Consider the following 72089-nt stretch of genomic DNA (forward strand, 5'->3'; position numbering starts at 1 on the left):
CAGCCTATCCTTTCTAATATCTCACCAAGAACAAATAAAAGCAGCTAAGTAGGAAAAGCGACAGCTTTGGTCTATAGGGCTATGAGGTATTTAACACTAATTTTTCACCTTCACGGCTTAGATTTTATGCAGCTGCGCAGTAGAATCCGTACTGGATTTCTTTTCCCAAGCAGTGTCTCCTAACACTGACCACATTTTACAGTGTATTTTACTTTTAGATTTCTTTCACGTTAAAGATTTGAAAGAATACATTCTTGCTGAGGGATGAAAAGATGTGAAAGATCTTTCAGATATGCTCAGTGGGCCTTGAAGGTTATGGTTAATGTTCACAGAAATGAAAAAGTTTGTTTATCTGCAAGCACAATGAACAAAGAATTGATATTCAAGTATTGCTGAGTGTATTCTTATTTTGATATTGACTAGTTTTGGTGCTCTTTCACCTTTATATTAAATAGATATTATATTTTGCAAGGAGCTTAATAATGCCTTCTCCAAGGCTTTTTCTCTTATTCCTGCTTGACATTTTCTCTTAATTTATTTTGAGCAGAAAGAGATACAGAGGACAGAACTGATCACAGTGCTACAGTTTATCGAATACATCAGTTAACGTGCCGGGTGGTTTAACTGGGCAGTATTAGCATTGCTTTATATACTTTATAATTAAGTAATACTTATATTGTAAAAAGAAGAAAAAAAAAAAAAGTTCTTGCTCCTTCTGTATTTCCTAGAGGAGCCCAGCTCTGAATGCGTGCGTCAAATGGGATTATAGCCACCCTACTTCATCAGAGCCTTCTTGCAGAGAGCTCTGTATACTGAGCAGTTCCAGATGCTTAAAATGTAAGGCAAAGAAGGAATTGGTGGTTTAACTCCTCCCTGAACAAGTGGGTTTTTTTTTTGAATCACTGTTTTGGATTTATTCAGCTCAGTTTAAGAGTGACTATGAAGAGTTTACATTTGGGCTGAATGTTTGCTCTTTTAAAACGCTGGTGGAGCAGCTTAAGTTGCATCTCCTCCACCCTCCTTCTGTACCGACCTTTTCCTTTCTCTTGTCTTTTGGTAATCCCCTCTAGCTCAGTGGTTATTTTGTTGTCTCTGGGTGTACGAAAGCTCAAGTTCAAATCTCATGGCCCCTCTCTCCCAAACTCCTTCCTTGCCTATCTCTTAGCTTCCTCGTAGCTATCATAGATACTCAGCTCTAAGGTTTTTCAATACTGAAGAGATTCTGTAGAGCACCGGGAGTATTACATACAGGAGAAGAATGCATCAGACAACACAGAAATGTAAGAAATTATAGCTAGAAGCAACACAGAGTCTACAAAACACTGCAAGCAAATAGAGGAGACTGAGGAAGATTTTTTTTTCCTCTATGAAGGCAAGTAAAGGGTCTAAAAATAGGTTAAGAGCAAAAAGCGTTATTTTTCTTATTACTGTAGGGTAAGAGCCCCTAGGTTTCTTTTATCTCCTGTAGCTGTCTGTGGTTATTGGAAAACACTCTCATAATCTATGGATTTTTTTTGATTATTTTTCCAGGAAATGAAGGCTATACTGAAGGTTTAATACTCGCTAGGCAGTTGGTCTTGTTGAGAAAGGATATCTATAAAAAGGATAGGATTCCAGGAAGACAGAGAATAAAACAACTGCAAAAAGAAAAGCAGAATTAAATGGAAAGGTAGAAATGGTAATGGAAGAAAAGAAAGATTTCCTGCAAGTAGGTGAATACCGTAGAGAAAACAAGGTAAAAATTATAGTATTAGATAATTATGGTATTATCATAAAAATATCTCATGACAAAAGGTAAAACAAAATTAGCAGTTCAATGACTGAAATTGGAATGCCAAGAAAACTGCTGATCCATAGACTCAGTTGGCCAAACTGTGTGTTTACGCTACAGAAAAAAAAAATAATTTTGATTCTGAGATAACTCAGGGAGCTTGATTGCTAATGTATCATCTATTGTGCTGTCAGCATTATATGTTTTATCATTTGTTGGGAGAAGGTCTGTAAAAGTATTAGGGTATCATGCAACACTAGCTTGAGCCAGATGCTGGAAGAATCAATTTTTTCCTCCATGCCCTACATGTTAATTTCTTGCATATTTTTATTTCCTTGCTGTTAGAGTAAGAAAACATCTTTCTATAAGCTCTGGTTTAAGGTTTGTCAGAAAAATATTTCGTAATCATTATGATCTCTTGTGTTCTCAGTATCAGCGAATGGTGCACTATAGAATGTTTCTATTGAAAATTTGTTTCTCAAGTGACGTATTACTCTCTATCCTCCAGAGAAGACTGCAGCCTTGTTTAGGAGTGTTTGTGCAGAAAAAAACATGCAAGTTCATGTCTGACAAAGCATCACAGAACTGCTTTTTCGCCTGAGTCAACGGAATGAAAAATCTGATACAAAATCAACCGATTATAACAAAAGAACGTTATTGCAATTCTAGAAACTTCAACAAAATATTTGTACATGTTTGGTAGGGAGCGATCTTCCCTGCAACAAAGAAACACAACATGACAGAAGATCGTGACAATTGTAGGAGCCATCATTGTAATTTAGGAGCCTCTGCCTTTTAAGAATATGCTGTGTGATCCTACAGAAAAAGTCAAGAACATTTCCTGCTGCTGTATCAATTCAGCCATTTCCTGACAGGAATTTTAACCTCTGCTTTGCAGATGCTACCAGACTGAAAGGAGTGGACTTTTTTAGGTTCTTTGGCATTACTGTAACAAAGATAGTAAGGCTGAAATGTGAGTTATGATAGTGTCCTGGTTTAAGCAACATCTCCAGTGCCTCCAAGAGTGGTCTTTTAATGACTATGTTCTCAGTGGATGTGGATGTAGATTCAGCAACCAAACTTAAGGTTTGACCCTTAATCCAGAGACGTCCATAACTAAGGGTATACTGAAAGGAGGTTGTGCAGTTTCTCATGAACCTCCTCTGGCAGAAAGAAATTTTGGATAAGCATAGCTTTATGGCAAAAAAAAAAAAAAAAAAGGAAAAGATGGTGACCAATGGCCTTCTAGGAAGGACATGTCACAAGCAGGAGTGGCTGCAGTGATGGGAAAGTAGCAGTATGGGTTACAGTCAATGCTTCCAGAAGACATCCTTTAGGCTGAAGCTATTGTGGGATGAAGAACAGGTGGGAAGACAAGACCACCAGGATTTTGTTGTGGTGGACTTCAGTCATCCTGGAACAGCAATCCCTCAGTGTAGGGTGAACTAGACCTCCTCCCAGTAAACAGGTAGGCAGAAACACAGAAAGCATCTCTTCATCTCCTAAATCCTAAAACATCCTGGAAAATATCTTTCTCTTCTAGTACTTTAAATCTAGGTTTCTACAGATTTTTCTTTAAGAGCATAACAAGATATAATCAAGGACATCTGATTACCAGCACATGTTGAATTAAAATGCTAAATGATAATAAAGATATTTCTTACATTAGTGCAGCTTAAGATTTGTGCAACAAGTACCTCATTACTCACATTTCCAGAAGAGAGGAACGTAGTTTAAAAATCGGAGCCTGCCAGACCTGACTTCTTTCCTGGTGAAAAGGATACGATTTTTCAAAGAACCATTAGGGTTGAAATGGGTATGTTATCTGTAATAAGAAAGATCTTCTAATTTGGTGACTACAATGAAGCTGTGTTACTGTCATAAATAATAACCGGTCCTCAAAATAACACATTTTCCAGCTTATATAAATAATACACAGCTGACAAGGAACACTAGAAATTAGATTTCTCTGCTAAAGCTATCAGGACAGCCATAGCATGGCAAAGTACGTGTAGGGAAGATCTTTCCCCTTTATGAATTCAAAATTCTCATAGGCAGCTCTTCCCCAAGTTACTGCCTGCAAATAGAGGCTTAAGACTGTTTAGCTGACATCACAACACAGTGAGGGTTACAAATTACACAGCTGCTTAGTTAAATTTCTAGCTTCCTTTTTTTAGCAAGCAAAGTTGTTGATAATTAGCCAGCTTCCAGAAAAAATTCCTAGTAGCTATTTAAATTCAGAAACCATCACAACCCCATTATAAGCAGTTGTTCGCCCTGGCCTGGTTCTAGCCGCAGACTAGATCTGCAGCGACACAGACTCATGGAATATCTCGCCTCTTGCCGCCAGCTGTCCCTAGGTGGTTCCCTAGGGTGGATGGGGTGGATTGCTGAAGCCAAGCCACTTCTGTAGTGATTTCTCACGCTGCACCCACCAAGGGCCGTGAAAGGGCGCTTGTGAGGTCTTGAAGCAGTGCCTGGAGCCACGTACCTGCTAGATGTGGTGGCCATGGAGAATACCTTACCTATTGCCCAAAGGGAGGTAAGGCTGTGTAAGTGATTCACAGGGGTTTATAAATTGTTTAAAATCAGAGCCTAATCAGCTAGCAAAGTTTTTCTGTTAGAGGAGGGATTGCTGGATTGTTGACATGTTTTGGGTTTTTTAAACCTAATTTCCATGAAGGATGTAGAAAGTAGGTGTTGAAATAGTCCCCATGCTGCAGACAATAGTTAAGATTCCAGAAGAAAGTCCAGTTCACCAGAAGAAAAGCTCTGTTTTCCTGCAACAGAGCTATACCTTTAGGTGATAATGTGCAATCAATTGGAAAGGTTTCAAAGAAATTTCAAAGAAATATTAAAACTTAAATTATTGATCTGTTGGTAGGATCCAGGAAACTCTTTGTGACAGGGTAGGGTGGTTTTTTTGTTTGTTTTGTTTTGGTTGATTGTTGTTTTTTGGGGGGGGGGTGGTGGTTTTGTTTCCTTTCTTGTTTTCCAAAAGAGTCATAGTAATGGGGTGCAAAGAAGTGTATGAGTGTCAACGGGGGTAACATATGACTGAATAAGGAGCTGTGGATCAGAATGAGAAATTTCTTATCTCAATCATAGTGCTGTGTGGGCAACTTCTGTCCTTGTTTGTTTGTGCCTCTCTTTCAGTTATGTAGACTACAGTATTATTATTTTTTCTTTTCTCCAGTACAACTTTAAATGTATATGCCAAAGGAAGATGCATTTGAATATGTGCCTAAAAATCAACTTATCTTAGAGCTTGAAAGCCAGTGTTGGTCTTTCTGTACAGCCTTGAAAGGCCTCCATTAGTTACCTGTGCAAAAGGTAATTAATTTCCAGAAGTGCTGTAGTCTATGAACTTGATGTGTTACTCTATAGCAGTGTTATAGGTGCTGCTAGCCTGAAAGTGTCAGGTAAGTTTTTTTTTTTTTTAAATTATATTTCCCGTGTAAAATAAAAGCTAGAGCCTTTTGCAGGCTGACACAGTCAATCAGATTAAAAAAAAAAAAGGATTGGAATCTAAATCTTCCAAAAGCTAGCCTTATTTTCAAAGCTAATTCTTGTTTATTAGCCTGTTCTGTTTCATATTTCTATTATCTCAAAGACCTTTCTATAAAAGTACAGAAGTATTAGAATCATGGTGGCTTAATAAGTGACACTGAAAAAAAGAGGGTATTTGTCTCAAGTAAAATATTTTATAGTGGTCTTTGTTATTTCTTTGTGTTTCCTGCAAACATTCCAGTAATCACCTTTCATTAGTAGAAATTATTACTCAAAGACTAGATGACTATGTGTTTTCTTTAGAAACAAGTTGAGTAATTGCTACCAGCCATTTACTCAGCCACAATAGCGCTGGAGATTACAGAGGTTTTTTTTATCCCCGTGCAGGTTAAGAACAGGTTTTTCTAATGCATTTTTCCACCAGCCAGCGTTCTTACCAGCTGCTTACATAAAATTTCAATACTAATCAAAAGGCTTCCTACCATGTAATTTATGTCAGATCAATAGTATTACGTACATGTAATTTTCATCTTCCATAAATGGTAGCTATATTATTTTCACCATAAATGAGGAGGTTTCCTGTGAAAGCCAATATTTTTTATGAATTGTTGGCACTATTCTTTTATGTTGCATTAAGTACAGTCACGCCGGTGTTGATACTGCATTTGTGCTGTTAACGTCTCCTCAGACCCTCACTATGCTGCTTCTGCATGACCATGTCCAAATTCTGTGATGCTAGAGCAGGGCAGTGGCTCGGCTCAGACCCAAATCTAGTGAGGAGTCTTAAACAACAGCATTTCTCTGCCCAGTTTTCCAGCTTGGTCCAATCCAGAAAGTATTCTCCAAGGATGCATGACCAATAGTCAGCAACGAGAACCTTTAAGAACCTGATTTATTTCCACCCCACCCCCAATTTTTGTTGTCGGACCTTGTTGTAAAAGGTCCTTAATGACCATGGGCTGTGGAACAACGCGTGGCAGTGTGGTTATGATGTGGGGGCAGGCTCTGCATCTTCCTTCACAGGAAAGACTGAGTAGCATCTATCAGCATCTACCGCTGGGAGAAGTTTCGGGGCCCAGGTTCTGGTGTGCGGCTATTGCCTTCTTCTGGCCTGAAACTCAGGCACCGCCAAACTACTGCGGTAGTTACAGTTCCTTGAATTTTTGCTAAGATCTGGGGAGGACTTTGTTGTGCAGCTCCAAGGCCATAAAAAGTATCAAGATGCTTAGACTGTCAGCTTCATCAAACTGCTGGTGCCTCTTCATTTAAGCTGCTATCTGTAGGGAGGGTAGCCTATGACTGCCTATTTAGACTGAGGCAGGGTATTGGGGTGGGGGGAGGAGGATTAAGTGCTTGTATTTCCTCCAAACTGATCTGCCTTGGTGCATGGGTGCTATTTTTGGATCTTGGTGTCAGAGCTGAATCCATGCTGCTAGTCAAAGCTCACCGTGCTTGAGGAAACGAGCCACTGGATGGAGAGGAGTGGGAAAAGGAGGAAACAAAATTTCATAGTATGACGCCATAAACTGCATCCCTTAGGGTTACCGAGTTTTCCTTCAAATTATCTTGGGGAAAATCAGTTAAAGTGGTACCAGAGTTGTGTCCTGCCTTATTAATTTGTTTGAAGAAAGAGATAAAAATAGTAAAAAAAAAAAAAAGTCAGTTTTATGAAACAACAAGGAGTTTTATTAAGATATTTTATTATGTGTCTCTGTAAGGAATAGACCAACAACCATATAAAAGCTTACAAAGATGGTTAACCTTCAACACTATAAATGTGTTAACGTGACAGAAGAAGTTCACAATTTTGCATCTTTATTGACTTTTACAGAGTGAAGGGAAAAAGTTCTCAACTATGACATGCCAATGACGATCTTTGACAGGAGACATTTACAATTGCTTTAAATCCTTTACCTTATTATTATTTTTTTTAAGCAAGTCAATAACCCTGACTTGCAGAGTTAGGAGTGAAAAATACATTAGCACCATCATATTAGTCTTTTACACTTCCCTAATTTTAGTGGTCTTGACCAGCAATGACAGGAAAGTAGAAAAGCACCTTTGATAACAGAATACAATCCAACAATAAAATTATGGTGACTGCTGACATGAAGGTATTATTAAACTCTTAAAACACACCGTACTTTTTCACAGCTAATCAGTACAGAGATAGACAATTTTGTACCAAATGATTCCACTGAATTGGTCAAGGGGTCCAATGTGGTTTGAGTGTTTTGTTTGATGATTGCTTTTTGGTTTGACTCATCAGACACATCCCAGTTTCGGTCCATGTTGAGGTAGTTGAAACAGGGAGGTCTTTCTAGCTTTATGGACTGCATCTTAGAAAAAAGGGTAAACTTTGGTACTGGGAGCAATCAGTGCTTTGTAAATTGGCTAACATTCAAATAATAGAACACAGTGTTGTTTTATTAAGTGTTGAAGTTGTATCATAGCACCACGGAGACATGTTTTGAAGATGAAATTTGGTAAAAAAAATAGAGCAAAAAAGCATTTTTACTGTACATTTTGTAATAGCGAAAAAATAACCCTTGATATCAAATTGATTTTCCCCCCAGAAATTTTGTTAATAAATTACTGGGATACTGATGGTCACCTGTACTAGCTGACAAGGCTAAAACAAGGGAGCACAGTTGGAGTGTGAATCTGTTTGCTGGAGTTTCAGAAAGAGCGGGATCTTTGATTTATAAGAAGCAGACCGGGCCAATGTCCACGCCAAATTCCTGATCAGGACCACCAATATCTAAGGGTGCAATATCAACCACAGGCAACCTCATTGTCTTGCGCGTTCTGTATTCAAAGACTGTTTTACCCCATTCACCAGTGTGTTTCTGTGAAGTTAAAAAAGAAAGAAAAAAGAACAACCATGTTAGAGAAATGAGTGTTAGGCTATGTAAAAGTTGTCCTACAGTTTACTGGATTTCATACTTTCTCTTTCCGTGTTACTGTGTCCCTCTCAACACCGTGAAAACTGGTTGCAGTCTCTGTAGAAATGAACACGTAGATAGGTATCCTTCATTTTTGGACATTTTATGCGAGGTCGTGTGGGGTTGTAGGCCTCGCTGCTCAGAAGGGATAGGATCCCTGATGGACAGGTGCCGGTGCCCTGACTCAAGACCGAAATGTGCTCTGCATGCTGGGAGATGGTACAAATGGCTACGCTGTTTGGAAAGGGGTTTTGGCCTCAGGAAGAAGTGATAGCAGTGATGAGGTAGCTCTTCATGTTCATGATAAAGAAATGGCCACAAAGCGGCTGCAACGTAGATGTGTTCATGCATCCTTAAACAGGTTTGCCATATAGGTCAGTGGTTGTTGTGCTTTGGCACCTTAAACTGCAGGAGGCAGAAATAGTGGATGATGTTTTTTATTTGTAACTGAAAAGGCTGCAGGTACTCATAGACCAGCATGCTCATCGATGTTACTGCTCCTTTGCAGTACTTTCTGCTGCAGTGAGCAAGGCAGAGTGAAGCAATGTTGCATCTGTGAGCAGACTGTGTTTGCCCCTTCCCATAATCACAGCCCATGGCATGAATCAGGTATGACTAAGATGTTTCCTACTACTGTTAGTTTTAGAGTTGACATGGGACGGATCAAAACTTGGTCCCTGTGACTTCACTAAAGCAAGGAGATACCTGTAAAGCACAGATTCAAATGGGAGTGCACCTCACTTTCTACAGTTGCTACAGGAGTGACACTTCTGGTGTACACAGAATCTAAAGTTCCCCAATTAAGTGTAAATGTGCCCTTTCCTTACCAAAGTCATGCAAAGTGCTCTCTTCCTTCATTATGGGTGTAGTCCTCTAGAGGGAATTATTTATTAAAATACTGTACTAAATTCTTGTTTACTTACAGTGCAGCCATCTTCCAGAACAGCATATGTGAATTTGCTGTTTCCTTCAGCCTTGATCTCACCGTCTGTAGAGCTCATCAGTTTCAGAGCTTTTTTAACATTTCCACTGGCTTGATCCATGTAGGCAATGCTGTTCTTGCAGTGGTAGGTGATGTTCTGGGAGGCACGGCTCGAGAGGATGCGGAGGAAGGCCAGCTGAACTTCCGAGACATCCTCTGGAAGCTCAGGATCTCCATAGCTGAACTGCAGAGCATAACACATAAGCAACAGGTTTTGTTTAATCATGTCTAGGGACAGTCCATATCGTTATTATTTCACACGCTAAATGTTTAGATTAGTTTAATTTCAGGATTATTATTAGTACACGAGTACAATATGCGTGCTACCTTTTGGGTTGTTAACTGTGGTAATTTCTTACCTGGAAGCCTCCATTCATAGATTCTCCAAACCAAATGTGTTTCCTTCCACTGCTTTCACTGGTCCACCAGTTTTTCCTTGGCACAGTGCTGGGGTTAGCATTGAGGCACGTCTCACCAGTTTCCATATTACAGTATACTTTGATAGCATCCATCTTGCAGCCTTGGTTAGGGTCAATCCAGTACTCTCCTAGAGGTAAAATAAAATTAAAAACATTAAGGGCTTAATATAGTTGGAGAAGAATCTGACTGCATGATGGTGAAGCTTATTTCTGTGGCAGATTCCTGAGCCACATTAGGAAGCATATTAATTTTGACAGAAGAGATGCCACAGAAAATAAGATGATATAAAAATATACTGAGCTCATGTGAATATTGTAATATGACTGACATTTGAAATAAATATAGAACTTATACTTGTCATGTGGTTGTTTGCCTTTTTTTTTTCCATAAAATTGTTTAAACAAATGTTCACTTATAAGCCTGTAAGGACCAGAGTTGAAGTCAGTGTATATACTGTGTAAATACATAGTAATTCAGAGTTTGAAATTATGATTATATTTATCATCTTTATCATGACATTTGTTTGGAAAAAAAAAAAGCAGATCTCTGCATTTAAATACTCAAACACAATAGCATTCATGGGGAAAAAAAAAAAAAAAAAAAATCGAGATCTGCTACCATTGGTGAAAATAAGAACCTAACATACCACTCTTGAGCTCAGGATGGCAGAATTTCAGATCTCTGCAGTTACGAGCTGGATTCTTCCGTGACCCATCAGGACTAATGATGTTTTCAATCTGGTTGTTAATTGATTTCATTGAAGATATGATGTCACCCAGATTGATATCATTTTCTTTTGGCTCATCTCGATATTCATACCCATAGCCAGCTGGACCTTTTTCACCAGCACCCATGATAGCTCCACCACCACCACAACATGGACCAGGAGGACCAGAAGGACCAGGAAGACCAGGCTGGCCTGGTGGACCCTAAAAAAAAAAAAAAAAAAAAAGATAGTGAACCTAGTGCTGAGTAGATATCACAGGTTAAAATTAAAAGTCTGTGTGGGTTAATCTTAATAATCTTAATATTAAAAAATGAGATTTCTCACATAAACATTTATTTTACTTATTCATTAAATAACAGCACTTGCTGTATACAAACATCTGTTAGACTTTCCAGGATTTTATTTTCCTAAAATGGGAATTTTCTTTTCCTAATTTTGTCAAGCTGTGGCTGTGCTTCTTCTGTCTGGGCTTTGAGAAGGAACCCTTTCCACCAAAATCCAGAGAATAACCATTTCTTGGCTTTAGGAGAAGCGACTATGGCAGTGACCTTTGCAGTGCTGGCCTCTCTAGAGGAGCCTAGGAAACCTGCTTCATAGCTTCCAAGACACAAAGGAGGTCTGTGCTCTGAAGTGAAGAGGAGATACTGCCTTCTCATTGCATGCAGAGAAGTCAATGATTATCTGAGACTAACACAACCGCCAGTGCATCAATAGTTACACCGAACTACAAATGATCAGTACTTTTTTTGATTTTGCCTTGATAGCTAGATACCTCCTACCACAAACTTTGTCTGTGAAGTACAGAATTTTCTGAGGGAGATATTTAAATAGGAGAGCAATCTATGTTTCATGAATAATCCCTGAAGGTTTGTTTGTTTGAGTGTGCACAATTTACTTACTGCAGGGCCACTTTCACCTCTGGTACCACGAGGGCCAGGAGGACCGATGGGACCTGGGTAGCCACTTGTACCATCTTTTCCAGGTGGCCCAGCTGGTCCTGGGGGACCCTAGAACAATGTTGAAGACAAATAATATTGTCAAAATAATTTACCGGATAGTTCCAAATTTAGAAATACTTTGTGAGAGTTTTCAAAAATGTGTGTGTCTGAATCTTCTTTCCAGTTATGCCAAGTAAGGAGTTTTTCCTACCCTTGCACCCGAAGCTCCTGGACTTCCAATTGCGCCCTGTGGACCCAGGGGACCCTATGAAGAAAAGATAAGTCTGTCATACACTACCCAGTAATAATTTGCCATCTATCTGGATGTACCTTAGAGACACTGAAACAACTTCAAAATTAGATGAAACACATCCTATAAAAAGCCTATGTCAGATATGAGAAGGAATGGTTGCCATTCTTCAACCAGAAAAAATTACCAAATGTTCTCCACATGAAAAAATACTAGTGATGCAATATCATCCAAAATGCAAGAATGCCAACTGACATCGATGAGCTTTGGATGAAATCTTGCATTCACAAGAATACATAGCTATAGGCTCAACATGCTGCATGTTACCATAAAATCACATTAACAGTAAATTTATTTAAATAGTTTGACAAACACTCATGTTTTCAGATGCAGTAAAAAATTACTTTATGTATGCACCGCAAAGAACTAAGCCATATGTTTAAAAAAAATTGTTAATCATCTGGCTGCCATAGTGTAAATGAGAATTTATCAGACTTTTATTTTATTTTACTCATGTTATAAGTGAGACAACAGGTTACATTGTGTTATTAAATGGGTTAGTATTGGTGGAATTTATAGTTAACAATTCCAACCTTTTGCCATCAATGGTAGATTAACTAGGTGAGTTTTGGTTCCTTGATTCTCACTTGTATCATCAAGAGTGCTGTTGATAGTTCTTTTCAGTATAAATCCCGCTTAAAATTTTTACTTGTCATAAATGCCGAGGGCATGCCTGTCTATCACCCTTCAGTTCTTTTAGCCATTAAGAACTGTTCAAAATGGTAATGCATGTTTACAATTCAGCAATTTACAAAGTTTACAGTTTTGTGTCCATTTTGCCCTAATATTAATTACTGCAAAAGATGCATGACAGAAGAGAGTTATTTGACTCTGACTTGCTTTATCATGGATTTAGATGTCTGTTGTGCATAGGTTTGTAATAGACAAATATTTCAGTCCCTATTTCTACCTTTTTCAATTTAATCAGGGAAAGGAATGAATAAATAATCAATGAATGGGAAAAATATTTGTTCAGACAAAGGCAGACAAGTAGCTGAAAGGGATTTTAGCAAACCCAGCTTTAGCTCCTAGCACCTTCTTCCAGTTCTTCATTAACATGTATTTCACGCTGATTCAGGGAATCTGGACTTTTGAACACATTTGACAACCAAATTACACAGGTTCTTTACACTTTCTTTCTTTCCTCAGTAAATCAGTTAAGGCTAACCAGTTACCTAGGTCCCAAACCACAGGAACTCAGAACAGCTGTAATTCCCAACCAACGCAAAACACTCACAGGAGGACCAGGGAGACCGGGGGTACCAGGAAATCCTCTATGACCCTTTATGCCATTGCTGCCTCTTTCACCAGTTTCACCTTTATCACCACGAGGACCTTGAGGACCCTTTAAGAGTAGATTTGCAATAAAAGGAATACATAAAGAAATTAGAAAAATGCCCAAATAACAGGAAATAGTGAATGTATGATATCACAAATACTTTAAACATGACTTACAGCAGGACCTCGAGCACCAGCAGGACCAGCAGAGCCAGGAGGGCCAGGTGGACCCTATGACACAATAAGAATATGATGTCATCCATCACTTGGAGATGACTAGACGGCCTTTTTATTTCCAGATAAGCAGTATGTTCAAAGCCAGTAGCTGTTTGGAAATGAGGGGAAGCTCCACACACACTATATAATCAGCAAGAATTCTGGTCAGTTCTTTTTTCTACCAATATTAGTCTTACTCAGCTGCTTGTAGGCACTGATACATACCACATGCACTGGACCCCTTGTTCATTTTGTGAAGTGTTCAGCTGTGCTGGTGTCAGCACTTCTCAGAAATAGCTTGCAGTCTTCCAAATTTACTCCATTAGTTTAAATAAATAACATCGCCTGTGCTGCATGAGCACTGGATGGGATGAAATTAAGATAGGGCCTGGTGGGATGATGTACTTTTTGGCATCCTGAGGAGCACGTGGATTTTGAGCTTAATTTATACACAGTTTTCAGGAACATAAACTGTGATGTCGTTCCTCTTGATAGTCTTACAAAAGAGGTCCTCAATGCCGAGAAACTATGACAGTAACAAATGTATGACTCTTCCAAACTTCCACTTTACTATACCATGAAATGGACTTTGCATAGGTAAGGTATGTCAAAAAGCACTAAGCTATTTACATTGGTCTTACCTGAAATCCTCTTTCACCAGCTTTTCCAGGTGCACCACTGGTCCCTGCAGGTCCAGGGTGACCAGGAGGTCCCGGAGGGCCAGGAGAACCATTTTCACCACGGTCACCCTGCAGATAGTCACAGTTGACAGGTTAAGAAATTTAATGTTTTACAGAACTACAATGTAGAGAGTATATTCAGTGGAGCATAGGAGATTCAAGGAACAAGTTACATAGCACAGAACTCGCTGCGCATATTGTCATCTCTACATAACACTTATTTGGCGATCCTTACTTTGCCTCCTGGGGATCCATCACGGCCAGGCAAGCCATCTGAGCCAGGGTTACCCTGGAAAAAAAGAGTAGTACAGTTTGTTCATAAGCTAGATCATGAACAGACAACTTGTTTTCCAGTACGCTTAAACGACGCTCATCAAAGAAAGACAACGTTTTCAAGAAGGAACAGTTGCTGGAGGTGGGGGGGCCCATAAAAGATCTATCAGATCTGCATTATTTTGCAGGCTTACAGGCAACAGTCTTGTTTAGTTCCAGGTAAGACAGCCACATGGTCCACACATAGTAAAAGGTAAGCCTTGCATGAGGATGTAACCATCTGCCCAGGTCCCTGTGCATCAGGCACTTGGGGGAGGCTTTGTGAAACTTAAAGCATCTTTAGTCCCCGTGTCTCCTGTTTGTAACTCACAAGCTAGCAGGAAGAACTAACACATCCACTCACATCTCTGCCAGGCTCTCCAGGTAAGCCTCTTTGTCCAATAGGACCTTGTGGACCAGGAGCACCGCGTTCGCCTGGGACACCATTGGTGCCTGGTTTACCATCTTCACCCTGAACAAAAAAGGGAAAGGATTTTGTTGCAGATATTTCTTTTTGTTGCAGATAAGGTACTTATGAAATACCATCTTATTATACATCTTTAATTAAATAGGTGATTATGGCGGAGACCTAATAAAGTAAAGGGCCAGTGTGACTTTGGTGATTGTAAGTATACAACTGGTTTCTTTTCATCGCTAGTAATATTCATGCAAGGCCATTGAACCCAAGCAACATTCCTTACTATTTTGTCAACTAAGAAATAATAAATGGGTATGTCTTGTCTTACATGCCCCAAAACAATAGCCATAGCAGTTAACAAAAAAATGCCAGTCTATCACATTGTTAGCAATAAAATACAAACCAAGCCTCACGCCACCTTTTCTGGAGGGAGGTAGAAGCATTTTCTTATTTGGGTCATAATATTTAAGCAAGAAACATACTGAGAATTAAGAAAACATAAACAACTTGAGGTAGGTGAATCTGTGACTCAATTCTTGTCTCAAGGAGAGTTTATAGCCCATTGCCCTCTTTAAGTGGGTGAAGCTGGTTATATACTTCTTAGTAACAGAGATTAAAGTCAGCCTCACATCCCACAGCTTCTTGTTACCAGAGATTTTAAAACCCGATCTTATGATGTAAACAAAAATAACTGCAAATTCTGTAGTCTCTGGACTAAAAATACAACACATTCATTACTTTTTGTAACACAAAGCTGCTTTTAGCAGGTGGATTACGGTCGCTGTGTTAGTTTTGAGGCTGTTGCTGCAGTGAACGCACTCTCACCTTGGCACCCGCCATACCCGGTGGGCCGCTCGGGCCACGCAGACCTGGCAAACCTGTGTTGCCCCGGCCACCGACGATGCCTTGAGGACCTGGTTCTCCTGGTGCCCCCTGTTCAGGAAAAGGTCAGAGCAGTCAATACTGAGGATCTTCAAAATTCAATAGGTGGCTTCTTATTCTTGATGAACATCATCCCTGTCAATTAGTACAACGGTCCCGGGCTGGAAGTGTACTTACCCTTTCTCCTCGTGCGCCAGGTGGCCCTTTTTCACCTGGTGCGCCGGGCTCACCTCTTGTACCAGAAGGTCCTGGACTGCCAGGAGAACCAGAACTACCAGGGGGTCCAGGAGGCCCATCCTTGCCTGCAGGCCCGGCGTTACCAGGGGGACCCGGACTACCCTAAAAGGAATTTTAAAGAACGGAGTGTGAGCTGTGCTACCTGAAACAGTGCCCCACGCTTACTGGTGTTGATCTTTCCCCATGAAAACCAATCAGACTTGATTCATTGCCTGTAGGTGGATTTGGGGTCTAACCTCTATGTACCCAAATCTGATCTGGTCTTACAAAGTGACTCCTTTCGCCTACCACTTTCAAACCCGATTTTTTTCTCCCTATTGTCTGGGCATACGGTTTGCATAATACAATACCTGCACAGTTTGGACGCCCAGTGTTTGTAATGCATCCAACACAGGATACACCTTCCTTACCCAGGGCTCTGCCACAGAAATTTGAAATAGTTGCAGACCCCACTCATTTCTTGACTCACTCATGCCAGACACCTTTAAGGTGGTGTATTGTACACATGCAGAAGGAAATGTCTTTCATTAAAACTCTTAGCTTAGCCAATTACATTGATGTTAATAGTACCTTAAATAAAGTCCTACTTTTTCTTTTTATTCACCAATATTATAATTGAATGTCTCTAACTATAAGACAGAACATAAACGTCTGTTTATTCAAATATAAATTTTCTTACTTTATATCTCAGTTGCCATACAACAAAGGATAACTTACAATTTTGATTTTAAAAATGGTTAAATCCATTGTATTCTTTGAATTTTCTTAAAGAATCAAAAATCAGAATCTAATTTTTACTATGTGACTCCAAAGTAGATGCATGTAGAACATGCAAGGATATTATGAAACAACTTTCCGTCACACACAGATGTTGAATTAGCTAATCCCATTATTCTATACATCAGCATACATTTTTATAATAGGACACTGCAGACTGGTACACTAAACTTCAGATGTAGTCCATATCATACAAGAGAAAACTGGCCACAAGAAGCTTTCCAAACTCCTCTGTCCCAAAATAATTAAATCTTATGCCATTCCATTCTACTGGCAACTAAAAAAAAAAATTCTCAACAGTGACCTACAAAATGTTTTGGAAATGCATACCGATTCAAGATCCTGAATTGAATATTTCTTGCATCATAAAAGATCAAGAGAGGACAGGATGTCTGCCACCAACAGAAATACTCAAGGACCTGATCCAGGAGAAGGACTCCACTAACTCTGACAGGCTTTGGAAAGCAAACCATAATAGAAGCATGAGTACCAAGACAGTAAGTGAATGAATTGCTATTCCCTTTGAAATAAGAGGAGAGGAAACTCTCTTTTGCAGAAGTTTTTCCCTAAGTCCAAACATCATATTCAGGATGCTTTTGCTTATGTTATATTCATGTCAGGGTACATACAGCTTGATATGTTTTAATATATTAATGTATGTCCAAATATATCCACAAGGAAAGAACAAAAGAAAAGGGGGGTAACCCAACTTACATTGTTACCGGGAGGACCAGGTAGACCACGAGCACCAGGGAAACCAGCAGCACCCTATAAGAGATCAATACTTTTACTTGTCATTTTCTGAAGATTGGAAAAACATGAACAAATTGATTTTTATACAAGAACTGCCTTTGAATTATATTTGGCTGTTTTGCTTAAAACCTGAATTAGATGTCCTGGAACTGAAGAAGTAGTTCACGAATTTTATTTATTTATTTATTTGCTTTTTAAGAGAAGGTCCCATATGTTCCTCAAAGGTGAGCTAATGGGCTCTGAGCAACTTGGCAAAGATGGCATGTAAATATAATAACTGTTGAGATATAAACCATTTTATAGCTTTGGGTCATTGTGCCAAAAGCTATTTTGGCACCTTACTTGTATTAAAATCAGCTTAATCCAGACCACTAAACACTTCAACTTTAATTACTCCTTTAATTACCCTTTCTGGAACACTTTAATTATTCTTGAACTGTAGCTATTAAAGTCACTGAAGGTCTTGTTTTTCATTTACTTCATGTTTGTTGTAATAGATGATAGAGTCATTCATCAGTGACTAAGTCAAAGAGATACTCACAGGGCCTCCAGGAGATCCACGTTCTCCTTTTGTTCCTTGGGGACCAGGTGGACCCTACATGGAAGAAAATAGATGAAGCAAATTATTTGATAAATAGATTTGAATTATAGGAAGTGTCATTAAGTTTCAGGCAGTTCAAATGCTTGCTCTTGGGCCCAGCCACCTTGAGAGTGAGTGAGAACTGAAGAAACCTCTGTAGCAGCAAGAAACAGCAAAAACTTACTGGTGCACCAGGACCACCTTGTGGACCTGCAGCTCCAGGGGGTCCAGCCTCTCCTCTTAGACCAGGTGGGCCTCTTTCTCCTTTACCACCAGGTTCCCCATTTTGGCCCTGTAGAAAAATTATATTTTTATATTATGACCCCAAAAATGCAGATGATATCACTGTGATAAGAAACCCTATCCAGATATTCTTCTGAAGGGAATTTAAATATTAAATTAAATGTGAGTGCAGTTGAACTCTATTGGTCTACCATTACAGGAAGGGAAAGATAAAGAAATGTTGCTTTATGTGTGACTTGAGTACGGAAAGCATAGCAAATGAATCAAGTGTATGTAGCAGGTATTTATATTGAAGGGGTTACATCAAGCCTTTCTGAGATGTGGATGAACTTAGAGAAACTGATAATCACATTCAATTGCTTTTAAGCGTTTATACTTACAGGAGCTCCAGGGAAGCCAGCAGGTCCAGGAAGACCTTGTTCTCCTCGTTCACCCTGTAGAAAACAACGTGTCAAGAATGGAAGATATTGGAAATACGGGCTTCACCTTACAAGTTAGAGAACACTCCTATGAATACCACTGAAGTTTCTTTGTCTTATCAGCCTTTGGAGGAAAAATCCTAAACCCAAACCAAAAGTTGCTCCTGAGCTCTAAAAACAACTGTTCAGGAATTATCTGATAATTGTCTAAAGAGTGATAAACTGATCTCAGTTGCACCTGTATAAACCCTGAGTACAATCCATGGTGTTCCCCAGATCCAACTGGGATCCAAACGTGCTGTTTTATCAATCTAAAAATATAAATATGAGTATTTTTAAAAGTTTGCTTAACTTTAAGACAAGATGGAAACAACCATTTTCACACTCTTGCCCCAACCTGTCACTGCAGCCCTCCAACCCCTTCACATTGTTAAAAGTACTGATTTTCTGAAGTTCTTAGCACCTGAAAATCCCAAGAGTCAACAAGAGACGAATGGGCTTGGTTTATTCTGAACTCAAGCCACATGTGTTCCTGATTGGGTAGGTACAACACTGATGTCTATACTAGGCTAGAGGAGACATGGTAATGTTATACTGGAAGAAAAATCACTTACAGGACCACCACGGGAACCCATTGGACCTGGGGCACCTGCTGGACCAGTCTCTCCCTGTAAGGAACAGGAATGATTATTAGGCGTTTCTTTTCTTCCCATGAGACAGCCACTAGTGTGACTGCTTACAGTATCAAACATTATTATGGAGGATGCTTTACCTTATCTCCAGGTGGGCCGGCAGGACCAGGAGGACCGATGGGACCTACATTACCCTAAAAAATTAGAAAACAATATATTTTGTATCAAAATAGGACAATGTTAATTTCTCTATTTTGATCAATAACATTTATTCTTCAGTGTAAACAAGTTGCTGAAGATATTTAAATTGAAGTAAGTCTACAATGCCAGCTACTACGTTTTGGAGTGACACTCAGAGATCAAATTTTTTTGTGATGCGAGATCTCCCCTATGGATTTATCCTCTTCCCCCCCCCTCCCCCCCCCCCCCCACTACCTAAACCTAATCCAAAGTCACCTGAATTTAACAGGTCTCCTTCAATGGTAGGCAATATAAATTATCCATTGCCCTAACTTTTCATGTAGTTAATTGGTCCATATTTCTTCAGTATATATTCAACATCTCTTGACTAGCTTCCTGACTTTTTCTCTTTCTTGGGAATTTAATGCGTACATGTTGGTTTGAAATATGTTTCATGTTTCTGCCAACACATACAAACTACATTTTTTGATGCTCATTATTTTGATGTATATATGCTTGCGTGTACTCATTAGATATATGTATATATTTCAAGTTTCTATTTTAAGTTCTCCTGGTTTCAGCTGGGGTAGAGTTAATTTTCTTTCTACCAGCTGCTGTGTTTTGGATTTAGTATGAGAATAATGATGATAGCACGTATTGTTTTAGTTGTTGGTAAGTAATGCTTATACTAAGCCAACGACTTTTTCAGTTTCCTATAGAAGCTGAGAGGGAGCATAGACAGGACAAGCTGGCCAAAGGAATATTCCATACCATAGACATCATGCTCAGTATATAAATGGGAGTTGGCTGGGGGACAGGAATCCGAAACCACTGTTTGGGATGGGATGGGCAACCAATCATTGGGTGTTGAGAGCGACTTGTGTTATATTACTTTATTTTGTATTTTCTTTCACCATCATTACTATTATTATTATTTTCCTCTTCCGTTACTGTCCTATTAAATTGTCTTTAACTCAATCTGTGGGTTCTTTTCCTTTCCCCTCCTTTTCTCCCTCTTCTCCTTACCATACTGGGGTAAGGGGAGCAAGCAAGCAGCTGGATGGTCCTAGTTGCTCTCTGGGGTTAAATCACAACATATGTGTATATGCTATATAGATGTATCAATATATCATATATAGTAAACTGTAGAAGTATTCTGTAGGAGAATACTTACTATCCTGATGTCTTTTTGTCCTTCACTATAACCAGCATTTTCCTCGTCAGTCAGCTAAATTTAGGAAGCTAGTAAAATTTCCTCTACTTTTGTATTGATGCTTTCCCTCCAAAATGTTGTCCCAATTAATAGTAATCATCCGCTTGCAAAAAAAAAAAAAATTTTTTTGCTGTAAGCAAAAAAGCGGCTGTAATCACAAAAACTAGTATTAAGTCTAATTTAGTTTACAAAACCAGATTTGCACAGCTGGAATGAAATACAGTGGGATTACTACTTTACCACTCCTAGACAGTACTTATGCACTGTAAATGTGCTCATATGCAAAGTGTAGACTATGTGAAGCTAATTGATAAACTGTTAGATGTTTAAAGACTACTCACTCTCTCTCCTCTTGCACCAGGAATGCCATCAGCACCTTTGCCGCCAGGTTCTCCCTAGCAAGCATAAGACATAAAAAGCATAAGCAAAAAGCAAGCATAAGACGAGCATCGGGGCGGGGGGCGAGAGAAGAATTAAAACACTACTGAGGAGAGGATCTCATACTAAGTGTATGTTAACAACTGGATTTCCTTATTGTCATCATACAAATCTAAAAATGGGGATGACATTCTGCCCAGTATTAAGTATCAGATACTGACGACTTTGATGATGGAAAAAAAACCCAAAATTGATTTAAAATGGAGTCTATGCCAAACTGTTTGCCCATGGTATGAACTATTCTCATTGTTTATTAACTTAATTGGAACTGTTTTGATGTATCCCTCCCCCATGAGATCTAACACAGCAAAATATCTGGCGTATATTAAACCAGGTGAAAAAGCCTGTATTTTTTAATGTATGGGGTCCATATCACACCGCTAAATCAACAATACTGATACACAGTCAGTACCTCTGAAATCAGGCCAAAAGTGAAGATGTGAACAAAGCCGGTGCCTTGTGGGAAACTAACACTGGGTTACCATAAAATTGGCAGAGCATGTATGCGTGTATGGGTGTGTTACCTTATCCCCTTTTGGTCCAGGACTTCCAGAAGCTCCTCTTTCCCCTGGCATTCCCTGTAAACCAGGCAGCCCTGTGCCTCCAGGGGGACCAGGGGGTCCAGGAGGACCCTATAGAGTAACAAAAAATAATTAGAAAAGATTGAAAAAAAAAAAAAAAGAACCTGAATGATGCACATAATAGCAGGAAGCAAGCAAGGCTGTGGGTACCTTGGCACCTTCTGAGCCAGCAGGACCTGGCCCACCTCTTGTTCCAGGAGGTCCTGGAGGACCCTGTGCACCACGTTCACCTGGGATACCATTTTCACCCTGTAGCAAAGAAATGTGTTATTCTTTGTTATCAGGCTTATAGTTCATTAATTCCTTAATGTAATTATGGAACCACAACTATATGATTTACCTTAGGGCCTGGGAATCCGGGTCCTCCAATATCACCTTTTGGCCCCTGTTTATGAGAAAATAAATGCAAGTTATCCATGCACTTTACTTAGTAAATTGTGGTTGGCACCCTGTTTCTTTCACTTATTATCCTTTACAGCGGGCTTCTCTGCTCTGCAGAGTGCTGATAGCTATCTTTATTTGGAAAGAAGAGCTTTTCATATATTTTTTCTTGTTGTTTTTTTTTCCTTTTTTTTTTTTTAAAAGGAACTACTACTTACTGGTTCTCCAGGCTTTCCATTTTCTCCTGCCGGTCCTGGTCCACCAGGCAACCCCTGTATGAAGGAACAGTATTATCATCTCTGTTACATAGATAAATTACGCATTTTCCTACCTAGCAATTATTTTTTTGACATGAAGATGTGTACCAAACTCATTCCGATCCTTTACAAAGTAGGAGGTGATAATTTGATAGCTAGAGGTTTTACGTGACATAATCTACAGAGCTAGCCATCTGGTTTGCAATTACGAAATACTAAGCAATAACTTTTGTCAAGTGGCTGATCTGTCTTTCTACAAAATATGATGACGTGCACCCTAATGGAAATGTTCAGATGCCTCCTTTTTTTTTTTTTTGTTTTTGTTTTTGTTTTTGGGGGGAGGGTGACGATGATGAAGTATGTGTGTGTTAAAAAGAATCACAAACCAATAAACAATAAACACACAGCACCTGGAGACCGGGTGGACCTGATGGTCCTGGTTCTCCTCTCTCCCCAGAAGCACCCTAGAATCAAACAAAAGAGAAAAAAAAAAGATTTTGTCTGAGAATATTTCAACATATAAACATCTTCACACGACACTTAATCTATGTCTCCTTATCATGATCTGATGATGACATTGCACAATCCCCAAAACTAACGTATCTTGGTGTTCTGGTATTTGCTTCTTTCATTCCAACCATTAGATGTAATTCAGCAGACACATTTATGCTAGTCTGAAATGCTGGCTCTGATAAACATTAGAAGGAGCAGTAATATGCTTCAATTTGAAAAGCTGGTAGGTCCCCAAGAGCTCTAAATTGACTTATCATTTCAACTCATACCAGGTATACCCAACTAAGGTTTCTCCTAACAAAGTCTTAATTTATTAAAATAATGTCAAAGAAGAGCTCTTTTATTTGTCTTCATAAAAGGAGATATCTTTATATCATTAAAAATAGTTTCCTTCCCCCAAATTCACAGTTTCTATCTGTAGATGCCAGACTGCCTTGACAATAACTGATAGTTGCCTCTTGTGGGACTACCACACTTACAGTAGGTCCAGGAGGACCCGGAAGGCCAACATCACCGTTCTTCCCAGCAGGACCCTATACAAAGACAAAATTAGGCTATGGTTATGGGCTGATATAACTTTTATAAGGGTCACAAAATTATTGTTATTAACTATTATTATGTCATTAATAAGTTATTATATAACTAAACAAAACATTAATGAAACTTACAGGTGTTCCAGGTGGTCCACCAGGGCCTCTTTCTCCATTCTTACCTGGTGCACCCTTTCAAAAGAGAAAGATCGCATTTAGAGTACCTGTTCTGGTCAGCATACAAAAACTTAAAGCTGCAGCACCAGATAGCCCCACTATGGAGCAACTTAACAGTTGACTGATCGAGCATAAGCACCGGAGAAGTGGAGAAATCCCACTCACCTCATTGCCCTTAGGACCAGGGAAACCCATTACACCTGGTTGCCCACGTGGGCCTGGGGGGCCAGGTGGACCAGAGCGGCCAGATTCACCCTGATTACCCTGGGATAAGCAAAAAAGAAATGAAGACATGGCATCTGTTAGGTGATATAAATGAATATCCATGAATATCCAAATAATGAGTGAAGGTGAGATCAGGCTAGAGACATTGTTGTTCAAAACTTACTATGTGTTTTGCATTTCAACCAAGCTTCTGTGTACTCTATTTTAAACAGTATTAAATGACAAGATTTACAGAATGTTATTACAATGAGACAGCAAATAAAGTGCTCTGGTAATTAAATCAATCAAAAAAAGAGACAATTAATCTGACTGTGATAACAACCTATCATGTAGATACTGTGGCATGAGGGTAAGGTCAGTAGGAGGACTAGTATAAAATATTTGCACAATGTACATACCGGAGGGCCAGGTTTCCCATCACTTCCAGGGCTTCCTGGAATTCCGGGCAAACCCTTCAATTGAAGAAAAAATAGTGTTATTCTTCAGTTTAAAATGTGTAGTATGAAGTTACAATACATAAATATAAATATATAAAAATGCATTTTAAATTACTTGCTTGATTTTGACCTCTGTAATAAAGATTAAAACTCCTCCCATTTCCCCCCATCCCATTAAGGGGAAACATTGGAGAAAGCTAACAAAGCCTTTTGTTAAGAGTTTATTTCTTTCTCTGAGAGTCGTATATAATCAAGGCATCAGACTAATTAATGTGCATAGAAATTGTATTCTTTCATGATTTGGGAATAAGACATTGCAGATGGTAAAAATCGAGGAATTAATCAATTTGACTATGTACCTCTACTTAAAAGCAACACAATTTATAACATATTTTAGTTAATTTGTTTTATATCTTTAAATATTATTTTTATTATATCTTAAATCATTCATTTTCATTCCCAATAAAATCTTGTTTAGCTCCCTGAGGCCTGCAGTCAGGCTGACGTTTGAATTTCAATGTATTTGTTGTCAGCAGTTTTGCTGATTCTTAGTATAGCTCACAGAATGTTGTTACATTCTGTGCATACAACACAATAGGTTATTTCTGAAAATCTTATTGATATGTAACTATGAAAATCTGACCAACAGCTTATTTGCCTTAATTGCAAATAAGCGATAAATACAAGTTAAATACTTAAGTATACTGAAATATTTAAATTAATATATAATTTAATTATTGAAACATCAAATGTAAGCCTATTTAAATAATAATTCAATATAAATATATTTAAATACAGTAATCCAAATACCTATTAAATATAATAAACATAATGCATTTTACAATAAATTATAAAATTTGCTAAAATGTAAATTTTTCTAATTGGACTCCTCTATTGTATCAGATCAGATGAGGCATCTCTAATAGAGTTTATGTCATTTTCTTGGAGATGTCCTATCTTACTCTCATTCCGGGAAGACCTGGGCCTCCATCTTGTCCACGCTCTCCTGCGGGTCCACTGGGGCCAGGAGGACCTGGGCTACCACGTTCACCTGCAGGACCCTAAAAAAAAAAACGTGTTGAAATTCACAGCAAGGAAATCAGCATCATATTGAATCTGAAATTGTCCATGCAAATTCACATGGATTCTCCAGAAATTGTTTTTTTTTTTTAGGGGAACATTATACCTTTTCACCTGGAAGTCCATTGCTACCGGGCAAGCCACGGAAACCGGGGGAGCCCTGCCAAATACAAGAGCAAAATACTGGTTATAGGCAATATGATTTAGGTGATGGAAAATGGATTTTTTTCTAAACTATTTATGATTAGACATATTATTATGAAAATTAATGAAAGAAATAGTTGGAAATGACATTTCACGGTAGCAAGAAAGTCTATAGAATTATTTTCTCTTTGGCTATAACCCTCCTGTTGAAATCATAGCCCACCCTCCATTCTTTTTAACCGGCCCTGCACTAGTTACTTTATTCATGAGTTTTCTAAATTCATATAAAAAATAGAACAACACATTCAATCTTGAACAATGGTTTTCTTCTAATTCAATACTGAAAAGAGATCTATTGTATTGTTTTTAATATTTATGTTTTTACTACTATCTTCATTGCTTACAAGAAATTTGTATTATAAAATGTAATTTGCAGCCCCATTTACAGGTTTAATATTATTACTTTGTACATCTTTGTGCATCTTTGGTTTCCTCAGAGCTTCAGCAAATTAAATTAGGAGTTACAAATAGATCAGCACAATTTCCTTTGGTTCAGATGGGAACAGAAATCTAAAATTTGTAAGGGTGTTGCTATTTATTTTGTTGAATTCATCAATTCAGGAATTACTTTGTGAGAATGCTCTTTGGAAAGTTATCGAACCTACAAGCCAAAAAACCTGTTGACAATAAAGATATTATCACACAGAAGACATCCTGACAATATAGTCGTTATTGACATTAGTTACATTTAAGATCTATTAACGATAAAGATGGTGACACAAAGACTGAATGCAGAAGCATTTGCATTAATTTCACTTTCCAGAGCTGAAATTTTGTGATTGTTCATTTTTGTTACATGAGACGTAATTTTGAAATTTAGTTTGTGTTTGGGTTTTTTTGTTTGCTTTTTTTTTTCTCCCCCTGTGTAGTTCTCAGAGTTAATGGTTGCCTTTCAGCACAAATCTTGTGATACAACTTCCAAGATCACTGCTTCTTCTTCTTCTTCTTCAAAAATATTATTTCAGACTGAGATAGATTCAAGTGCTGCAATTCAGAGGAGGAACTAGATAAAAATTCTCCCCAGTTTCATAACCCAGTTTCACATCTGGAATTTGCTGAGAACAGATATGGAGCCAAATTTCTCCTCAAAGTATTTTGATCACCAGATTTTGCTGTCTGTGTATTAACTCAGAATGTACCTCATGTGCATGGTCATCTACAGTAGCTTACCCTTTCTCCAGGTGTACCAGGTACGCCATTCTGGCCGGGTTCACCATTTGCCCCTCTTTTGCCTTCCTCACCAGGAGGTCCAGGAGCACCTGGGGTGCCATTTTCACCCTGGCAACAACAATAAAAAAGCCCTCCAGTGAAGTTAGAAGTCTCCAACCCCCACCCCCACCTCCACCCCCCATGGGTTTTGTATGGGGAACGATTCAGGGTTCAGACTTCCTTAGAAGAAGAAGTCTCTGAATGCATTTTAAAATCACTTACACGCTCGCCTTTTGGGCCTGGATCTCCTTTTGCACCATTCTTACCAGGTTCTCCCTAAAAAGGAGAAAAGGCCATTAAAATTATGGATTGCAACAGGGTATTATTCTAGACCTACCAGATGCACTAAAATGCTAAGAAGCAGACATGACATCTTTCAAATTATTGATTCATTTTTATTATTTTACGCTCTGCAAAGGAATTAGCATGCACTAGTTGAACCTGGACATGGAATGCATGAAAATCCAGTAAAGGAAAGAAGTGATACAATCTTGAACACCACTGAGTAAAATTTTATGTCTGTTTCTGAGCTACTTCAAACATCATTGAGACTTTTGCTTGACATCCTTTTCTCTGACAAATGTGTGGTGTAAGGCTGTCAGGAAATAGCCTGCTGGGTAAATGACTAAGAGTATGTACAACACACTCGCTATAGTCAACTGTGGACTCAGCCCATGGGAATTTAAACAGGAGAAACGAGGATTTTAAAACAGCAGATTTGGTTAATGTCACCATTTTAGACTAGATTTTTTTGTTGTGTGTTTCAGAATTGATAGATAATTTAGGAAAGCAAACAAATATTATTATATTTTTTATGTATAATGTTTATATATAGCAATATCTAAATGTGTGAAAGATAAATATATTGTATATTTATAAAAATAATTGCCTGTTGTTATTATAAAATAATTTATTAGACCATCTCAAGTGAACAGGACAAATTCAATGTTTTTTTTTTAATGTTATCAGAACTACTTCCACCATATTTGTTTGTACAACCAGTGTAATGAATATCAGCAACTCACCGGACTGCCTTTGGCTCCAGGGTTTCCACTTGTACCTGGAGGGCCAGGAAGACCGCGGCCTCCAGGCAGACCAGGAGCACCGGGAATACCAGAAGGTCCCTGTAGAGAGTGAACAGAAGATGGGGATGAAGAGAGCATGGCATTGTTGGACTCTGCCCAGTCCAAACAGCAACCCTCACCAACACAGTGCAGCAAAAGACAGTGGTATGACAAGTACCCACCATTTCACCCTTGTTGCCAGGGCTTCCAGCTCTTCCAGGAGGGCCCTGAAAAAATAAACATATAAATAACCGATGCTGTTAACCAAGGGCTAAACCAAAGGACATGTAGAGCTTTGTGAAGAGCAAGTGGCATGACACTTCTCAGTTCCCATGTGGTATTTACATACCTGAGGCCCGGGGGGCCCAGCATGACCCTGAGGACCAGGTTCTCCTCTCTCTCCAGGACTACCGCTAGAACCAGCAGGACCAGGAGGACCAGTTTCACCCTATGGCAAACCAGTAAAAGGAAAAAATGGATGGATTTTAGTCTTGTCTGCAGGGCAATCAGTATCAGCTTCATGCATTCTTCCCCTACTCTGACATCTTTGCTTGGTTTTGGAAGAAGGTTACCACTGTCATCACTTGAGTGCAAGAGTCAAATCAGCACGGTGACCCCAGTGCTGAGGCACAAGGTACCCATGCACTCCAACCAGCACATGCTGCACAGCTCCTCTAGTTGGGGAAGTTCACTCGAGCCCCTGCCATAACGCAACATAAAATATTGGGTCTACTACTTCACGGTGTTTTGGGGTGGGTGTTCATGAAGGTGATGAACATAGATAGGGTTTGTCTCATGCTGTGTTTGAAAACACATCAGTTCTAGGCTTGCAAACAGTGTAATAGCAGCCAGAAAGAAGAGGACTCGTAAAATTAAGATGTATAGTGACATAAACTGGCTAACTAGAGAAAGGACCAAATTCTACATTAGCGTGCATCTTTAGCTGAATACCTTAAAACCTGGAGAGCCTGGAAATCCTGCAGTTCCAGGGGGACCTGGGGGACCCTTAAAAGTGAAAGAAATACTATTAATGCAAACAGTAAAAGCCATATGGAATTTGGAATTGATGTTAAGTTAAAAAAAAAGTCTGATTATGAGATTTTTCTCTGGCTAAGGAAACACCTGGCAAAATAGCAAATATAAATCATGCTGTAGAAAATTAAGCTTGGCTAATTCCAAAATATCACACCTACATCTTAGTTACTCTGATTTTTATACATTCAGCTAAATTTCTGTGTTATAAATTTAAAAACATGAAAGCTAACATCAAAGAGATTAAGCTATAAAAATTGTCCAAAATTTGTTCTAATTATAAAAAATGTGTAGGAGAAAAAAAAAGCTAATATAGCTGTTACATATACAAGTGGACATGCTCAGGTAGATAGAAATTTTGTCCACCTCAGGCATCTAAATAATGTATTTGATAAGACCATTCAAAATTTGATCTGTGTGAAGAAGAGCAATTCTGTCTATCTGTTCGCTGAGAATAACCTCGTTTTGGATTTATGCATTTTCTGTTTTACAGTGTTAAAGCTCTTCCATTGCACTGTATGCTTCAAGTATCTTAACCAACAGTTATGAAATACAATTAAATAAAATGTTCATTCTTAGACCAGTGCACCCCCAGTCTCAGGTTTGCTGGCACTGCAGATCATCAGCTAGAAGTAACTAGACTTGAGCAACACAAATACTTAAAGTCAAACATCTGTAATTCAGCTTACAGGTGGGCCTGCTGCTCCTGGAGATCCGTCTTTGCCATGGGCACCCTACAGAAAGAAGAGAGGTGTTGACTGCAGAGCACTACTCTGGACACAGAACCCACACGCGTTAATTCCCATGACTCTCAGACCATCTATTTGTTTCTGTACGTTCCCACTTAATTGACCAAGACACAAGAATTCCTCAACTACGAAATTCTAAAATAAAAATTAACTAAATATTTTGTGAAGCAATATCTAACGCTTTACGTGACTTGCACTGTAATGATGAGACAGCAAGATTCAAAAATGTATTCTTACTACATTTCTTAAGGAAATAGCAGTTACAAACCATCATCTCTGTGGACAGTTTTTAAGGTTAAACAACTAAGATCGCAACAGATCTATATTGCGAAGTAACAGTTACTTCTAATTCACATAAAAGATTAAAATTTCACTCCAAAACCATAACAAAGAGTGGTATGACTGCATGTCCTGTTGCCTGTCTTGTAGATGTGTTAGGCCAGGTCCGCTGCTCAGGTTATATAGTGTTTGTATGAACAAGTTGCTGTTTGTTATACTTTAGCTGTGCTTTGTTGATTGTGTTGGATGCTATGAACTATGACTTCTTTCACAGCAAAGAATGTACCCCCTAATCTCAGCCAAGGAGTAATTTTATCTTCTTCCTGCAAGTTACTTCTGAGATTGCAGTTTTCCCTCTCTTTGCCTTCTGCTGATGCCCTTTGCTTCCACTCCTCCTCCCTATTCCTCTTGGCTGAACCTGACCTTACGCTGAAACACTGAACTCTCCTTCAATGTGTAATCTATTCATTTTAAAAAAGGAAAGAGAGAATAAGATGGTGAACATGTTGTGAGTTAGAAGTGAGAGGAAGATTTAATTGTGAGAAGAAGATTTAATTGGGGGATTGAAAAGTTTTCATGTATGATTTTACAGATGCTATATAGTTTTCTAATCCTCTGCATTACAACAGTTTTAAGGAAAATCTATGAAGTAAGGAATTCTCAACATATTGAAACAAGCTATGTGCTGCTTCTCAACATCTTGAAACAAGCTATGTGCTGCTTCTGAATAAAAACAGCAGCTGTAATTACTTACAGGGCCACCAGGATTCCCAGGTCTTCCTCTTTCACCAGCTGGACCTCTTGGTCCCTAGAAAACATAAGAAAAAGAGTCTGCTAAATGGTTTCCAAAATAGTATGGCCAAGCAAAGAGACATTGCTCTAATTTGCATATCTCGGTGTTGTTCAATGCATGTGGTGGGCCAATTAAACTTAAAAGAAAGATGAGTAACTCGGTTAACTGGGAAGTGCCATTGGCACTTCCATTTAAATACTACAGTATACACATATTTACCGGTTGGCCTGGTGATCCGTTTGCTCCAGGAAGACCAGTTTCACCCTGTTATGGAAAGAAAACACCAATGAGGGAATTAACTTTGGTGAGAACATTTTTTGGTTTATTCAAGGGGAAGAGACATAGAAATGAGACAGCCCAATCTGTTGTCCCTTTCTGCGTGATGCTGAGTGTCATCAGCACGACCTCAGGTCTGTGAGGTCTGAGATGTCTAAACAAGTGGCAGAAAAAAAATATTTAAACAGAAATAAAAAATCAGTAAGACTCAGTCCTTTAATATTATTCAATAAAGTCAGATGATCCAGGCGTGTCCTTTCATTTTGGAATCTCATATTTACTACAGCTGGAAAATTGAGACTTGATGGGGTTCAGAAAGTTTAACTCCTTTGGAATGATTCTCATTTTTTCCATGGAGATATTCAATGAGTTTTTGTAATGTTTAGTGGATTTTTATAATTACATAATATGCAAAACACAGCTATATAACAAACGATGGATGGTATTACTGTACCTATTACAAAGATGACACTATAGTTTTTTACCTTTGGACCAGGAGCACCGCTGTCACCTTTGGCACCATCTTTTCCATCAAAACCCTGTGGGAATTGAAAACCATATCTGTGAATAATATTCCTCTTGCGTCTGGAAAACTTAATTCCTCTTGGTAAAATATTAAGCTTCAAGAAAACCTCATATAAAGGGGCATATTTTTAATAATGAGTGCTATCAGCTATTGGATCACTTTTTGAAAGAAAATTCTGAATCCTCCATCTTCACGGCCATTATTTAAGAGTGGATGCTTTTCTGGAAAGCATGCTTCAGCCCAGCATTCAGGATGGAGCTCTACAATTGAGGTAACTACATAAAATTTAACAGTCTTTGTTACAGAAGGTCAGATTACTTTGTCCAGAAATTGGCCTTTAATTCTATGATTCAGTCTCTTTAGCTGGGAATTGATGTCTGAAAGAGCACAACAGTGCAACACCCTAATTCAAGTAGAGTAACAGACTCAGCTACAATCAAGATACTCAATACTTACTCGTTGACCTTTCATCCCAGGCATTCCAGGCATTCCAGGGTGTCCCTTGTGACCCTAAACACACAAATATAGAAAGATGAATAAATCCCATACTTCTTGTACGAAAGGCACAAGCCAATGTTCATTGTGTGTCATGTTCACTTGACTAACTTAAAACAGGAAAACAAAACCTTTGATTAGAAGACCATTGTTATCAGGGGCTTTTCCGTACCGGTAATCCAGGGATTCCACGGTCTCCATTTCTGCCTGGTCTTCCTGGTTCTCCCTATTGAAAGAAAGTAAATTTTTTTGACTGCTTTGCTATTGCTTCAGTTACTGGCAAAGAACCAGTCCTAGTAGATCGAGGTGAGTCGGAATAAGCAGCTGAAACTTCCACCAAAGACACTAGGGAAAATTATAGCAGGGGGACGGTTCACTATATGACTGCCTTCTGAAAAACAGCTGTCTGGATTTATAAAATCAAATTTTCACAAGTTTTTGCTTAACATCTAGTTTATTTCAGGACAACATTTAGGAAGAGATGATCACGGAAAACCTATTTTTCATGGAGAAAGACTCAAAATGGACAAAAACTCTAGCTGCTTGTCTTGCCTTGTACTGTACCTATTCCGGACTCCCAGCTGTGACACAAAAGATGGTTTTAACAGCCTTAGCTCTCAAAGCAAGATTTGAAGGGAGCAGACAACTAGCACTACTGTGTGCTTTTTTTTACAACGGCTAATTTATTTTGCACCAGATCAAAATAGCATACTTCACGCTTAGGTTTCCTTTCTTATTTTTAAATTGTGTCAAACAAATTGACTGCTAAAATAGAAACATTTTTTTGAATGGACATTTATACCTAATGTAAGCCAAAGGTAGTTTCTTACAGTCATGTTGTCAAGTTGAGAAATAGGGAGATGTTAAAAATTCTTAAATGCAATGGTATCAATGTGCTCTGCTGTCTTACCATTTAATGAACTTTCTTTCTTCCCATTTATTAATCACTGGATGAATAATAGTGAACTTACATCTTTTCCTGGTGGACCAACTGGGCCTATCATTCCAACAGGGCCTGGAGGTCCCTGTAAAAGGATAATTAATATTAACTATAATAATAAAAAATATTAAGTCTCTTTCAAATTAAAATTGCATTAAGTGTGATAAAATACTTGTACATTTGACATACATGATAGCAAACAGAAAGCACCAACTGTAAAATTTCCATCCCCTCCAGCAATGACACAGATTCATGCATGTAAGATCATGCTTTTACTGTAAAGAGTGATAGGTAATGTATACATACAGGAGGGCCAGGTTGTCCTGGTTCTCCGGGGGAGCCTTGGTATCCAGCAGAGCCCTATAATGCAGCAAAAAAACAGTTAAGATGTGGACAGTTACACGCATCATCCCATGGTGCTACTATATTTTATAAAAATTTAATAATCATAAGGAAAACAGTAGTCAGAACTGTCACCAAATGACCAAAGGTGAATTTAGCAGAACCAAGCAGAATATGCCTACATGAAAACACAATTAAAAACACTCCTCTAAAAGGAGATGTGCATCAAAACAATCAGACCCTTTGTGCGTGCACTGTATGTGTTTTGGGATTCTCGCTTTCCTGTATCTCCCGTTGAATTTTTGTATGAATAAAGATTTGGGAACGTTAACAGAGGATGGTAGGCAGTGGCATGTCTTAAGACAACCTTAGCTGACACCCCACAGAATTGCAAAGTTCAGGGGAACACACGGACTTAAGCAAGCACAGTATATAGCACTCAGTCATTGAGTCTTGGTGGTGCATGGATGGCACAACCCAATTAACAGAAGGTGACATTTATCCATAAAATTCTTTGGCATATCATCTAGATTTATCGGTTGGAAATGTACCTAATATTTATGACAGAGAAAAGGAGAAGCTCATATAAAAGAATATGAGAAGATTATGAAAAGATTAATTTTACTTACAGGGGGACCTGCATGACCAGGTGGGCCAGGGGGACCACTGGGGCCGGGAGGTCCTGGAAAGCCAGTCTAGTGTAGATTAAAAAATAGTAATTATATTAATGTAATATTGCTATAATGCTTAATGTAGTTGCTATAGTCACCAATAACTGTGAAATAATTTATTTTTTTTATATTAGTACAGAGAAAAATCCATGGTGGCATGCACTTGGTGAAGTAAAAAAGAAGCAGCACACACATTGCTAAATATGTTGTCTCATACCTACAGTCCCTTCAGAAAAGGGATCAATGGGTTTCTCTTTGCAGCCTTAGCTAATATACTCCACAAGATGCTTTCAAACCTGTAATTTTTTTCTTTTGAGTCACTATTCCCCTTCTCTAGACCCCCAGAAGGATGTTCGCAGCTCAGCTTTTCAGCTACCTGAACTGGAAGAATAGATAACTAGCTCTTAATTTGTAAAAAAGAGTAAATGATCTTCAGCTGCTCTGCCATGTAACTGAGGTTCATTAGCCTAACCCTACATCTTCAGTGGTGGAGCCAAAGTGTACTTATAAACTTGCTTATAAACTCTATGGGTGCCAGGTTTTGCTTTCTAAAACTAATTTTAAAAATTCTCACATGCATTCAGGAGCTATATTAGATATAAGTATGCAACCCATTAGAAGAACTTTGTATGATAAACCCTGTTTGTGACCCTAGACTTCTTAGGACTCACAGGTATACTGAATTAAGGCCATATTTTTCTTATTGTCAGTAAGGCGAGCATTTTCACCAGTGAAACCTTTTCTGAACTTTAACGGTACTAAGCCATATAAAATAAATGATATGTGGACTAACCAAAGGACTCAGAGGATGAAACAGCAATATACATATCATTTAACTCAAAGCAGTAGTAGTGTTCCTTATTTTAACTGGTAAAAAGGGAGTAAAGTATTACTAAGGAAATTATCACTTTGGGAAGGATGCTAATATTTCTACTTCCTCTAGCAACAACCACAAAAACATTTGATACTGCAAAACAGAAAACATTTGAAAATTAGCACAGTGGTTTACTGCAGCTTTATGTGGTTCTTTAAAAAAAGGTTTTGTTAAATTAAACTCTTAATGGGTTTGATACCGCCAAAACGATTGAAGTATATGAATTACATGAAAAACACCATGTACTGCAGTACTGACACTATGTTCCATGGCTTAATATTGCACATGATGTGTTGCATTGGAGACTGCCATACAGTATCAGAATAGGTTATGTATAACAGATGTTACACGAACCTAATTTTCTTAATACAAGATTAATAGTAGTGCTATATTATACTAGTACATGTAGTATAGTATACCACTATACTGCAAATATACTACGTTAATATTAGTTCACAGGTTGCCTTTTGTCTAAAAAAGAGAATCATTGTAATTGCTATTTTCTGGGACAAGAGGTACACCAAGCGGCAGAGCAGTTAGTGTCTGGGTAAATCAAGTTGCCTTCAACGTGTGAAGACAACGAGCAGTCCCTTGCTGTTAATTGTTAGAACTCATTTGGTATAAAATAACATGAATTGGAGCCATCAACTCATCAATTGCAATCAGTTGATTAGACATAGAGCTATAAACAAACAAGACATTATTTTTTTCGAGGTGCACGCTGAGGAGATAAACTGCTAGTGAGGTATGACAATTGCTTGCTGCCAGCATCTCCAGACTGTGAAGAAACGAGCACGTTTTAGTTAGAGTGCGTGCACTGGTGGAAAGAAACAAAGACAATATGTGGAGGTTATACAAGCAAGTAAAGAGCAACTGTGATGTAAAGTACAAAATCAGTCTGCTAGGAGTGGAAAGCCAACCGGAAAGACAGTATTGGAGAGATGTGGGACTGAGGAAATACCAGGCACGGTAACCACCCATGGACAAATGTTGGTGCTATAGCTGGCATTTGTTGTTTTATTACTCTTCCAAATTATTTCAGTTTGTATGTTTATTCAAACTGAGGGTTTACGTTGAAAATTGATAAATTAAATTTATAGATTCATAAATTAATTAATCTATGTAACATTAGTGACAGGCATTCTTTAGTTCTAGCGAGTTTAGTCACATCTGCCTGTAACTCTTCTGTTACGTCACGTATTGCATGATGCAATGTAAAAGACCATATGACCTGAAACTATACAGACAATCCTGGCTGAAGACATTCTAGGGTGCCAAATTGAGTCGTGGGGTTTTTTAACCCAAGTCCAGGAGTCAGAGCACAAGAAATCACTAAGCACCTCAAGGAAAAATGCCAAAATAGAGAGGAGTAACTTTAATTGACAACTGAAAGGTATTTTGGTTGTCTGCCTGGTTCAACACATCCCATATTAAGTCACCAAGTAGCAAAATGTAGATGATGTGATAAGCTGTGGGCAAAGACTGTGAGGAGCTGATTATGAATAAATGAATTAACAAATACAAAAATGGATGGTTGAAGATGACCAATGCATGGATGATCATATTAGCAAATGAACAAGGTAGAAATAAACAGATTAAAATAAAGGTGAGAAAATAACGAACTGTATTTCAGGACAAACAGCTGTCATGATTAGTAAAATGTAATTCATTAGATGATCTGATGGAACCCTGAGAAAGGACACCTTTGCATGGAACTGCCTGGATACGTTACAACACGTGATTCCCAAAACTTGTTATGCAGCATTGGACTGAAAATAATGATTATGCTTAATGAAGCAGCAGGCAATTTCAAATAAGAGCAATTCACCACATCCTCTATATAGCAGATTGCCTGAATCAAGAACACTCCATATCATCGGTGGTGAATATCTCTAAATCCCAGTGCCTAAAAGGAAAATGATGAGGTACAACATTTAAATTTATTTCACAGGGGAAGCATAGCTCATGCACAACTCTTTCAGGCAATCCATGCTTTATCTCACTAAAAAAATGGTGAAAAGCTTGGGCCAGGCCTAGCAGGCAGATGCAGCATCCTTAGTACACAGTCTGAACAGCTGTGGGTAAAAAAAAAAAAAAAAAAGATAACTGTAAAAAGAAAAAGTGAAAAGATTTTGACTGCTTCTGGGGCGAAAAAAAGATTACAAGAGGGTTTTACTCACTTGTTATCAGACAAGTTGAGTTTTGGAAAAGTAAATAAGTATGGAGTATCATACAGAGTAAAGACAGGGTGCTGCTGAATGGATAAAGGAAGATTAGGGGCAGCAGAAGAGGTAAAAAATTGGTAGGAGGGAGGGAAGCAATTAATAGAATACCAAAGCAGATAAGTGAGGGAGAAAAGGGTAATTGTTTAGGTGGTGTAAGAAAGTGAATCAGAGACAGATTAGGAAAAAGAAGGTAAGAAAAAGAAGAAAGCAAGAGAAAAGGCAAAACCCCCAGATAATCTATAGTTACTTTCTAGAATGATACTGCAAAGAAAACTGCTGCCTTACATTGCATTCCACTTGCAGGCAACAATTAAATTAAAACTGATCTTGTTAAATTAAAATCAGGATACATACACATCCAAGGTATAATCTACAAGCAGAAAATTTGTCCTTTAAAAGAAAAAGGACAGAAAACAAGCTATATCATCTTACAATGGGCTGTGGGTAACCGATACCAGCTGAACCGGCCTTCACATCATAGGAGTCATACTGTGGAGAAAAACTCTGTAAAAGAAATACAGAAAAACAGAAAGAAAGGAAAAAAAAAAAAAAAACAGAAAAGAAAAGAAAGAAAAAAGAAAAAAAGGTGATTGCTACAAATCAAATAAGTCTTTTCTTACATAGGTATGGCAAATGTATGGAAATAACTCATTTGTATCTATTGAGTAGTACGTTTGACATAGAGCTGCCATATATTTAAATCATCCATAAGAGAATATCATTCTTTTGTGGTCATGGTAACATTGGCTCCCTATGCTGTGCGTATCCAGTTCTCATCTTAACAGCTGGGCCTCAGCTGAACCAAAAAATTACCATTCTCTCTCCTCTTATTCTTGTTTGAATCTTTTTAAGCTTCTTCCCCCCCCCCATTTTCTTTATCAGTCTCTTTTCTGTTGGACTTAATTGTTACTCAAGGAAGTTGATTAAGCATTTTCTGTTACACTAAAGAAGGCAACAGTTTATTATCATTTTCCTAATTTCTGTTACCTGTGATTAATGAATGTCTCATTTCAGAAAATTTGGTAGCAAAAAATCTCTTAACTATGTATGTCTGTCCTTCCCTGAATTACAAATATTTTATTTTACCTCATGCGTGGGAACTCAACTCATCTCAGAAAACTGAGTTTCACACTTTTTTCTTAATTCCATTTTCCATCTTTCCCTTTCTCCTTTCCTGTTCACTATGTCACTCCAAGTAATTCAAACACAATCATCACTTTTAAGCTCAAGCAGCTGAGCCTCAATGCTTTTGACAATTTGTCTCGAAACAAATGGAAGCTCAGTCCAAGGCACGGAGTGAAAACATGTCCTGTGGGCCTTTCTGAGAGCAGACAGCATCTTTGACGCACCCCTTTACACAAAATACTGTTTAAAAAACCCTATAAATTCTACGATCAGCTTTTCAAGGAATTCCCATGTAAGCCTTTTAACTGGCATATGTTGATTTTATTATGCAAATGTTAGCAAACTTAGTTGAATAATATGGCATTAATGCAGTTTATGCATCAATGGCACATAGGTGGTTGAGCAGGAAAGGCTGAATACGCGCAGTGTTCTGCCTGATAATCCAAACCACTGTGGACCCAGCTCCCTCGCTGACCCGATACAAGATGACTGATATCAACCTGTGCTATATCTATCTATCTATCTATCTATCTATCTATCTATCTATCTATCTATCTATCTATCAATATATGCTACTGATATCAACCCTCTTATCAGGAAAGCGAGTTGACCCTCTCAACAGCACATCTTTGATACAGTGTTGGAGTGGGTGACTAATTCAGCCTATCGTCCTCTCCCGTGTCTCCATCTGCCAACCCAAACCCAGTAGCTCTCTTGGTGTGTTATTGTGGTGTCCCTTAAGAATGGTTAACCGACCCATGGGTACCTCTCCCAGAAGCTCAGTCCTTCAGACACAATCCCTTTCAGAACTGAATAGAACCAAGACATCTTTCCTCAGTTTTTGTCTTACCTGGGAGTGGGAAGTGTGTATGGAAGCTACAAACAGTGGCCTAAGTTCAAAGGCAGCAATTGTTTTAACATACGATTTTTAACAGTTTTGTGCTAAAGCAATCCCAGGCTTGCTGGATTGCGTGGGAGATAACGTCATCTATTAACAAACTGCCAGCTGTGGCTCAGCTCCCTTAATGAATCCAACTGCACAGAAACTTTAGTGCAAATTAGATCTCTTGCTGAGTCTGCCCAAGTTTTCAGAACAGAATTCAAGATTCGGTGGGCCAGAAATAAAGAGGGAGCATGACAAATTGCACTTACGTCTCACTCCCCTGCAAGTAGAGGACCTGTGTTTTGGTCTGGTCTCCTGGGAATATTTCTTTATTAAACATGCATTGGATAAAATACAGTAAGAGAGTACCCTAACCATTAAGCTTGAGAGGACATACTTCCTCCTGCATGCTTTCTTTTTGATCAGATTATTTATGATTTAAATAAGTCCTTCATCGGATCTGGCACCAAGAGTTTTAAAAAATAAGATAAGGCAGAGATTTAATTGCACTCCAGTCAAACTTGGTGGACAAAATCCCCCCCAAAACAACAAAAACCCACCTACCAGTCAGCTGTGTTTTTCAAAGGCGCAAATAAGAGACAGATGGCATTGAGAGCAAAGTATGTGTGAAGGCACAAGGGATGGGCGTCTGCAGTATTGCTTTGTATGCTTATGAGCAACAATGTAGAAACTGCACATAATGATGCCTTACCCCTCCGCTTATACTAGGACACGACTGGCAGATCCCAGGGGGGCCAGGAGCTCCAGGACTCCCCGGCTGTCCTGGAGGCCCAGGGGCACCGTTTCTGCCTGGAAGCCCCGGAGAACCCTGCAAAGACACAAACAGAGCAGATACAGATGTCAGCACTTGCCTCCAACTGCAAGAGCATCGCAGGACAAATCCTTCCATTCATACCAAAGTCTGTGCGATTACAGTGGGAAACTTTCTCTATTAAACATGACTAAGACCACAACCAAACATTCAGGAAAGACATAGACAGTAGATAAAATTCACACATGGAAACACTGGCTCTTGATTTTGTTAGTTTCCTTGGGAAAAAAAAAAGTTGCACTTACAGGGTCTCCTTTGGGTCCTTGGCTGACTACTCCAGGAGTCTAGAAAAAAAGAAAAAGTAATTAAATTAAGAAATAAAAAACCAAATCAACCTGAAAAACTGAATATTTGTATATATATATATATAAAGAAGAGTAAAATAGTTTTATCAAATGAATTCCACTTATTCTTATTCAGTCTATTTAAAAGTTGTGGGGTTTTTGGTCAGTCTTGCATCTGTATTTTCACAGTTCATCCATAAAGATACACCTCTCCTGTAGGCAAAATCATGGCACTAATGAAGTCAGTAGAGCTTTGACATTGAGTACAATGGGGACAGAAGTCCACTGTGGAAAGTTGTAAGGGACAGTTTTCTTGTATCCTTCTCAGTCTAGCATTTTAACTGTGATAATGTAGCTAATTTTAATTTCTCAGGTCTACTCCTCCAATTTATTTATTTTTTCAATTAATAATTCAGCTACATGTTACTATCTGGATTCTCAATTAATGGTTCAGAATGTATTCAGGTGCTAATGGTAGCAAAGAATATACAGCTGAAACTATCTTGGATCTTTCAAGGTGTCATTTCCCTACACACCATCCAAGGACAGCTTCCAGTGGGCTGACCAAACTCATATATCGAAGACAGAGGCTGGAAGAAGTGGTCCACATGTCCTTTATTATCAGGAACCTCAGAACTGACAGAAGAGTCCCTGGACTAAACAAGAGAGGGAGCTGTGCTTAAATCTCCAGCATGTTCATGTGTACTACTCATTTACACCTCTAAAACTGTTCAGTGAAGTAGCTCAGGTAGTCCTGGAAACGGCAGAGTTGCACTAGCATGGTGCATCTAACACTAGGTGACATGTTTGGGTATGACGTTGCATGTTTCAGCAAATATACTATAGAGCTGCAGAAATACATCTCCTCCCTTCCTCTTCCATATACATGTCTCTCTCAGTCACTTCTTTTATCTTATGGATAAGAATCTTCAATGTGCTTTATGTTCTTTAACATAATCTCATGGATCTTAAACAAGGATGAAATGTTCGGATAACCTTAGAGCTCAGTATAGCCGGCTCACTCACTGAAGTGGTTTAGGCAGGGGACTTGGCATGCACTAACATTCTTGATGTTCCTGAGGTTAAGTTGCTGTAAGTGGTTTAGATAATGTTGGTGCCTATAAACAAGATGGTGATAAATTAGGGAAGTAGGGCTTGATTCACCTTTCCTTTACAGGGCATTAAGCCAGCAATAACTCTGCAAAAGGAAATTTGCTCTGTGATGATGTAACATTGAATTGATAAGAAATGTAGACTTGTGGTATGCTGTGAAAATTGTCTAACTTTCTTTAACTCTGTATTGGTATTAGTTTTATGGATATAAAATGAGAGTGCTGTTTGCGTTATTCCTATGCTTCTCTGTAAAATGAAAAATGTAATGACTAATTGTTGCCCTCTGTCCCTTTCTACTATTTATCTGTGCCCATTGTCTATGTAAAACTGGGTTGAAGGACTTCATGTTTTCAGCTGCATAACTCAAAGGACTAACAAGTATTTTAGCAGATCCGGTACCAATTATCTGACAGAATACAGAAGTATTCTTGAATTTAACAAAAAAAAAAAAATAAACAAACCCAAACCCAAACCATGAAAGTTCAAGCTGGGTTTTTACTTGCTTTGGCAAAATTTGCCCATCCTAAGTTTTTTTTTGCCTAGAGTCAGAAGGTGACAAGCTTAGCATTTAAAGAAAAGGGTTTAAGAGCATCTAAAAGAAAACAAATTGAGGTTGACAGGGATCAAGAAGGTGGCAACACCAAAGTAACAACGTTGAGGACAAACTTACTGTTGTAGGTTGTGGTGTTGTTTGTGGACAAACTGGACAGCACTCTCCAAAGGGAATCTCTGGGTTGGGACAGTCCAGCTCCTGATCGTCACAGATGATGTCATCGCAGAGAACAGATCCTGAGTCACACACACAGATTTGGCATGGCTCTGGTTTCCAAACATCCCTGTCAGCATAAACCTGCCCAAGATGGGTACATCCTGCAACTGGAAAGAAAGGCAAAATAGCGTTCAATATTATTTCAAATGTGTTTTCCAAATCAAAGATGAATAACATGAAAGCTGTTGGGTAGTCTGTTTTGTTTTCTACTGTAATATAGTTTATGTGTGTGAAGTAAAAGGCTAAATACTTCAGACACTGGGAGGATGTGTTACATTAATTGCAGCGTCTGCTCTGAATCTATAAATAGACATCAATGGAAATATCTTGGAGCCGATACAAAGCCCAATTAAATCTGTGATAATCTTCCGTCTCGAGTAATTTTAGTGTCAGACTGAATTACTGTGTAATTAGCAATTGAATTCTCTGCTGCAGCTAAAAAGCAAGTGTGCCAAATCCCTCAAACAAGTGTATCATTGGCCCCCATGTGCCAACATGAGCACTTACACATGGATGCAGACTAAGCCGTCTGTCCAGCACGAACCCTTGTCACCAGCATCTTGCATTAATAGCTAGTACAAAGTGTTTCTTGAAAGCCAACGTATGCGATAGATCTAAAAGAATGTCCACATTAATCGCCCAAATGGTTTGCAATTAATGTGTCATCTGGCCCGCTCAAATGTTACAAGTGTCGGTATTTTCAGAAAAAGCATTGTTCATCTGAAATAGTCATGGCTTTGTGAATTCCTTCCAACAGCTGATCAATTACGTTGTAGATAATGAATTTGAAGAGACTGATGAAAACCAGCTTCAAACATTAAATTTTGGGTTTGTATTTTCTTAGAGAAACAAGATCCAGAAAGACCAGTCATTTAAGAAACTAATATGAAAATAACACTACGAAGTTAGACAAGCTCCTTGAAGTTTTGTAGAAGTTGTTAGAAGTCTCAGATCAAAAATGTAAGTATCAGTGAATGTCTTGAATGATGAATAAGATTTTTTCCGTGAATAATTCAAAATAAAGCAGTTTGCAAACACAAAATTCTGGAGAAAGAGCTATTTGTGTACCTACCTCATCCTTAAAACTTTAATATCAGGAGTTACCTGCTACACATCACCCTTCGAAAAGACAAAAAACCTCCAAAAGATGTAATTCAAAGCTCTGACATCAACATTACCACTGGGTCCAGCCAGAAAAATGTGAATGCCATCAAATCGTTGTAACGGTCATCATTATGTACGAGACTGAGTCCAAACATATAATGCAGTCCATTCCTATGGGTTATGAAGTCCCTTTTTTTTTTCTCACAAGCGGCATTTTTCATCTCTGTTTTTAATCTTTACCACTACTGTGTTAGTACACAGGTCTCTTTTTTCTTGTTACATCCTTTGTTTTAATTTCTTTCTGTATTTGTAGGTATCTGTTTCCATACCCACACCCGGCTCTTTGGCATGGTACACTCTCGGATGCATTTCCTCTCTTCTCATGCTTTTGCTTCAGTCCCTTTTTTTCTCTATTCGTTTTCATCTTTCCCATAACACATACCCTCCCTTTTCACCTTCCGTGAATCCTCTGCATGGAACAGGAGGTTTCTTTTCCCATTTCAATCCCACTACAGGCTTTCTGCATACAACAACTTATGGTATTTCTGCACTTCATTTACAAAAGAAGCAAACAGGAAAATGCTGACTTGTCAAGGCTGACAGTACTCGTGATAAAGAGTTGGTTTTGACCACCAGCTTGATTAGAACAACAACAAGATGCAAAAAGTTTAAAAAATCCTTTCAGACGTTTTCAAGCCAATATCTTTTCCTGTGCCTGATATTGGGCTGCGATGCAGTGTTCTACCTGCCTTTGATAACACAAAACACCTTAAAATCTAAAACATTCCAGTGGCATATAAAAACTAATCCCCCTTAGACATTTTCTATCACTTAGAATTTCCCTCCTCTTCTCCACCTTTTAGGCCCCACCAGACACTTCAGATCCTGCACAAGAGAGGTGGAGAAGAACTGCTTCTTTCCAGGACAGCATCTTCTTCGCACCCACCAGGAGACAGGGCCACAGCATCAGATGCTGCTTCAAAGGACACTGCCTAACAGCCCCTACCTCTGAAGAAGATGTAGACCCCCTTCCTTGGTCTGGCAAGCTGGATTTAGTTTCTAAAACACTGGCTTGGTTTCCCAGCTCTCACACCACGGAATCGTGTCAGTGGATCCCAGGTAAATAAGATAATTCTCTGCTTAATTTACTGCTGACTGTATCTGCGAGAAACGTTTTCCTCCTTTAACAAAGCAGGATTTTACTGTGGGCGCTTAGGAAAAAAACAAACTGCCCAGCCTTGAAAAGAGTAATGAAGAATGTTTCCTGACAAGCAAGAAGGCTGAAATGTATTTTAAAAATGAGAAGTGCAGTGTAATGAATGAAATATTTTTTATAGTCTCTCTAATGACTCATGGAAAAGACCTGAATTAAAGTGGCAAAAGCTGAGTAGCTCAGAGTACAAGTGATTTGTTGTATACAAGAAGACCTCGAAAGCAGTACGCTGTGGGAGGCAGAATACCATCAAAGCTACTGGGGAGGTCAGAGCTTGTTATCCCTCTAAAAGGAGGTGGTTGGATACACTGTGGAAAGCACAGGTGGGCATCGATCCACTTCACCCTAGAGCGGTGTACTCAGCTGTCACTCTGCTTAAGCTCTGCCCAGCTCCACAGGTGAAGACATCCTTCTCATGTACAAACATAATGAGGAAGGGAAGAGATGAGTTTTCTTTAGTTTAGGGCAAAACATAGTTTATACATAACTGTTAAATAAAAATACCATGATGCAATTCAAAAGGAATTGATGCCGTTACTGTGTGCGCATGTAAGGTACAGTTATATGAACTGCATACACACATACAAATATGCATAGTGTATGCACACTTCTGTACCCATAAGATGTGTTTGATTATTTTTGATATTCAGATTTTCAGCTCTCGGTATCCCTCTTTTTCAAAACCACAATTTTGTTTCTTAACTATGTGTTTAAGACAACAAGGTTCCCATTCACTAGGAAAATCATACCCAAGAATTTGCATTTTCATATGTCATTTTTTTCTTCATCCTTACTTCATTTCCATTGATTTGTTCTGTTTTGTTTGGTTTTTTTTTTTATTATTATTTTTTTATTTTTTTATTTCCAGAGATGTGATCCTTACAGTGAAGAGGACAGCTCAAATGGGGAGCAGAAAAAGGCCCTCTTTCCCACATTTTTGCACTGCTGGTTAGAAATTATTCTGTTTTCAAGACAATTGTTCATTTCTGAAGCAGAGGCTTTTCTCAGTGACCATTTTTTTCACACTGAGATTACTCACCTTTCCATATTTTAGTCATCAATATTGATGAAAATAATGGAAATTCAAAATGTGTCACAAAACAACTGACATAACTTTATAGTAATAAGGAAATAAAGCAGATTTCTCCGCATTTTTACAAGGTTGTCATTCAGTTATTCTGCAGTAGATGGCATCATGTAACAGAAAGAAAGACAAAAAAATTGAAGACATCTGGATATAATGACATTCATATTTGCTTCTAACTTTCTGGACATTGTTAAATGAATTAAGAAATAAGCTAGGAGAGCTGCAATGAAAATCATTGCGGCCTTTGGCAGAATCAAAGTATTAAATAGGTTTCCAAAGGAAACTTACATCTGGGAAGACTTAGTCTGTTCAAGACACCCCCTCTGTGCTCAGATGTAGATCTGTGTGTCAGCATGTTATGACATAATGCATTTCGCATTCCTCATAAAGATTAACCGTTAGCTCCAAAATCCTTTGGAAAGCTGATTTGTGCTAAAGCACTGGCAAGTAACATATAGGAATAATAAGGTTATAAAAAAGCTGACTTGTCTACTTCTAGATTTGTGGTAAAAGAGTCACATACTTGCCTTAGCCAGTTTTTCTTATTGATTCCTAAACTTACATATTAGCCTAAGATTTAAAAAAATATTAGAACTCAACAGTATCTGGCTATGGCAATGCAAAATCTCATTCTTCTTCCCAAAGCCTTGTGACTTCCAAAAGTGGCTATACAGCATTTCACTTCTATGGCAGTTATTGCAATGGTTTGTTGGAAGTTGTATCCATCTTTAATTCATTGTACAAAACATTACAGTTTAATATTTGAAAGCACGAATAATTTTTCATTTGTGCTGTTTTACTGAGTATTCACATATTTAAAGGTGTTGCTGTGAGTAGCGTTTCCCTGGGCCAGTGTAAAAAGTGAAGAAAAGAAAAAAAGGCAACACAGTCTTCATCATATGCTGGTTTTGAATTATTTCCCATTTCCTAAGGAGACTACCAGCTGTCTGTAAGCAGACCGATAGGGAAAGCTGAAAGGAAAATCACCATTTAGACTCAATGGACCTATAAATGTGGTACATAAAAGAGCACAAATGTGTACAAGGGAAAACAAATGTAGTCATTGTAGGCCTGAAGGATGACAGATGTCATATGGGAAGTAATCTCGATTCCAGTGAGGTGAATGGGAACTGGTTATCGAGTGCTATGACCTGAGAAGCTGATCTGTTTTGTAGTTGCTTTTGGCTTTGCATTTGTGCAAGCGCCGTGATCATGACTTAACCGCATTTATATGGCAAAAGGAAAAAATCTCCTAATAGTATCCTCAAAAACCACAGGCTTTTCCACTTTGGCAAAAGCAAATGTCCAGCTATTGCATTAGTAGCAGACTCACATATCCCATTTGCAGAGATGTGACTAAATGGTTAGAAATTAAAGAACATCTTGAACTTGTCTGGTTCTGTCTCAGAAAGGGCAATAGTCCACACAGAGATGACTCATGATCCTCCAGCAGCCGCTGGATGATGGTTTGGGAAGCAAAGCCGAGGAGCTTTGATCTGCGAGAATCTGATCACAAACATGAGTCAAGCAAACAGCTTTTGCTGTTATTTAAAGTGAATCTGGTAAAGGCTAAAGCACTGAGATGAAAGAGGCCTTGCCTCTAACTTTGATCAGACCCAAAGTCTGCTGAAGCTAAGGAGGGTCTTTCTGCTGCTTTTTATGGACTTTTAACTGTACGAAGCCCGTGCTTCTTGGTTTTGGTCATTTGCTTTACAGGATGGCTACTTCAAAAAATTATTTACATTTCTTCTATAGTAAATACATCTATTTATTGTGTATTCCAGCACTATTTTATACATTGTTTAACCAAAGGACAAACTAGAAAGGAGATAGATTGTTACTTTTCAATGGAAATGCTATCACTCTCACCTACACTGAGGCAGACGGAGGAATCTAACCCAGCATCTGCGGCATCACTGCTTTCCATTTACTGAGCAGAAAAGAATGTCACGGTGTCTACTTCGAAGCAAATGGTTTGGGCTCCCTGTCTGGTATTATGATGATGTTTATAAGAAAATCAAACATCCTCGTTCCATCCTGTGATCAGTAATGGAAACAAAAGGACTCTCATAATGAACTAATTGGATCGCTGAGCCAGAATAGCCTGGTTTGTTCGCGTGTTCTCCTGTCAAGTAAGTGCTGAGTACACGAAAAGTCTGAAATAGCGTCTATTTCACAGAAGTCAGGAAAAGAAGTGGAAATATAAGAAAAGAAATGGTTTAACAAGATATTTTTTTTCAACTGCAAGGCCTACAGACATTCTCTCAGCTGGAATTGTCATAAAACAACCAGCTAATTAATTGAATCCATTTCATATGGTGCGTGAGGATTTAAGGGCCAATTTGGGTGTACCTGCCTATTAGGACGTTTTCAGATTCAATGGCACTGATGTAATATTTTGTATGGCTTGTCCACCGTGTGATTGGAAGTATCGGGGATGAAACCTCAATCGATAAAACACTTAAATGCAGGGTGTAAAAATCAGAGTGCGTCTATCTTAAAAGTCCTTTCCTGCTCCATGTCCTGTAGGAGGAAGAACTGCTGTCAAGTGGAACGGAAAAGGAATACGAATGAATGGTTCGCAGACTTCCCAAGTTTCATACCAAAAAGGATGGCTACATCCTGTGCCTTCAGACTGAAAACTGAAGCTTTCTTACTTCTAGGGATGTTCATCTGCCAAAGTAGCTGGCGTTTGAACAGGTCTGCCACTGCGCCAGCCCCAGACGTTTTCCTCTTCACTCAGACGCAGAGCAAGGAAAAGAAAGCAGCATAAAAGAATGCTTATTAATCATAATACTGTACTTGTCCATCAGAGGTATTGCGGAAAGAAGACACGCGCTGTTTCGCTGGCAATGTATAGGAGAGGCTGGATTCTCAGGCAAAGGATCATGATGTCATGTAGCCAAACTGCCCGTGCCCTGAGACCCAAGCAATCTGTCTTTCTTATTACAAAATGGGAAAAAAAAACAGGCCTGCACTGGAACAAACAAGTATTACATTTTAAACAAATCATTGCTTGTTCCCTTCATTCGTCTTTATAAGCTCCAAATGCTGCAAACTTTCTGCAGATTTTAGAAATTTTAGAAATATCAGGATTAAAAAATATCCTTATGGCATATTTGCTACCAAGTAAAACACAAAATGCCTCGATTTTCCTTGCAGATTATTGGCTTTTTCACTAATCTTTCAAAGTGTGATTTATGTTAAGAACTCTAATTTTTCTCCTTTATCTTCAGAGGACTATTGCTCTTCTCAAAGGTAATATGATCTATAGTGGTTGAATCTGCCACATTGTTCTGTCTCAACATTTATGTTTCACAAACTTCTCTATTCAGGCACGCATGTTGACATCCCTGAATGATGTTCTTCATGCAACGTCTAAAGGTCACCCTGCCACATAAGCAGTGCTTTGAAAGAGGGACCGGCGATATCCCATCATCAATACTGTTACACAACAGCCCCACTGGCTTCAGCTGGTGTCCAGCACGAAAAACAATGACAGAAGAATTTTCTTGTTTCAAAACTGCTAATAGGAAAACAAAGTGCAAGGAGAGATTTTCTGTTTGTTTAGTTAGTGGGGGTTGGTTTTGGCAGAACTGTCATTTCAAACTGGGTCATATGAGGGCCAGGACAGAGAAGACTGCACTAGATCTACCACCTTGCTTCTTTTTTGGGGTTTCCCAGAAAATCGTTATACCTCTTTCTGAACTTATAAAAGTCATTTTGAGAAAAACATCTGGTGGACGCAAGAGATGGTTACACCCTTTTCATTGTTAGCTATTCCTCGACAACATCGTGGCCTAAATTGTTTTTTGTAAGGGGAGAAGATGTTCCTGAATGAACATCTGTATTGAGATGTTATTCTGGGATTTCCTCTCCAAAGTCCTCTCTCAACAGGTTGACTCAGCAACTCAGAAAATTATATTTATACTTCTGTCTTTTTAGCAGAGATAGATAGGCCTCTTTTGCTATAATCTGCAGAATGTGTGTCTCTCATTCCTGATTAAGGGTAAATACTGCCTGATGAGAACCTCCCGTGATTTTACCGTGTTTTGGATCAGATGTAAAGAACATCAACTTCTAATTATTCTGGTGAGAACTGAAGGTCTTCAGTGTTTGACAGATCAAACCTTTTAATAAGGGTAACCATTTGCATTAGAGCAGGACACAAACTAAGTAAGAATTTCATCTTAATTCAGTGCTTTCAATGCTTTTTAGAGGGACCGTTGCATAATTTTTCAGTCACTCTTCCAATTATTGGTAAAACCTCTGTGAGATTTTTCCATCCCCTCTGTTCTTATACTAAAATATTTTTTGGCACATCACCTTTTGTGCCATTTGGTGTCACTCTAAAAATAAGCAGCAGCCTGCAATCACTTTATTTGTGGCTATTTAGCTGTAGAGCTGGCATAAATTCTTACCACTCTGCAGTAATCTGATTTTAATGTGCTGCTTGTCTTTAGAGTGAATGATGCCAAATGGCTCAAAGACTCGTGTCTTAAACCAAGCAGAAACTGATATAAATTCAAGGTCTGATGTGATTAGTGATGATTTTATGGATTTGTTAGTTTCTTTAAACGTACATCCTGCCCACTCCTTGGACAGTCAATGAAGACTTCTACAGTAAGAGTCCAAATGTCTAGGTAATTTAATTTCAAAGACTTGAACACATGAATGCTTCCAATTCTATTCCATAGGAAGCTGGCCTAACATATTTCTGAAGAAAAGCAACAGCTTCTTGCTCAATATTATTAGGGTTAATTAAGTGGAAAATATTACCAAAGTCCAGCACAATGTTTTGCCAGAACATTAAAAAAAAAAAAAATCACCCCCAATGTACCCAATGTATATCTAAAAAACATACTTCTGTGTATGTAATAGATACATATGTAATATTTTATAACATTGGAGGGTTCTCTGCAATATTTCTTGCAGTAGGTCTGTTCTGGCAAGAACACAGGAAAACTGAAAAACTCATTGTGTACAAGCATGTTTCCCAGACTGTACAACCAATCTGAGAGATCCAAAGCATCATGAAAGTGAGATTCAGCTTCTGAGCTGCTAAGTGAAAGAGAACCCTTGGAAACTGATAATTGTTGTTTGTTGATAACTGTTATTGTTAATTGCTCTACATAGCACCTTGTGTAAAACACTGAACTGTAACTACTTAATTCAGGATACATTAAGCCTCTCGCAAGATAAAACCTGAAGGCTGTGTGGGAAAAAAAAAGGTATGATTTTTGTTTTACAGTTCCTAACTTTGCAATTAAAACAATTTTAATCAGGTGATTAAAGCTGCAAGTGGGACATGATCTTCTCTTTCCCCTAAGCTCAGTGAGAGGGCTACCAATTTTATGCAATGCTGTTTCTGTGGTTTGCCTTGCAAGAAATCAGCTTGATTCAATGCTTCTCTCCTGAGACTGAAACAGATGGCAAATGTTACAATGCAGTACAGTACGTGTGGTAATATAATTTATATTTTCAGATAAGTTGGACAAAGTCAGCCCCAATCTAACTCCATGGCCATAGTGAATTTACATCGGAGATGAGTAAAGCAGCAGGGGGTCAAATTCTACACTAACATAACTCCCTGCACAATTTTATTGATTTCCCTGTAATTTCAGAAGTTGGAAGTAAATGAAGGGTTTGGTTCTTGTATTTCATATTCCAATGACTGATTAAAGAACTCTGGCGTATTGTCTAAAGAAAAAAATCATATCTTCGGGTGCCAATAAATTAAAGGTATTTGTAATGTGGAAGGTTGGGTAGGGGGTGGGATTCTGAATGCACAGAGCGTCATTAACCTAGTTTCATCTGCTAAACAGTTTGTTTTAATAATAAACTCCTTATTCCAGTTTGTACTAATTTGCCCTACATCCATTTTGGACAGTTTGTTGGATACAGATGGCAGTATTTGAAATTCTTCTTAATCTGCCTCATAGAGGATATTAAATGGCTATTTGTACACTGGATACAATGTTCTTATTGTCAACTTCCTAAAGGCTACCAAAGTGAGTATTGTGAGGGTTTCCTCAGGGTACCAAAGACAAGTTTCTTAATGTCGGGGCCACTTCTAAGTATCAAGTCCTATGCCTATTTTTCAAGCATGAAGACCAAAGGATCTTCCTAGCTAATTGCCTCACCAGGTGAAAATCCACACTTTTGGGACAGGGAAGAGCCTGCGAGCCCAGAGCTGGCTTTTTATTAATGTCAGAGGTGAGAAGCATTGCTCCCGAAGTGGCTGCCTGAAGCCTGGCACGCGTTTAGCTCTGCCTGCTCTGTGCAGCAACAACACCTGCTGGCACAGGGTGAGAATAAACAGCGCCGCGTAGCAGAGGAGGGCTAGAACGTCTTCAGCAGACAGGGCCGGATCCACTAGCCTTTATCTGCTGGAATCCTTAAAAGGCATGAGTGGAAGAGCCCAAGCCAGAGAAAATCTGATAAATGAAGACGTTCTGTACTTTTTTTTTTGTTTTTGGTTCTTCACTGAGAGAAGTTTTCTAGGCTCTTTCTCTCTTCGGCTGCTCTAACAGAGAAAGAATCAGTTGGACTCAAATGCCTCTCTTCTTTCCTTTTTCTACCCCCTCCCCCCCATATTTATGCTTTTCTGTTCATACAAAAAAGAGGGATCTACAAAGAGGACCACCCTGCCAACGACTAAGCCACCAACAGGCTTAGAATATTGTGCAAAGAAACTTTGAAATGTCTGAGCAGATTTCAATTACTCTTTTCAAAGATTTGCAGTTCCCACTACACAGCCTATTGTTTGCTTTCACTAGGACATTCTTCTCTTAAACAGCTGGCACAGAACGACTACTGCTCTGTAGGGAAACGAGCAAACACCATACAGTAGATTTAAAGCCAACCACGGAAAAAATATAATTTTTTTTTAAAGAGCCTCCCATGAACATAGAAGTGTTTTCCAAGATAATATGAATTCCATTTTCACTGCTTATAGCTGAAGAAAAGCATGGGGGATGTAGTTCATTCTCCTTTGATGTCAGCGTGGCTATTACACTGAACATCAAAGGAACAATGAGCGATGCTTCGCATATTTTCCATTAACTGTGTTCGGGTGAGCAATTGTTTCTCTTGCGTTTGTTTGAAAAAGAAGCTGCAGTTTTGCTTTTGCCTCTTTTCCTAAAAGAAAACAGAAAGAAGGAAAAGAGCCAGAAGAAGAAGAAGAAGCACAAAGGGAAAGAAGAGAGGTATAGAGGTTTGCAGCAGCCAGCCTGCTAATGAACCGACTGGTCACTGGGCGTGAATTGCGGAGAACTTCAGTGGGAACTAATTATGTCCAGAAGTTTCCCAAGAACTGCCAGTGTCAAATTGCTGTGGGAAGTAGTTTCCAGACACAGATCATCCTTTCATATCTACTGCTGCAAAGGTGCACAGGGTGCTCCTGCGACTCTGCTGCTCTTCGCAGTGCCAGGGCTGGGAATAAAGCGGTGCCTAATGCCACCACTGCAGCCCCCAGAAGTTTTGCACATGGAAGGAAATCTTTTGCTGCCTGGCAGGAGAGCAGAGGTGCCCGTGCCACCCTCCAGGGTGGGATGCACAGTGATTGAAAGAGAAAACCAGCAGCAGAAAGGGATGGGTCTTCTGTGGTTACGGATAGCTTTGTCTTACGCTGAAGGCCATTTTGGTACAAAGCCAGTTAAAGTCTCAAATCTGCAAGTCACATCCCCAGTTTCTTGAAAGTCATTTGGGTGCCCCTTTAGCTATAAAAGAAGGCCTAGGCTTTTAAAATAACAAAACACATTCAGCCTTAAAATATATATCTTTCCATTATCATCACATTCTTCCTGTTCAATGTCCTGTGCACACTTTCTCCTCCATGGCAGACATTTCTTCACAGAGTACTTGTGTGAATCAAAGCAAGACAAAAACGTGCAGACATTGTTAAAGGAGGTACTGTTTTCATTCTCATTCTGATAGTTCATGTTTAAATGAAGGGTTTGACGTAAATGAGGGAAAATGGAAGTAGTCTCTTAGCTAATCTGAAAGGAATCACTTCTGCTGTACTTTCACTAAACAAAGCCAGAAGTCCCAGAGCTGAAGTTTATCCAAACTAAAGCCAACAAACGGTTGTTGTTGGAGGGGGTTATATCATGTTTTCCATTGTCATTTTGACATGAAACAGGCAGAGGCTTCAACTTTGCAAACTCAGAGACAAGAAGATTGGCTCTGAAGTGAAAATAAATAAATAAAAGCAGTGGTAGGAAGTAGGTTAGGTTTTCTCAAAGCAAAATGGTGAGAGCCTTTCCTATGAAATACAAGATGAGGAAAAATAATGACTGCTTGAAAACATAAACGCAAAATACAATTTACTATGCCTCTGTGTAAAAGATGTACTGCTCTACAGTCATCGATGGGACTCATTCCTCCTTGCACCCTTTCAGCATTTAAAATAGGATAAACACAACTCTCTCTCTGTTATAATTACAGAAGAGAGTTTCTGACTCCTGTAACACGTAATTTTTTACAGCTTGTGGCAATTACCAGTTCATCAGCCACAGCGAGGAGCAACGTAAGGGTTAATCTTTGAAATTGTTATACAGTCTTGAAGCAAAGTGAGAAATATTAATGGCACGGTCCCTACACATAAATATAGGAATCTTATTTCCCTGAAACACAAAGTGACTGATTGTGCTGAATGGAGAAAGATCAGGAAATTCTGTGGGAATTCCTTATAAATTTTTCGAGTGACAAAGCATCTCTTGTCAGGGAAGCCATGGAGAGGACAGACAGTAAAGCCTCACAAACCCTGCGCGTTGAAAGACTCAATGGAAGAAAAAAAATCCATAGAGGAGTACCTGTCCTGCAGCAGTAACTCAGCCAGAGCACGGGCTCCCGAATCTAGTAGCAGCATGGCCATGTGAAGCCAACTGCAGTGAGTCACCATGCAGCATCTCTGTAACAGCCCGAAACAGTCTTCTCTCCAGGAAGAATCCACTGGATCCCCTGGGCTGGAGATGGGCAGCATGCTGAGGGCCAGGGGCTGCAGCATTCTTCTGCACCCAGCCACACTCCCCTCAACAGCCGAAGGTACAGAAGTGAAATAACACTTCTTACGTTGCTCCTGGACTGCTTACTACAGGGTATATTATCATGAAGATGTCAACGGAGGGGTAGGCTGGTAGAGTATTGCAGCAGATAAAATAATAAAACTAAAATTTTAGTTCCATTTTGAGTTGAAGGTTATTTATCACCTGCCAAAAACCAAAATCAGAACGTCTTAAAACTGTGGACACACACGTGGTAGGTACTGAGCTCTAAACCAAGGTAAAGTTGAGCAATCTACAATTTACCAAGCTACCACAAGGAGAATGAGCTAACAGTTGTCATGTTGAATCAGAAAAGATTTTATTATACCCTTTTCAAGTTTGAGTTTTATTTTTTTGGGTGTTGCCAGTAATAAATCGAATTTTGCTCTACCACATCAAATTTCTGCAATGATGTGGGAATCTAATCCAGTTACTTCAAGACCAAAAAACCCCATTTTTTTAACAACATATCTTTACTATTGCCAACCGTTTTCCTTTTCTTAGCTGAGATCTTTTGCCCAGTTTCTTAAACAAGCATGACTAAAGGACAGCATAATCTGGAGTATTAATGGACATGACCATTGCACTGATTTCCTCTTCTGTGGGTTTTGATGAATTATTACTCCAGACCAACCTATTAAAACTTGCAACTGTTGCAGCAGCTGTGGCTTGCGCTCTTCTCCAGATTACTAACCTACCATAAAAACATCAAGAACAATATAGTTTTCACGCTGCCCTCTAGCCTGGGAAAGCACGCTTTGTTATTGTTTCCCCCTACTGGTAGGCTGAACCTTTCAACTCCGAAGAGGTTGCTTTTAATCCAAAATGCTAAATGACAGTCCCCATAATTTCCGTTACTGACCCGCAGCGTACTTTCCCAATTAGGAGGCCAGGTATGTCCCATTTTCTGCACATTTCTGATTAAAACAAGGTTCGAACAACATTAGCACAGAACCAGGGCAATGACTGATAGATTCATATCAGTCTGGTTTATCGGTCAGTCTGGTTTATCAGCCAGTCTGTGAAACAAAAAAGTGATAGTAATTCACTCCTTTCTTTCTCTTGAATAGCATTAATTAAAACTAACACCCAGCTCTTGTGTAAGGCTGGCATCAACTAAGATTTTGCAAGTGACACCTGGCTGCCTATTTCAAACCTCAAGACTTTGGCAGAAGCTGGAAGAGGAAATAGGATCTGCTTGTAATCTGCAGCACTAAGGAGGGAGCAAATGTAATGACTCTGACTGAGGAATCAACAGTAACATTCGTGCCAGAGTCAGCACCCTTCTACCTCTGCCTCTTCCCCCTGTAATCAAGCAGTGGATCGTTCCAACTCCACCTCCTCTTTTAAAAAAATCAGTCTACATTGATTTGGTCTGAAATCAAAAACAAATCTGGAAAATAATGAAAGGGATATATAATGGTCTCATTTTCCTAAGGCTGATGTCTTCCAGGGATGTGTGATCTAAAATGTGTTTATGAAATTTGTCGTATTTCCAAGAACATATATATACATAATGTTTAGAGGGGGTGGATTCCCCAGGCTTTCATTTAGCATGATTTTTCCAGACCAGAAAGGAATGTTTCAGTTTTCTTCAGCCTATCCTTGCCTGCTGTGTGCTTGGTAAAAAACAGTTAGGAAAAATGGGAGAAGAGCAGTAGACCCCTGATCTTTCATACCTTCACATAGTCCAGGTTACTGGTGATGGTGTAATTATCTGTTGGCACACAGATATGCATCATCTGGTTTTACCTTCAAAACTCTGGAGGGGAACTTTTCTGTGTTACCAAAACCTTTGAAGAAAGATAGTTCTGACTGTCATTAGCATTATCCTTAAACTAGCTGATTTGTCAACAAAGAATGCATATGTGCAAGGTTGCATGTAGGTAAGTGCTAAAACTGTCAGTCTGTCAGTCTCACAAATATACTGCATCTGTGCAGAACCCATCTGCTTCATACCTATCTAATAATTTTCAATTAATAAAAGAAGAAAGCAAAATGGCTAAACCAAGCTGCTTACAAGTTTTCCTAAAATATCGTCTTTCTTTTCTGGGGAATCAGAAGTGGGTGCTCAGCTTTGCATGCTGCCTCCTGAATCCTACGTGTAATGGTTACATTTAATTTTAAAACTGTAATTTGTGACTGAAAGTAATATGAAAGGTCAATAAGTCTTCTCAGAGATATTTTAGGATTCAGTCATTACTTCAGAAATGAGCTTCCTGACCAAACATCCAAGATAATACTTACATTACTAGGAAAACACTTTAGAGCAAAAAATTATTTGGAATAATAATGAAGGGTTTCTGTCTCTGGTCTCACACTGCTTTTAGAGTTTTCATGATGACCTCAGTGAAGTTCCTCAAGGACTACAGGGTGTACATACGAGAAGTGTCACACTCCAGGTGACTGAGATGTCCCTTAGCCATCTCAGAGGCAGCTGAGACAAGCCCAAATCCATCTGACCTCCTTTTTGGCACCGATGTGAGCAGGGCTGTGCACGTGCTTCCTTTTTAGTCAGTGGAAACTGCCAAATACTTCCAGTCTGCCTAGCTAAAATTTATGCTGTCTTCTGGAAGTAGCTGTCTAGATTGGCTCTACAAACAAAAGATAAATGGTATGAATGTAGGCCAGAAGGCCTGTGAATGCTTGCGCAAATCATGCTGGCTGGGTAGAGGATGGATTTCTTTCCCAAAGAAGCATCCAAAGTTCTTACACTTTCTGGTAGTTTAGTATGCAGGATGTAAAAGTGGCTTCAAATGGTGGAACTGAATATACATTTCTGGAATCTGAATCATCCGTCAGGCTTGAAACACCAGCTTCATGTCATGTCAGCCACCAGGAGGCATTTTATCTTGAATACGGTCAGGGCTTGCAAACGCCTTACACTAACTTGACACACATCAGAAAACCTGAATTGTGTCAAGGTGAATTCATTTGCAGGCTAAAAGCATCCTAGGGAGTTACCAGGACATAGAGCTTTTGTTCACGGCAGTCACAGAAAATTCCTCCTTCCACAATATCCAGATCCTGAGCTTTTGAAGAGGTTCAACCTGAGGTTGTACTCAAATCTCCATTCCTAGTTATTACAGCAAGACAAAGAAACACATAGCCCAGAGGTACATCTGACTATCCTAAACTTAGTGTATACTGAGCGGTTTCCTTAATATCTTGCCAAGTCTTGTCTCCTGGCAGGCTTTCCCAAGGAAAATTTTATATTGACTTACATTTGATACTAACCATATAAACATTTTTCTTGACAAGAGAGAGCATTTTAGCATGTCTGGAAATTCTCTTTTGAATTGTGGAAAATTTGGCTTCTCAGTCCATCGCTGCCCTGCACGTGAATTAGTGATGGCAATAATCAACTCCTCCAATTATTACTTTCTGTGAGAAAAGCGTATTCGAATGTGTGGAAAGGAACATTCCAAAGAGAGGACAGAATTCGATATTTTAAGGGATAACTAGTGTTTTATCAGTCTCTCTGTGTAACCTCATCCCTGTAAGTAGTATGGAAGTTAGCCCAGTAAGGAAACATTACTACACCATGAAACAGGAATGTGGCAGAGAAATGAGAATACTCCCTCACACTTCATTTGTATATTGTTCTTCTACCCCAAATTTACCATTTTTTGAGTTAAATATGTGTTGCACCTCAGAAATGTCCAGGGCTACGACTGGAGTGAGGGAAAGAGACCTGGCACTCAGGGGGGATTTGTTTATTGGGAGAAATAAAACTGATGTTCCTTTTTATATTGCATGGTCCCTTAGTCTTTATCCCTCTGAAGAGAGAGATATATATATAAAAAATATACATAATGTATATTAAATATATGCCATATGTATATTATTTACTGCTGTAAGGAGAGAAAACTCACAGCATACATTTGCACAAATTTTATAATATATTCTTCACTGAGGATTACTGAAGTGACAGTTTATATACCGGAAAAGTAGAAACAGAAAAGCATCAGTTCACAGTATATTATATTTATTCTCTACAGAACATCTTTATATGCTGTTTGGTTTTTTTTTTATTGTGTTTTTTGTTTTGTTTTTTTTTTTTTTTTATTAAGATATTTAACAAGGCTCAGCCTGCGTCTGTGCTTGGTGGGGGGAGGTCGGTATTTGGGCACGCTGTTGTTGCAGATGATGTTACCTGATTTGCTCATGCACAGAGTCTCCTGAGCTCCAACTGCTCCACTGCCAACAGCCTGTGGGTGGACTCACGGTCACCCCCTCGGCAGAGGTGCCTTTCCAGGTATGCTGAGGCAGAGAGATTTGCCATGAAATGGCTAACGTAATCATTTTCATGATTTGTATCATACAGACCAGGGTAGGGTGTGGTTTGGAAGGCATTTGGCTTTCCTGTGCTGCACTACAGTTTGTTTGGCTGCTGCTTATCGAGTTATCTGCAAAGTTATTCATTGCCTCGATGCAGGAATAAATACATCGCAGATCTTTTATATTTACAAGAAAGAAAAATGTTTTATCTTAAGGAAGGTCTGGTTTACAAGGTCTGGCGAGCAGGAACAGAGCACATCCAAAAAAGGTCAGCTGTACTTGTGGAATGTCATCTGTTTAACTTAAATACTCATACCACAATTATCTTCACTCTAAGTTGAATTATTGTTTACAAAGTATTTTTTTCCCCTCTAAATTCCATGTTCATTTGGTTTTTGGTGTTCTCACTCTCTGTAAACACATAACTCGCACGGACTCCCAGATACCATCAGCTGCTAATCAGTCTCATGAGGGACCGAAACAGCCCACAGATGCACAATTCAAACTATTTCAGCTGAGGGAATTAATTTACCCTCCTGCTTTATGTCAAAGTAAAAATCCCGTAAGCTGACATATTTTCATATATCGCTCTTAAAGACTGTTTCATCAAAACTGGTTAGAATTTTAAGGCTGTTTTCTGCACACAAGTTGTTTAAACAACCCCCCATGCTGCCAGTGGAAAACACACAAGTACAAAGGAGAACTCCAAATAAAAAAGCTGGAAGCAAAGACTTATTGCTTGCGACAAATAACTTCCAGGCAGCACAGAGCTAACAGTTAAAACGTTATTCCAAGAGTTAAAAGAAATAGTTTAAAAAACTCTCCGGTGTCTGTAACAGGAAAACAAGTAAGAACAAGAACAAATGCAGCGAAGGCAGACAGCCCTGTACAGTCCTTTTAACCACAGAAGAAAGCAAAGCGAAGAGAAGCCTTTGGGATGGTAATGCAAACTCCTGCAGCTTTCAGCTTCAGCATTAAATATCTGACTCTGCTGAATTAGTGAAGGAAAAGTGTTCTGGTGAGATTTGTGAACGCACATTTCTTACAAGCTATTAAAATCATTGGTGAAAATAAAAATAAAATAAAAACATTAAATCATAAGAAGCTTGAATTACTCACCGTCTTGTTGTGCCAAAATAACTGAGGGTTGAAACACGGCAAGAATGAGCAAAGTTACTTTTTGCACAAAGCTCATCATGTCTAAATATTAGACATGAGACTCTCTGTGCAAAAATAAAAATGGGGGGGGGAAAAAAAATCTATTCAAAATAGCAACATCGGTTGTTCCCTGCCCTTCCAGCACCGGGCCATGTACAGAACTCAGCCACAAGCATTCCCCAGCTTTGGCCTTAAATAGGAAAAAAATTGGCTTACTTTACTTTTCCACCCCCTTTACTGAAACATGAGAAGAAGACCCATCCCCTAACAGTAAATGAATGATTAATATTTCTCTTGGCTTTACAGAAGAATAAAGTCAACTCAACAAGATACACAGCACATCTGGAACTTTTGTGTGCGTACAAAATGCACACAGAGACTGTATATGAATAGTTAACGTCTGCTGTATGTGAGATATATGCTTGTGAAAAAAGAAGTGCTGTGGCAAAGCCTCTGTGATAAAGCATTTTTTCATGTTAATTAGGAGTCAATGGGTACAGCCCAAAGAGGATTTTTAATTCTTAGTGCTCCGTAACAAAGATAATAGGTAAGTACCTGGTGTGACTGCACAAACTGAAAGAATTCCCGAAGTAGAGGAGCAAACCTGGGTATTTCTGCTGATGAGCAATCAGAGTTAATGAAAGGGAGGCCTGAAAATTGCAGCACTTCTGTTCCAGTGCTTTTCTCACCATCTCTGCCTCACACCATGATTTTTGTGACCTGGGGAGAAAGCAAACATAAAAAAAATTATGAATAAAACAAGATCCCAAATCAGATACAACCATCTCCCAAACTAAGAATTTTCAAATAATTCAGTTTGATGCTGTCATTACCGCATTTGAAAGGAATGCAGAACAAGAACCACCTTTTTCTTTAGTGTTTGCTCCTCCAACAAGAAGGTATAGCAGACAAAAAGAAAGAGAACTCTCAAGACTACTAATCCCTTCTAGTTCTTTCTTTATTCCACACAAAACTTTACTGAGATCAGAACACACAGACTTATTTTCCAAGTAAGATGGCTTAAGCAGGTTTTGTTATAAATGTAGTTTTGCTAGGAATGTAGCTGTAAGTACAAGTTTGGGAGACTCCAAAGTGAATGCAGAAAGCTGTCACAGCATGCACCTCTGCTAAAACAACGACCAAACTAATTGCTGCTCTCAGTCAATTAATTTGATCCAGGTCATTAACTGCAGGAGTGCTCAGTCATTTGTTCTTAAGTGTTGCTGAGATTACAGTGACCCAGGGAACCATCCCTCCTATCAATAATTTATTAATGTCATGAACTGTCATCCCCCAAAAAGGGACTCGTATCTCTGTATGCATAACAAAATAAGAGCAGCTTGAGGTTACCTTTGAGTCTTATAGGTATTGGGTCTCATTTCAAAACCTATTTAACTGAAACACGTTTGCACTTAAACTGGAAAGTCATCTTCTTTTGGGGTCACCTGAGGTGGAAGAGGCTGAAGCAAGTATGACGAGATCTTAAATAATTTGATGCCACTTTCAACATAGCCTGAGGGTCTCTTCTGTGTCTTATATGCTCCTAAGGTATGAATGACCTGATACATTTCAAAGGAATTACAGACCACTTTTTTGCATTAATTAAATACCCCCCGATTTTCCACATTGTGTGTGTTGGGATGGTGGATTTATTTCACTCACCGTTAACTTTTCATATCCAGTATCATATTACTTAACAGGTTAGGTTATTTGGTTTATACACTTCAAGTAGCTACAATCAATAGATAACCACCTCCTGTTGAGCTATCCTAGAAAATAAGACAAAATGCTTCAAATTTTTATGCACGGGCCTATGATGTTCTCTTCTCTTTTGGAGTTATGCACAGGACATAAATTAGAACCACAACATCTAAAAATATGCGGATTGATTTGTTTGGATCTCTTCAACAGAAATCTGCAAACAGACCAAACAACAGGTCCAAACAATTCTCAGAATTAAACTAAATTAACTGTTTATCAAAATTGCGTGCAAATTAGTTTTCTATTGCCACCCTGTTTTCTGCATTAACGCCTACATGTTTGTCACAGTAATTGTTTAATTTACATGAAACTTAATGAACATTCCATGGTAAGTGTTCCAATTTAAATAGCCAAGGAAAAAAGTAACAGAAATTTGATCATGGTCTTTGACTTAAAGCCATTTTCATACTGAATTCTACAAATTTTTCAGCCCATTTGACCACAATAAACATTTCTCTATATTTCTTGAGTTTTTCCTTTCAAAAAAAGAGAACAGCCTTGGTGATTCCCTTATTTTCAGCAACGCTTCCTTTCAGTTTTTATAGAATAACACTTGATTGTTCAAGTAAATTTTAAATTCTAAGAACAGTTCTGGATTGTTCAGCTTGGATATTAAACTGGTGTCTAACTAGATTATGCACCCAGATTTATCCACAACACCTACTATTTCCCATAGGCACTGGAGTATCGATCTGTGTGCTTGAACTTGTACAGAAATGAATCCTGAGGTTTCTGTATAGAAGCATAACTGATATCACTTAACGATCACAACCCATAAAAAACCAAAATAACCTGAGGACCTTATCTTCCTTGGGTTCTGCAGTAGCTTTGCCGTGGTTCAGCAGATAATGAATGTCAATGCTCAGCCACACTGGAAGTTCTCATTAGTGCTTCACATAGCAGTGGTTGTAGAATTGATTTTATAATTCTAGAGTATAATCACGAGACAATTGCCATTTACCATCATGAGTCAATTCCTTTTGTTTTGTTTTAATTACCTGGCCTGAACAGAGCCTTTATGATCCTTTCCACATCCTCTGTACAGAAACGGGCCCCATGGAAACCCAGCTGTCTTGATTCTTGAGTCTTGCAGGTAGTTTTGGAGTATTTAGTAAGAAACTCTTGGTTAACACTCACTTTCCCAGGGATGTAATGTCTTGGCAACTGGACTAAACTGGAAAAAGGTACTCATGTCAGAATCAGAGCATTTTTACATGGGGGGGACCAGGAATAATTACTTGTAAAAGTCATTGAACATATTTGCGCTTTACTGCGGATACCATGAAAGATGTGTAGACCAAAACTATTGACCAACCTCTACGTCAGATGACTGGAGTATTCATGATGTTCCTGCAATTTTGGATTCCTTCTGTATGGTTGAGTTTTGTGACAAATGAGAGACATGCTTTTACATATTTATCAGGTGACCTCAGGTCCACATCCCCAAAAGGTCAGTCCTTAAGGAAATGATCCAAGTGTTACTTTAAAAATTACCAAAGTTCTGACCTGTAGAACAGCTATCCCTTGTTTCCAAGAGATCCTGAAATTCTTCAGTTTTTGTCATTGCAATTACCCCTGTGTCAGGAACAAGATGTTTATTTTTTGTTCTGTGTGGATTTTAATGATAGTAAAGAATCTCAGAACTTAAAAAGGAATGTATAGTTTCACAGACATAAAACACTGCAAATAGGGAGCAAATGCACATGGGAGAAAAGAAAAAAAAAAAAAGACTGCATTTAGGTAAGTATAAAGAAACATTTTTTTTGCCCAAATTGGTGAACCAACACAAGCTGCTAAGATACATCTATAATATTGTTTTCTCTTAAAGCCCACTTTTTTAATACATTTGACCTACAAGAAAAGCTGAATCTAGAGCCACTAAACAACAACAAAAAAACACCCAGCCATATACTTTTCTAACTGTTCCTGTTTATGAGCTAGAAGTAATGCAAATTATGACTGATGTCTTAATGGACAATTACAGGAATTAAGGTGGCCAAATCAATAAAATTGTTTCATTCTTCTCCCATCTTTCCAAATTCACTGAAATTATAAGACAATAGGAAATCATCTTTTGAGGCACAGACTCTTGCTCACATGCACTCTGTTTTCAGCTTCGCACAGCTTCAATGGTTTTCACAAACTAAAATTCTGCCTTTTGCAAAAGTCCTGTGCAGATTAAATAAGATCCTTCATCTGAGTCATGTTGGGAACTAACTGTGTTACAGCACAGCTGTGAAGGCTCTTAAGGCAGAGCCAACTTTATGACTGCATACGGGTGAAGCAGACGGCACCCACAGCATTTTCTCTTCACAGCAGGAGGGACACAAGCCAAACTAGTTCAATGACCTTTGGGTGTACCGAATACTGAGGAATTCAAAATCTACGGCCAGGGCGTGGTTTTTCTGTACCGAATACGCACCTACTCTTGTCGCCAGTGATGGAATCTGTTAATTTAGAACATTGGCCCAATGCCTTTGTAATAATGCTCCTCCTTTTCACCGAGGTGTCAAAATTATTTTGCAAGGAATCCTTTCTTCTTGTCTCTAGCTCAGATTTCCACTGTACAACTGAAAAAAAAAAAAACAGACCTTCACTTTTTAAAGAAATACCACAGTCCAATACACCCAAAGAAGTGCTTAATGAAATGGCTACAAGACTTTGTGTCAGGAAAGTGTCATATGAAGGCTTTTATGCTTTACTACTTGTGGTTGTTGGGACATCAAAATAACACAAAATGGCAGAAAATATTCATAAATTTAAGAATAAACTTAGTTGTGAATTCGTGTCTATGTTTATTTTTACACAATCACAAAAAAAATATCACATGTGCCTATATCTCTAAGTAAAAACCAAAACTTGTTAAATCCATCAGAAGAGCAGTCTGAGAACGAATTATTGTAAAAAGTAGGCTATCCTTTCTACCACAGGGTTTGTGTAGAAAGTGCATCATGCAAACCAAACAATCACTCTGTTGGCTCTGCTCAGGGACCGGTTGCTGTCTGTTGTCTCTGCTCAAATCACTGTTGCTCCAGACAGTACACGTAGTTCCCAGAAGGACTCAAGTGTCCTTCAGCTATTGGTTCATATGGGACCTCAGCATAGAAAGGTTCCAGGTTTTAGGCTTCAGCACAAGCAATCCAGCACATTTTATGAACATTTTTTTTTCCTTTTATAAATAAATAAAAAAGAACAATAACTGTAAGATACGGCCAAGATTTTTTAAAAATTATTGCTCCACATTTTTCTGTTTGCTGATTTATTGTTTTTTTAATGAGGGAATAAATATTCTTGTTTGAGTTTACTAAAGAATAACAAAAGGCCATCCGTACTTATATGACTCATCCTTTAGAAAAAAACAGAAAACAGAAGAACACAGGATTAAATGTTTTAACTCTTGATCTGTTCATTATTAACGTGATTGGAAGCAAAAGAAATTACCAAGGCGAAACAACCGAACATTTGAAAAGAAAACTATTCCAAATGAAGGCCACTGGAGATGTGCAAGTAGGTCAGAGAACGTGGCAATGAGAACATCTTCCATCAAAAATGAAGGATTCCTGTCTGAAAAAAAAATAAAAAATGCGATGGCAGTCTTCAGGAGTGGTGTCAGACCAGTTTCCACTGGCCGGCGGCATGAGGCAGGTATGACGTTCTCTTCTGGACTGTAAGAGCTCCATGTGTCCCAAAGAGCACACTGATTTCCTAGAACAGAGAAACAGCGTCCAGCTGCTTTTCTGGAAGGCGGGGAAGTGTACCACGCTGGGGCCAGCCCTGCTGCTGCTTGTGCCGGTGGGTGGGTGGCCTGGGAGGCTGACTGTAAGGATTGTCTCGACATCTATTTTATGGGATTACTTCTGCTTCGTGATCGCTTGTCACATTCTTTTTCTCTGCTGTTAACTCTAGTATATTGTCATAGAGCCCATCGTGCATCTGCTGTTGGAAAGTGGCGGCAAATATGAATTAATCTGTCCAATGTCATGCATAGAACAACAACTCGGGATCTTAGTTTAGCTGTATGGGTTGATCTGTTCTGCTTTGCGAGGGTAGCTTTAAAGGCACCTTTCCTTTCAAGATGAATCCTGTCCTAAGAACATTTAATCACCACCGAGTATTTGAAAGCCTCAAAGTAATAACACCAGGTATAATGGCAGATAAGGAAGATAGATACATTAAAAAAATATATAAATACATATGTAGTTATACTACTGATCTGAACTCATTTTATGGCTAAGCTCTATATGGCCTTGCAGGTTTTGTTTTAATATTACAGAACAGAAAACCCTAGTTCAAGCATATCAGCTCTATGTCAGTAAGAAGTCTTTAGGCTATGATAGCCAAGTCTGGGAAAGTTTTGTTAGATACTGTGAGTAGAAAGATACCACAAACTCACCCCAAAGTAGTAACAACAAAGTTGTGGTGGACTCTGGTGACCAAGCTAAATAGTTAGGAAGAATCATCTGGAAAACAGAATGAAAATACCACACTCATTCTTTTTCATCCCTGCAAGCTCTGTGACACAAAGAGTGGTAAAACATAATTATTTTAATATTTTTACTTGAAACAATTATGCTAATGAATTGGATTACAACTATTCCGTGAATCAAAAAATTGTTATGCCTCATTCAAGATCCATTTACTCCCTATTTCCTAGAGACATGATGCTTTCTATCTCCCTTCCAAATAATTGTGTCTCATGGAAAAGTGGAAATAAATATATTTTAAAAAAATAAATTGGAACAATATAACAACTATTTTTTTAATAAACAGCTTTGAGGTGTGAAATCTTCTTACTCCATGATATAAAAATATATTCTTCTCACCAGATCATTTTCAACACATATGGAAAATTCAGAAAAGTGTCTACTGCAATTAATGAAATTCATATTTGAAGGTATTAAACTTCCTTTTTTCAAATGGCGGAACAGTGAACAGCCTGGTATGAATATACTGAAAAACCAGACTACAAGGCTAGAAGAGTACTGAAGTCATGATTTTGAGAGCGAAGAATTAAGAGTGTGCCTTTAAATGAAAATACATGTAACTCCACCTTCCCAGCCCCAGCTGAACTCGCTCTCCTCACTGGGATATTCCACTGAACTTTTACTAGAGATCAGTCAAGCTCCAGGACCCACACTATCGAAGAAAAGTTACATGCAGAAAATTAAAAGCAGCAGCAGTGGAAAGAATGTCTCAGTGAGTGCCACTATACCTGATTAGTATTTATTTTAAGATTAGCGATCCGGTCTGGGTCATTCTTTCCTGATGGCAGCAGTACGTTGTTTACTGCAGTGGCAACGTTCAGCCAATTCAGCAGACATTGTAGGAGAGAAGGAGGGTCTCAACTGCAAGGAGATAGCCCACTGGGAATGGAGGGTGATTCAACTTCCCCCCTCTCCCCCCCCCATCTGCCGGGCAACTCTGCATCTCGCTGGCATGGAAAGAGTGGCAATCCCCAACCACCCACCCCGCATCTCCCCCACTGGCGTCTGTTTGTTCCCAAGGCCAGCAGAACACACAGCTGTCCGGAATTTATGAAACGAGAGGACATGTACACAGGACTGAAAATCTGACCTGCTGTTATGGAAATCTCGGGTTCTTTGCACAACAGAGAATTAAGCCTGTTTCCATTCCCAGAGCTTCTCGTGCTGTTTTTGATTTAGAAATTGCACTTCCTAATTTATAAAGGTTGGGAGGTCATTGTTGTTATTATACTATCTTTCCCATAAGCTGCCTTACTGTGCCGCTTTACGTTTTGCCGTTGTGAACAAAACCACTGTTATTTTTTCAGCTCCCAAGATATCACACATGATGATTTTAACTACTCAGAAAGTGGAGGAAAGATTTTGCTTTGGAAGAGTAATGAAATTTCAAACTGACTAATTGCTTTACATATACAATCTCTAGAACTCTGACAACTTTGTCAAGTGTTATCTTTGCGTTAAGCAAATGGGAAACTACACCCTAAAGAAGAGAGAATATTTTCCAAAGATGCAAAATAAAGATACGAGCAGAATCCTTGTCCTGATCCAGTGCAATATTCAATGAACTACAGTTTATGGAGGTTGTCAAGTACCTCAAATTTGGTCCTCACCAACCAAATGACACTCACCATTATTCCTCAGAAACATAAGTGGCATTCCCATCAAACTCTTGGTACCTTTGGAACCAGAGTTGAGCCACTAGCGAGCGAAACAGTAAATCCTTTTGAAGCTCTATGATGCTGATTTTTTAGTCCTCTACTAATGTCCAGATAGTGCAGATCACCAGATTCAGACCTTCTATAATTTTGGCTGCCCTTCTGAAGAAAAAAAAATACATTTCTTAAGTACAGGCACCGTGGAAAACAAATTTCTGAGGATGCACTTAATTAACGTTCTTATAATGGTTAACAACTCTAAAAATTTGCATGAGTACAATCTACAGAGAACTGCACTGCTATTGATGTTTAATGTTCTGAGGTAAATCAGGCATTGCAATGCAAAAGCTATCAACAAACTCACAGATTTCACTGACCGATACAAAAAAATTCAATACAAATGGTAAGGGATTTTTTGCCCTAAGCCTGTTCTTCTTGGTAGGCTGAGTTCCTTCCATTTTCGTGATTCAATGTCGCTGTCTTAGGGAAACAATAAAAAAAGATGGATATTGCCTGGTGTTTTCTATCAGTGTCTACTCTGTTGCTTTTTAGCCTCGGGTGATCGCAAGACCAAGTTTTATAGTGGCCTTCTGTGGGTGCGTGCACGCACATTTGCCTGGGTGCGACACAGATTGCGGCGAATAGCCTGATACAAAACAAGCACCCTGTAGGTTATTAATTATGAAAAAGATACTGACAAGCATATTTACTTGATCCATCTCACAAAAGAGAATGGAAGATCGTTCCCGTTTTGAAAGAGCCTTGCAGCTTTCTCTTACACACCCTTCACAGGCACAGCCAAGTGGCGAGGTGCCCGGCTCGGGGACCTGGGGGCTGGAAAGCCAAAGACCTGTTGAAGGCTGCTGCACGGGTGCAGGAATGCACAATGGCACCTTGAAATGTTAGCGGAAAAAAAAGAAGCAGCAAATTCGCCACGTGTTGCAACAGGTTGTCACACGATACCGCGTTGTTGCGTGACCTTTTTACTATTTTATAGTCACCTTCTGCTGTAAAATGGTGACAAGTGTGTTATGCCAGTACTGCATGTCACTGTTAAAACTTACTGACACAGAAAGATCCCGGAAAGGCTTATGAACTTCTACTGGGATGGATCCCAATTATCCTCAAAGTTTGAGCTGCCCCCGCTTTCCCTGTTAGCAGCTGCCTCTGAGACAGCCACCCCCTCCTGCCACACCAGACTCCTGGCTGCCGCGGGGGTCCTGCGCTTCGACAGAACCCACTGCAAGGGCACAAATCATCAAGAAACTTCAAGAAAATGGAAGCTGCATGATATATTTGGAAAGAATGTACGACAACTACACGGTATAATCTAAACACTGATGCCTGGGGGTGTAAACATAAAAAAGGTTTGAACGTCAGTACCTCCCATTTAAAATAAAATCTCACACAATAATCATAGTAACCCCTGAATGCACCTGCTCCTCAGAGCAGATGACATTATGATACAAATAAAACACTAGTTACAGCGTTATTTTTGTCTGTGCTGAGGTAGCTACCCAGAATCCTGAGAACTTGCCATCCACTAAGATAAAGTGACATATGATCTGACCACGGCTCTGCAAAGAGTTAGAGTTGGAGCATCCAGGCATTATCCGACATACTTGCCATAGGCTCCTGAAAAAGGACAGTATGAACAAGCTTACTTAGCTGTGCTCTGTAGAACAAGGTGTGCGGATGTTAAGTGCAAACTTATGGCACCATCCTTTTAGTGACCACAGGATTTTCGAATTTTAGCTTAAAGCAGATTTCTTATGAAGATGAACAGACAGCATTCAACATTTTGGCACTGGATTTTCGTCGTATTCTTTTGTGTTAACCTGTGAAAGAAATGTAGGTGAAAAAACATATATTTAAATCAAACATCTATATGCAAGTGAGGGAGGATGGAGGAATGGGGTCTTTTGATAAAAAAAAAAAAAACAACAAAACTTTTCAAAGTTAGAATGAGGTGTCTTTTCAGAGCTTTCCTTCAAAATGTCATTGAAACACTGCTTTCAAATGACGGTTAGGAAAAGTCACTTCATCTATATCTTTGGAAAGCTGCAAAGCTGTCAGCAGCAATACTTTAGTATTAATGAGATATTTCTAATGTGGTACTTTTAAAAGTACACAAGCAGTGTGGATTGCAATTTCTGCTAGGCAGAGTGTAAAAAATAATTCAAACCATAGGAATGCAAATAATTTGACCTTAAATAACTTGTAACGTTATCAATCAAACAATGTGCACTAGTTTTCCTTTGGACCTAGTGCATTGGCTATTTTGGAGTACAATGACCAGGCCAGATTTAATCTATTCATGCCGAGCTAATAACCCCTCAAAAGAGGAAAATAGCTGTTAGTGCTTCCCAGAAACACTGCATCTGGTTCTTTCTGGAACTGATATTGACGTCTGATATTCTGACAGGTTTCAAGCTGAAAGGAAGATTCTTTTTACAATAAATGAGAAGTCCACAACACATAGATGATTATTATACAAGCGTTAAAGTAGATATGAATTACATTTATAAACACTCAAGGTCTTTTCAATGAACTGAACAGTGGAAAGAAAACATAAACAAGCAAGAATCTTGCTCTATATTCTTTTTCTGCTGAAAAGTCAGGCAAAAATGGCACATGAAAGAAATAATATTCTCTCACTGTAGAGTTATTCCTACTACTTCAGGAATAGCTGTGGGAAATGATGTTGGATGCAAATGACAAGAGACTGTTCTGCAATTTTTAAATGCAGCGTGTTCTTTCAACGAGCTGAATATCACATAAACCAGACCCCTGAATACATCAAACAGTATAAACATCACAGCCCTATCGTGTCAATACAAGACTTACCGTATTCCTTACTGTTGAAGCACTTTTCCCAAAAGTTACCCTTAAGTATCTAGGCTGGCTTGATCTCCTTGGTTCAAACTCATGCAAATCGTGCCTTCCCAGGCACAAAAAAGAATTTTTAAAAAATTACTATCAATTTGTCTCAAGAGAGCATAGAATCATAGAGTCGTTATGGCTGGAAAAGATCTTTAAGATCATCAAGTCCAACCGTTATCTGACTCTGTCAGGCCCACTTCTAAACCATGTACCTGAGCACCATATCTAGACGGCTTTTAAATACATCCAAGGATGGCGATTCAACCACTTCCCTGGGCAGCCTGTTCATGCCTTTGATAACCCTTTCAGTGGAGAAGTTTTTCCTAATGTCTAACCTAAATCTCCCCTGGCGCAACTTGATGCTATTTCCTCTTGTCCTATTGGTTGTATCTTGGAAAAAGAGACCAACCTGCACCTCTCTACTACCTCCTTTCAGGTCTCCCCTCAGCCTCCTTTTCTTCAGACTAAACCACGCCAAGTTCCTCAGCTGGTCCTCACAAGACTTATTCTCAAGACTCTTCACCATCTTCATTACCCTTCTCTGGACATGCTCCAGCACACCAATGTCCTTCTTATACTGTGGCGCCCAAAATTGAATACAGTACTCAAGATGTGGCCTCACCAGTGCTGAGTACAATCACTTCTCTAGCCCTACACTATTCCTGATGCAGGCCAGGATGCCATTGGCTTTCTTGTCCACCTGGGCACACTGATGGCTCATGTTTAGCTGGCTGTCAATTAACACCCCCAGGTCCTTTTCTGCCAGCTTTTCAGCCACTCCTCCCAAGCCTGTAGCGCTGCATGGGGTTGTTGTGGCCCAAGTGCAGGACTCAGCACTTGGCCTTCTTGAAGCTCATACTATTGGCCTCAGCCCACTGATCCAGCCTATCCAGGTCCCTCTGTAGAGCTCTCCTACCCTCAAGCAGATCAGGACTCCCACCTAACTTGGTGTCATCTGCAAACTTACTGAGGATGCTCTCAATCCCCTCATTGAGATCATTAATAAAGATATTAAACAGGAGTGTACCCAACACAGAGCCCTGTGGAACACCACAAGTGACAGGCTGCCAACTGGATTTAACTCCATTCACCACCACTGTCTGGGCCCAGCCATCCAGCCAGTGTTTGATCCAGCAGAGTGTACACCTGTCCAAGCCTTGGGTAGCCATTTTTTTTTGTGAGAATGATGTATGGAACAATATTGAAGGCTTTACTGAAGTCTAGGTAAATAACATCCACAACCTTTCCCTCATCTACCAAGCGGGTCACCTTGTCATAGAAGGAGATCAGGTTTGTTAATCAGGACCTGCCCTTCATGAGCCCGTGTTGACTGGGCCTGACCGTCTGGTTGTCCTGTAAATAGTATGTAATGGCACTTGAAATGATCTGCTCCATAAGCTTCCCTGGCACTGAGGTCAGACAGGTCTGTAGTTCCCTGGATCCTCTTTCTGGTCCTTCTTGTAGATAGGCGTCACATCTGCTAATCTTCAGTCCATTGGGACCTCCCCGGTTAGCCAGGACTGCTGATAAATTATGAGTAGTGGTCTAGTGAGCACATTCACCAATTCCTTCAACATTCTTGGGCGTAACCCATCTGGCTCCATAGATTTATGTATTTCTAGGTGATACAACAGGTCACTGACCATTTCCTCTTGGATTATGGAGGTCTCATTCTGGTCCCTATCCCTG

At 39.0% G+C, this 72089-nt stretch overlaps 1 protein-coding gene and 2 long non-coding RNA genes across 3 annotated transcripts; all 3 read right to left on the bottom strand.

Moving 5' to 3' along the window:
* Window positions 1-6944: 6944 nt before the first annotated feature.
* COL3A1 (collagen type III alpha 1 chain) lies at window positions 6945-24977 on the bottom strand. The gene is made up of 30 exons (XM_082483666.1): window positions 24925-24977; window positions 23924-23977; window positions 23466-23564; window positions 23262-23315; window positions 23073-23126; window positions 22491-22544; window positions 22042-22095; window positions 21783-21827; window positions 21593-21691; window positions 21386-21493; window positions 20765-20818; window positions 19171-19224; window positions 19013-19066; window positions 18360-18413; window positions 17921-18028; window positions 17698-17751; window positions 17118-17171; window positions 15567-15728; window positions 15333-15440; window positions 14454-14561; window positions 14013-14066; window positions 13739-13846; window positions 13059-13112; window positions 12841-12948; window positions 11505-11558; window positions 11255-11362; window positions 10275-10557; window positions 9568-9755; window positions 9150-9392; window positions 6945-8130 (listed from the first exon to the last, which is right to left on the bottom strand). Exons 1-30 carry the CDS (start codon window positions 24928-24930, stop codon window positions 7984-7986), a joined length of 2784 nt encoding a protein of 927 aa, XP_082339792.1. The 5' UTR covers window positions 24931-24977; the 3' UTR covers window positions 6945-7983.
* A 2540-nt stretch (window positions 24978-27517) lies between these two features.
* Window positions 27518-27966, bottom strand: LOC309672222. The gene is made up of 3 exons (XR_014269222.1): window positions 27869-27966; window positions 27702-27746; window positions 27518-27579 (listed from the first exon to the last, which is right to left on the bottom strand). It is a non-coding gene; the product is annotated as an uncharacterized lncRNA (long non-coding RNA).
* Window positions 27967-33611: 5645 nt separating this feature from the next.
* Window positions 33612-39484, bottom strand: LOC309672221. Its single transcript, XR_014269221.1, has 3 exons — window positions 39442-39484; window positions 37154-37225; window positions 33612-33646 (listed from the first exon to the last, which is right to left on the bottom strand). It is a non-coding gene; the product is annotated as an uncharacterized lncRNA (long non-coding RNA).
* Between the last annotated feature and the right edge of the window lie 32605 nt (window positions 39485-72089).

The sequence above is a fragment of the Vanellus vanellus genome (genome assembly GCF_965231255.1).
Source record: "Vanellus vanellus genome assembly, chromosome: 5".
NCBI lineage: Eukaryota > Metazoa > Chordata > Aves > Charadriiformes > Charadriidae > Vanellus > Vanellus vanellus.

Excerpts from the sequence above, each read along its gene's own strand:
- COL3A1 (XM_082483666.1), bottom strand. Across the intron at positions 19,067-19,170 it reads CCGGCCCACCTGGAGATAAG|GGAGAGACTGGTCCAGCAGG; the intron begins GTAAAGCATCCT and ends TGTTCCTTACAG. Across the intron at positions 9,393-9,567 it reads CTATGAATGGAGGCTTCCAG|TTCAGCTATGGAGATCCTGA; the intron begins GTAAGAAATTAC and ends TATGCTCTGCAG.